This window comes from Trichosurus vulpecula, chromosome 4 (assembly GCF_011100635.1).
Source record: "Trichosurus vulpecula isolate mTriVul1 chromosome 4, mTriVul1.pri, whole genome shotgun sequence".
Classification (NCBI taxonomy): Eukaryota; Metazoa; Chordata; class Mammalia; order Diprotodontia; family Phalangeridae; genus Trichosurus; species Trichosurus vulpecula.
The window spans coordinates 158,683,967-158,744,914 of NC_050576.1; the positions used below are offsets into that span (position 1 = coordinate 158,683,967).

The 60,948-nt window shown below is 37.8% G+C and overlaps 2 protein-coding genes and 2 pseudogenes across 2 annotated transcripts; 1 reads left to right on the plus strand and 3 right to left on the minus strand.

The window, feature by feature from the left end:
* Nucleotides 1-17,695: 17,695 nt before the first annotated feature.
* LOC118848874 lies at nt 17,696-18,378 on the minus strand (annotated as a pseudogene).
* A 13,083-nt stretch (nt 18,379-31,461) lies between these two features.
* LOC118846885 (olfactory receptor 10R2-like) lies at nt 31,462-44,722 on the minus strand. Its single transcript, XM_036755571.1, has 2 exons — nt 44,690-44,722; nt 31,462-32,478 (listed from the first exon to the last, which is right to left on the minus strand). Exons 1-2 carry the CDS (start codon nt 44,720-44,722, stop codon nt 31,462-31,464), a joined length of 1,050 nt encoding a protein of 349 aa, XP_036611466.1.
* Nucleotides 44,723-44,868: 146 nt separating this feature from the next.
* On the plus strand, nt 44,869-49,326 carry LOC118846886 (annotated as a pseudogene).
* Nucleotides 49,327-59,799: 10,473 nt separating this feature from the next.
* Nucleotides 59,800-60,681, minus strand: LOC118845841 (vomeronasal type-1 receptor 3-like). The gene has a single exon (XM_036753884.1). It carries the CDS (start codon nt 60,679-60,681, stop codon nt 59,800-59,802), a length of 882 nt encoding a protein of 293 aa, XP_036609779.1.
* Between the last annotated feature and the right edge of the window lie 267 nt (nt 60,682-60,948).

The window sequence follows — 60,948 nt, forward strand, 5'->3', positions numbered from 1 at the left end:
TTGATTGAAGCAAGTTGCTGTGATAAAAATCATTTGTCATGAATAGAACACCTTTATGATTGACAAAAAAATCCCAAATTATATGATTATCTAAATAGATGCAGGAAAAAAAAACCTTTGGAAAAATGCGACATTCATTTATGCCGAAAATCCTACAAAGTCTAACCATGGAGGGACTTTTTCATGTCATAAAGAGCATTTATCTAAAACCAAAAGCAAGCATCATAGGCAATGGGGATACATTAGAACATTTTTCCAATAAATATGGGAGGAAACCAGGGCCCACTTGCTCATAGTTGTTGATATAGTTCTGGAAATTGCTAGCAATGGAAATAAGAGGAAAAAATTCAAGGCATAAAGATAAGTAAAAAGAAGACTTAAAAGAACCTCTATTTACTGATAAAATGGTAGTAGACTTGTAAGATTCTAGAGAATCAGCAACATCTTCATCAAAGTTGCAGACTACAAATAAACAATCAAAAATAAAATGTACAATGCAATTAAGATTAGAAGGAAAGCAGAAAAATAAGAAGCAACCTTTACAGAAAGTATCTCTGATAAAGGCTTCATTTCTCAAATATATAGAGAACTGAGTGAAATTTATAAGAATACAAGCAATTCCCCAATTGATAAATGATCAATGGATATGAAGAGGCAGTTTTTAGATGAAGAAATCAAAGCTCTCTATAAAGATATGAAGACCTGATCTAGAAAAATGCAAATTAAAACAACTTTGAGGTACCTCCTCATACCAATCAGATTCGAAAATATGACAAAAAAAAAGGAAAATGAAAAATGTGAGAGAGGATGTGGGAAAATTGCGACATTAATACACTGTTGGTAGAATCGTGAACGAATCCAACCATTCTGGGCAGGAATTTCAAACTATGCCCAAAAAGGTTATAAAACTGTACATAGCCTTTGATCTAGTAATACAACTACTAGGTCTGTATCCCAAATAGATCATTAAAAAGGGAGAAGTACCTATATAGGCAAAAATATTTATGGCAGCCCTATTGTGTTGGCAAAACATTGGAAATTGAAGGGATGCCTATTAATTAGGGAATGGCTGAACAAGCTGTGGTATGTGAATGTAATGGAATACTATTGTGCAATAAGAAATGATGAACAGGAAGATTTCAGAAAAACCTAGAAAGATTCATACAAACTGACAGAAAGGGAAGTGAGCAGAGCCAGCAAAACATTGGACACAGGATCAGGAGCATTGTGTGATGATCAACTCTTCTCAACAGCACAATGATCCATGACAAGTACAAAGGACTCACCAAGGAAAATGCTGTCCATATCCACATAAAGAACTGATGGACTCTAAATGGAAAGTAGAGCATATTTTTCACTTATTTTATTCTTTATTGTGTTTTTATCCATTTCTTCTTTCATAACTGTGATTATTACAAAAATATGTTTCACATGATAGCACATGTATAACCTATATCAAATTGCCTACCATTTTCAGAAGAGGGGAGGTGACAGATGGAGGAAGAAAAATTTGGATCTCAAAATGTTGTAAAAAATGAATGTTAAAAATTGTTCTGACATGTAATGGGGGAAAAACACTCTGAAACAGGGGAAAAGAGCAAAGAAAGAAAAAAAACTAAACAAAACATCAACTGCATTTCCATGCAATAAAACAAATGAAAGAGGCCAAAATTGAGAGGGAAATTCAATGACAAATAATTACAGAACATGTAAAATGTCTGGTTATCAGTATACCAGAGCAAACAAAAGACTTTTATAGCTACGACTACAAAGTGGTCCTTAAAAGAAATCAATAATAAGTTAAATAGCTGGAGAAGTGATCATGCCTGAGCAATAGCAAGATAAGAAAAGGGCAATATTACCAAAGTTAACATACTTTTAATGCTACACTAATCAAATAATTGAATGGATACTTTAAAGTTGATAAAATCATAACACAATTCCTTTGGGGAAAAAATGACAGAAGGAAGAGACAAGTGAAGAATATGACTTCCAGACTTTATACTGTATTGTAAAGCATGATTCATCAAAAATATCTAGTATTGATTAAGAAAAAGAGAGACAGGGGCAGGTACATGGAGCAGTGAATAGAGCACTAGCTCTGGAGTCAGAAGGATCTGAATTCAAATTTAGCCTCAGACACTTGACACTTCCTAGCTGTGCGACCTGGGGCAAGTCATTTTACCTGATTTGTCTCCCCTTCCCTCTTCTCCTCCCTCCCCAAAAAAGAGATATCAATGGAACAGACTAGATAGGGCAGAATAAAAAACAATAAAACAGTAGCACAGTGTTCCATAAAGGGGAAAACATGAACTACACAGGAAAGAACTCCTCATTTAATAAAAACTGCTGGGAAAACTGAAAAGCAGTATGACACAAATTAACCTCAGAACATATTCCAAATGCATTCCAAAATAGATATGAGAACTCACTACTAAAGGTCATACTGTTAAAAAAAATTTAGAAGCCAAGCAGACCACATACCTCTCACATTTATGGTCTGGAGGAGAAGTCTTCACCAAAGTGGAGGCAATTACAAAAGACAAAATAGGTAACTTTGATTACAAGAAAGTGAAAAGCTTCTGCTCAGAAAACACTAATGCATGTGGGATAAGAAGAGAAGCTGGAAAAAAAAATAACTTTGTATCAAATTTTTCTGATATGAGTTTGATATCCAATGACCAAAAGTTATTCTCTAATAGATAAATGTTCACAGGATCTAAACAAACAGTTCTCTTAAAAAAATTGCTAATTATTAACAACCACATGAAATAATGCTCCAAATCACTAATAATAAGAGAAATGCAAATCAATACAACTGTAAAGTTTCACCTTGTCCCTGTCCCTTGAAATTGGCAAATATGACAAGAGATGGAAATAGACAATGTTGCAAATATTGTATGAACAACATAGACACATTCGTGTATTGTTGATGGAACTGTCGATTGATACTACCATAATGTACATAACTTGTAATTATTCAATGAGGTGACTGAAATGTTTATACCCTGTTAAATACTTTCTCATATCTCCCTCTCTATTCCCAGGAACTGTATCTTAATTTGCAAACTGATCTCCTGTTGTTATTACTTTGATAGTAGTATCCTATTACCTGAGTAAAGCTATTATCTCTACCCTTAAAAATATTACTTAAAAATATTACTTGGGGAAGAGTCTTAGATAAGTCATTACACCTTTCAGATCAAGTAACTAGAATCAGAGACATCTTTGCTGATGACAGTTATAGGATACTCATTAATTACTATTAATTAGTGTTAACATGAGGTCTTCTCCTAAGTGGTTATAGTCATATACCTGTGAATTAAGACCCCAATCTGTCTTCCAATGTTTGCCTGTTAATCCCTAAACATACTAGGAATGATTTATGTCAATGACAGGTGATTATTTTTTGTATTGTTTGGCACCTGAATATATATAGAGACATAGATATAGATATTTTTATGTATGTACACACACACATATATAGATGGATATAGATAGATATATAGATATAGATTTAGATATACATACAGAGAGAGAGAGAGAGAGAGAGAGACTTTTACCCACTGAAACAAACCTTCTAAATACAGGTAAAATGGGGCACTTTACAATTTAAAAAGAAACAACAGAAATCATGACTAATACCAAACCATTGATACCATCTCTGAAATGGGAACATTTATGTGTAGGATGATTAAATGTGCAGAGAAGTAAGCCTCTCTTCACTAACACTCCACAACCCACCAATGCCGCATGGTCATTTGTGTTATCAAGATTACAAGCATCCCAGGCACATATTTCTAGAGTCTTTGGCTCAAACTTCATTGCTGTTGACTTGTTTTGAGTTGTGTCTGACTCTCCATGACCCCATTTGAGTTTTTCTTGACAAAGGTACTGCAATAGTTTGCCATTTCCTTCTTCAGCTCATTTTACAGATGAGGAAACTGAAGTAAACAGGGCTAAATGACTTGCCCAGGGTCACTTAGCTAATAAGTGTCTGAGGTTACATTTGAATTCAGGTCCTCCTGATCCCAAGGCTGGTGCTCTATCGACTATATTACCTAGCTGGCCCAGGATTAAATTAGGAAGAGAAATTATGGTTTAATCTGGAATATCGATGGGAGTTATAGAAATGGAATTTTTGGTCCCTGGTAGTGACATAAAAAACCTGAAGATTCTAGTGTCACTGACAATCAGAATGAAAGAGGAGAGAGTTAGAGAACATCTCGACAAAACTACAGAAACATATATAATCCATAAGCTAGTTACTGTAGAAAACATATACATATAAAACAAGGTGTAATTGACTAAACGAAAACAAATAAAAGCGCTAACAAATATCAGAATGGCCTTGGCAGCTCTGATCTCAGGTGAGGCTCTGGGAGAGAATTTGATGTTGTGAATGTGAAGTACTCTTTGGTGGTGTCTTTTCATGACAATCATGCTATAAATGTTAGCACACATTGTAAACCCACACCACATAGCTTCATAAATGGACATTGCTATTCTAATTTTGAAAATGTCTGTGGCAGAAATATCAAAGGCACAGAAGCCAAGGCTCCATCTGTTCCTGAAAATTGTGTGGTTCCTTGGTACAATCGAAGAAAAAGGCACAGCTATATGTGTCAGCAGACTGAGAATCCAGCAGAGGAACAAAGAGGGGATGATATATTTTGCAGCCCTTGCTTTGAGCAGTCCACACATGACATAGTTTGTACTAAGGGTGGTTGCCTGGAAGGTACTCAACAAACAATTGCTATAAAGACAAAGGCTCTGGAAAACTATTCCTATGTATATGATACTTTTACATTCAATATCATCAAAAACATTCATCATTCCTAAACTTGTCATTATGTGGGGGATTCCTGTGGAAAGCAGAAACATGACATTGACAAGAGACAAGTGGGTGAGAATCAAGTCTATGGGTTTCTTCTGTAAGCTAGTGATGCAATTGAATACGTAAAAATAAAGGAGGAATGTATTGCCTAGGATTCCAACTAAAATTTGAATGAGTAAGATAATTCCAAGGATTTCTCCAATAAGCAACATTTCTTAGCTGTCTTGAGTGGAAGAGTTTTAGTCAGATCCAAAGAGACCTGAGAAGAAACACAACAAGATTGTCATTACTAATGATCCATGGATCCCATTATATACACACTCACCTCATCTTCCAAATCATAGCTTCACAGGATCACAGGACTAGGACTTAAAGGGACATAGAAGATCATCTAGTGTAACATTGTTAAGAAGCTCTCCAAAGAAGGAGAAGCAATGGGGGAGAATGAAACAGGCGAATGAAAATGTACTCTTTGGCAATAATGAAAGTGAAAACTGTGTTGGAAAATACAGAACAGAAAGTAAAGGCCAAGAACTCATATAGAAGCTTCAAGCTTAGAAATCATGAATACTTTCTGTGAAAAAAATGAAAATCACTAGACCCATTCTTTACCATATAACACTGAGCAAGTAAAAACAAAATCTATTACACACATACACACACACACACACATAGATATATAGATATATATAGATATAGATATAGATATATCTTGCCCTGTATAACATAGCTAGTAAGTGTCAAGTGTTTAAGGCTGTATTTGAACTCAGATCCTCCTGATTCCAGGTCCAGTGCTCTATCCATGGAGCTGCCCCAAGATCTATCATATTTTAATGGCTTTTTCTTGATGTAAGATACTAGATTTGGAGTCACAAGAAAAAAAATAAAAAGAATAATAACAGGAAAAACAAGAACAGGCTTTTGGTTTTACTTATAAGTTCTATACTATTGTTGGTTTCTAATTTATCAATTTTCCCTCTAAAAATCAATATAATCCTTGCTCATACATCAGGATTTCCTCTTTTGTTCTTATTTTCTTATTTCCAACATTGCAGAACAATTGTCCTGCAGTTCATCTTGGAATACCACAGTCAAATAGTTGAATGCAACTTTACTTTGAAGAAAATAGAGATACATTAAACAAACGTGGGGGGGACGACAGCTTTGTGAATAAGAAGGTTCAATGAGTTAACAAATATAAGAACTCTAAGGATTTAACGAGTGATAGGTTTGTTGGAAGGTATGAGCTTTACAAGAGCTAAGCCATTCATTGCTTCTGCCTTCAACAAAATCAGTTGATATGTAAAGAGTTCTTCTTCTCACTGGATGAACACAAAAATAGTCACACCTCACTGTATTGTGCTCTGTTTTATTGCATTTCACAGATACTGTGGGTTGGGTTTTGTGTTTGTTTTGTTTTGCTTTTAACAAATAGAAGGTTTGTGGACCCCTGCATTGAGCTAGTTTATTTGCGCCATTTTTCAAACGTGCTTGTGCTCACATCATGTCTCCTGTCACATTTTGGAAATTCTTGCAATATTTCAAACTTTTTAATTGTTGTTATAACTGTTACAATGATATGTAAACAATGATCATTGAAGTTATTACTGTAATTATTTTGGGATGCCAAAATCCATGCCCATTTAAGACAGCAAACTAATCTATATATGTGTGTGTTCTGACTGTTCTACTCATTGCTGTTCCCCATCTCTCTCTCTCTCCTCGGGCCTCCCTATTCTATGACACACAACAATACTGGAGAATATTCCATAAACTTTTTGATTAAGCAGTGGTGGGATTGGAGAGCATTGACTTCAACTCTGAAAGAAGTTCTATTGTGGGTACCCATGATTGCATGCTACAGACATATCTTTCATGAAAAGAAGAGTCAATCTGTTCAACAAAATTCATCGTGGTCAAGTAAGAAATTGCCACATCCACATCAACCTTCAACAGCCACCACCCTGATCAATCAGCAGTCATTAACATCAAGGGAAGATGCTTCATCACCAAAAAGATCATAACTTGCTGAAGGCTCAGATGATGTTTAGAGTGGGGGAATTTATTTTAGCAATAATGTATTTTTTAATTAACGTATGTACATTTTTTGGATATAATATCAGTGTACAGTTAATAGACTATAGTGAAACCATGATTTTTATTTACACCAGGAAAGCAAAAACTCCATGTCATTTGTTTTATTATGATATTTTCTTTACTGTGGTGTTCTGGAACTGAATCCACAATATCTCCAAAGTATATCTGTACATTTGAGTGATTGGAAATCTTAGCAAGGCAAAATTTAACCATAACCCTAATTCTAGTTCCGCTACGATTCTTTGGAACTTAGGGGCTTTCATAAAAGAAGCATACTCACAAGGAACACTAAGAAAAATATGCCTTTATTACAGACACATTTTAAGACACAAAGATAAAAGCATGAGACTTAACTAGATATATCCAGAAGCATGAGGCAGCTGGAACAAGAGAAAAGGGCTTGTGGGCAAAGAATATACTTCTAGATTCACCAGAAGAATAAGGATACAACTGTGTCTCAGTCAATGGATGGGCCTTTCAGACTTTGGGTAGGATGATATTGAGTCACAGAAGAAGGGAGTTGATGAAGTTAAGCACATCATGTCATCCACAATTCAATAAACTACAGTGGTTCCCTATCACCTCAGGATCAAACCTAAAATACCTTTTTGGCATTCAAAGCCCTTTATAATCTATCCCAAACTCCTTTCTAGTTTTCCAGTCTTCTTATCCTTAACAACCTCCCACACATCCCCCTGTATCCCCTCTACCCTTTGCCAATCCCCCCCCAAATTCTCTGGTTTCCTTTCTGTTTCTTGAACAAATCATTTCCTTTTCCAAATCTAAGCATTTTCGCTACCTGTCCCCCATGCCTGGAATTCTCTCCCTCCTGCCAGCTGTTTCCTGACTTCACTGTCTTCCTTCAAGTCACAGCTAAAACCTCACCTTCTACAGGAAGCCATTCTTAATCCCTCTCAGTTCCACTATCTTCTTCCTGTAGACTCCTGCATAGATCGAGTTTTTACACAGCTGTTTGCATGCTGCCACCTCCATGAGACTGTGGACCCCTTGAGAACAAGGACTTTTTTATCTTTCTTTGTATCCCCTACACTTAACCCAGTGCCAGGAACATAGGAAGTGCTTAGTAAATGTTGATTTGATTGCCTCACTAATCTCTCATCATTCCTCTCAGGCCAATATTATTTCTGTGCTCTTCAACAACACAGGCAAGGCTAGGTGGTATTACAGCAAGGGGCAGGGCTTCTCTCATGCATACTTTTTAATACACATGCATGAGCCCCATTCAAATGGGATGAGCTACTGAGGCCAATTCAGGTAAAGCATAGGGTGGGAAGCTTTTCATGTGAGAGTTGGTTCCAGAGAATTCCAGGAAAGGAGGAAGGCAAGGGTGGCAGGAAGGAAGAAAGGAAAAATGTCTACAGCAGAGATGGCTGGTCACACAGGATCTATGTAGATCCCAGAGGCCAGAGCTTTCTATTAATTACCATAACCATCCATCCACATGTAGCAGAAATCACAATATCACATCACAGATTAGAAAACATAGGCCTATGGGTTTTCCTTGTAGCTTCATCTGGACTGACCTGTCTCTGACCTGTTTGGCAGACCTCAAAGTCTCTGTTCCAGTTCCCTTCCATTCAGTATATACATAGAGTATGCTGCCTTCACAGCGTATGCAGTGCATGTGCATTCTGTCTCCCAGCTGAAGTAGTAGATACAGTGCTGGGGCCATAGCTGGGAATACTTGAGTTCAAAGCCAGTCTCAGACATTACTAGATTTCTGACCCAAAACAAATCATTTAACTTGTCTGCCTCAGTTTTCTTATCTGTAAAATGAGAATCAAATGAGATAATATTTATAAAAAGCATGACATAATGCCTGACACATAGTAAGTACTTAATGAAATTTGACTCCTTCTCCCTGCCCTCCAACCCCTGGCACTCTCCAGTTTTGGAACCATGTTTCATGATCAAATAAATTCGGCCACTGTTGTTGAATTGGTTGTAACCATCTACTCACTTGTGGCCCCTGTCATAATTCCTCCAACAAATATTAGAGTACAAATGCATGACTGCAAATCCCATAGATCACTCTGAACATGTAAATTACATTTCTTGTTAAAGGTATAAAAGGTTAGCTTCACTGATGATCAAGAACAGCTTTTGTAAGGAAGGAAACAAGCATTCATTAAGTACCTACTATGTGCTAAACACTGTACAAATATTATTCCATCTGATCTTCACAACACCCTTGGCAGGTAGGTGCTATTATTATCCACATTTTACACTTGAGGAAACTGTGGTTGAGTGACTTGCCCAGGATCACACAGTGTCTGGAGCTAGATTTGAATTCAACTCTTCCTCACTCCAAGCCAAGCACTCTGTCCACTGTACCACCCAGTTGTCTAATGAACGTTTTTCTAGAAAGTCACTAAGTTCAGAAGGGAATGGCAAGCAGAAAGAATTGCAAAGCTAAAGAACTGAGTAGGGGCAGAGCCAAGATGATGGCTGGAAAGCAGGGACTTGCCTAGGGCTCTCCCCCAAGACCCTCCAAACACCAATAAAAAAGGCTCTGAACAAATTCTAGAACTGCAGAACCCACAAAATACCAGAGGGAAGCAGGGCTCCAGCCCAGGACAGCCTGGATGGTCACAGGGTAGGGTCTATCTGCCGAAGCTGGGAACAGAGTGGAGCATAGCCCAGCATGGGCTGTGCCCAGACCAACCAGACCGGGAGCTTGGTGGAACAGGCCCCAGTCCCCTGAATCAGTGAGCTGTGGCAGTTACCAGACTTCTCAACCCACAAACACCAAAGACAACAGAGAAGGTTAGTGGGAAAAACTGCAGGGGACAGAGTGAAAGGAGTTCATGGTGCGGCCACCGCCAGGGGAGCAGTGGAAGTGGTGCAGCTACAGAACTAAAGCTGCAGTTGCTTCCAGCCCCAGGCTCACCTGGTGTGAAGAGTTATACGGCAGATCAGAGCGGGAGTGCAGAGACTGCGTAGATCTGAGTCCAGTCCGGGTTGGTGGTTCTTGGGGGAAGAGGAGTGTGGCAGAGCTTGCTGTGTAGAAATAGCACTGAAAACCAAAGTGCAGCCCCTCAAGTTTGGGACAAAGTACTCTATACTCTACAAGCAGTCATACCCTGACAAAAAACTCAAGGGTCAAGTAAGTTGGCTGGACACATGGGCAGGCAGTGAAAGTGGACTCAGGTTCAGACTCAGACTTTGGAATCTTTCTTTGGTGACAAAGAAGACCAAAACACAGAGCCAGAAGTCAACAAAGTGAAAGAGCCTACAGCAAAAGTCTACAAGAAAAACATGAATTGGTCTCAGGCTATGGAAGAGCTCAAAAAGGATTTGGAAAACCAAGTTGGAGAAGTAGAGGAAAAATTGGGAAGAGAAATGAGAATGATGAGAGAAAACCATGAAAAACAAGTCAATGACTTGCTAAAGGAGAACCAAAGAAATACTGAAGAAAATAACACCTTAAAGAACAGAATAACCGGAATGGCAAAAGAGCTCCAAAAAGCCAATGAGAAGAAGAATGCCTTCAAATATAGAATTAGTCAAATGGTAAAGGAGGTCCAAAAGACCACTGAAGAAAATACCACCTTAAAAATTAGATTGGAACAAGTGGAAGCTAGTGACTTTAGGAGAAATCAAGATGTTATAAAACAGAACCAAAGAAATGAAAAAGTGGAAGACAATGTGAAATATCTCATTGGAAAAACCACTGACCTGGAGAACAGATCCAGGAAAGATAATTTAAAAATTATTGGACTACCTGAAAGCCATGATCAAAAAAAGAACCTAGACATCATCTTTCAAGAAATCATCAAGGAGAACTGCCCTGATATTCTAGTGCCAGAGGGTAAAACAGAAATTGAAAAAATCAACTGATTACCTCCTTAAAAAGATACCAAAAAGAAAATTCCTAGGAATATTGTTGCCAAATTTCAGAGCTCCTAGATCAAGAAAATACGGCAAGCAGCCAGAAAAAAACAATTTCAGTATTGTGGAAACATAATCAGAATAATCCAAGATCTGGCAGCTTCTACATTAAAGGATCAAAGAGCTTGGAATATGATATTCTGGAGGTCAATGGAGCTAGGATTAATACCAAGAATCACCTACCCAGCAAAAATGAGTATCATGCTCCAAGGCAAAATATGGATTTTCAACAAAATAGAGGACTTCCAAGCTTTCTCAGTGAAAAGACCAGAGCTGAATAGAAAATTTGACATTCAAACACAAGAATCAAGAGAAACATGAAAAAGTAAACAAGAAAGAGAAATCATAAGGGACTTACTAAAGATGAACTGTTTTCTTTATATTCCTACATGGAAAGATGATGTGTATAATTCATGAGACCTCAGTATTAGGGTAGCTGAAAGGAATATACATATACATATATATATATATATATACACATATACATATACATATATACATACATTATATATATATAGACAGAGGGCAACACAGGGTGAGTTGAATATGAAGGGATGATATCTAAAAAATTAAAATCAAATTAAGGGATGAGAGAGGAATATATTGAGAGAGAGAGAAAGGGAGAGACAGAATAGAGTAAATTATCTTGCATAAAAGTGGCAAGAAAAAGCAGTTCTGTAGGAAGGGAAGAGGGGGCAGGTGAGGGGGAATGAGTGAATATTGCTCTCCTAAGATTTGACCTGAGGAGGGAATAACATACACACTCAATTGGGTACCTTACCCCACAGGAAAGAAGGAGGAAGGAGATGAAAGAGGGGAGATGATAGAAGGGGGGCAGGTGGGGGAGGAGGTAATCCAAAGCAAACACATTCGAAAAGGGTCAGGGTCAGGGGAGAAAATTGAATAAAGTGGGATAGGATAGGAAGGAGCAAAATATAGTTAGTCTTTCACAACATGGGTATTGTGTAAGGGTTTTGCATAATGATTACACATGTTGCCTATGTTGAATTGCTTGCCTTATCAGGGAGGGTGGGTGGGGAGGGAAGACGGGAGAAAATTTGGAATTCAAAGTTTTAAAGGCAGATGTTCAAAAAAGAAAATTTTTGCATGCAACTATGAAATAAGATATACAGGCAATGGGGCATAGAAATCTATCTTGCCTTACAAGAAAGTAAGGGAAAGGGGGATGGGAGAGGAGTGGGGTGACAGAAGGGAGCGCTGACTGGGGAACGGGGCAATCAGAATATATGCCATCTTGGAGTGGCAGGGGGAGGGTAGGAATGGAGAGAAAATTTGTAATTCAAACTCTTGTGAAAATCAATGCTGAAAACTAAAAATATTAAATAAATAAATAATGATTTTTTTAAACACTGAGTAAAGAAAACATCAGCAAGGTCTGTATGAGAAGACCTGAAGTCTATGAGATGGGTCTTAGGGATTCCTAGGGAAATGTCCTCACACAGACAGGCACAAGACTCAATGCAAAGAGAATTGTGACTCCTCTTAATGCATTCTCCCCCCAACCTTTGTAACTTCCTGGAAAGATACCCATTATTTGCTTGTCAAAACTGTGCCTGTTTCTGGGGAGAGCTGTATATCTTCATCATCACAGTTGTACATAATATTAGAAAAGTGCTCTATGTAGTTCAAAAGGATTGTACCTTTGCACCAAAATAGTCTAGTTGAGCTAAGAGCTAGAGAGAATGACCTGGTGCCACAGACAAAACAGCAAGAATAACTGAAGTGTGAATGAGCATCCTCTCCATCCCACTGGAGTCCTTTTCTAGCCTCGAATTATCTAATAGTCCTACCTAGTACTATCCTCTTTTCTTACAACACAAATGACTGAGCCTGGTTATTCCAAAACTAAGACTGGCCATACTGGTCACACCAATCTGCAGCTAGATTTTAGCTTTTAGGATGAACAGTCTCTTTAAGGGAGTTCATTTCTTTTGCATGATCATTTCTTTGGTCTCTTATTTTAAAAATAGCTTCTGAGGATTTGCAGGAATTTTGATAATTAGATGTTTTCTCTATCATGTTAATTTGGTCAATAATCATATGCTACATTGTCACATCTCTTTTTTATTTCATTAACTCATTATATAAATACTACATTAATAAAATTTCACAGGCCACTTTTTTATCCCCTGCTTCTACAATGAAAATGTAAGATTATTAAGGGCAGGGATAATTTCTTGTGCTTCTTTGTACCTCTCACAGTGTCTTATACCTTATAAACATTCAAAAGCATATTCTAATGAATTAGGCACCTGAACCATGAATATCAAAGAATTGGTGAACATGGTTGACTTGAAATCTTTATCACTAGATATAATGTCCACATCAGCAGGATAGATCCTAGATTTCTTGTAGCATGTTTTGTAAACTTTAAGGTGCCATACAAATGTTAGCTTTATTATTAAATTTCAGATATTTAGTTCTTCTGACCATAATTAGAATTTAGCTTCTTTCTTTTTCTGGCTCTTGGGTTCAATTTGGCGTTAGAATCATCTTCATAAGCTCATGGGACTTACAGATTTAGAGCTTGGATCCCTTCAACTCTCTTCATTGTATAGAGAATTGTACTGAGGTCCAGAGAGGTTATCTGATAGGCCTAATGTCACACAAGCAGCAGAGGCAGAATTTGAGCACAGAATTTTTTAACTCCAATTAAGTGGGCTTTTTGTTTTTGTTTTTGACACAGAGACAGATAAGAAGGAAGTCTCAGAGGTAAATGATAAGGAGAAAATGAATACATATAAATGTCATCTGAAGGACCCACATTCCAAAAGAAAGCAATTACTCCCATCTGGTAAGGAACATTTGCATCACTCTGACTGTTCTAATAGAAACTACAAGCATATTAACTATATGCAGCCGAACTACAGAGTACATGGTTGGACTTACATCTAGAGTGTTGACTCATGTAAGGCATAGAAGAAACGAAGGTGCTGCAACTAAAACCCAGGAATTCTGAACTCCATACTTCATTCCAAACTCCACAATATATTCTAGACCCTGAACTCAGCTCTCAGGGGTCATTTAATATTATGTTCCTTCTCTCCACTAAGAATGGGACTGGATTTGAGCTGAGTGGCCCCTGTTCTTCTAGATGGGCTAAGTCTCACTCATTTCACCCTCTTTCTTTCCAGTGAAGACGAGAACTGACTAGGACACAAATATGACTGGTGATAAACCAGAATCACTAAAAACCAGGATCCCAATACTGTATAATATTCCCCATGCACACACTTCCTTAGACCCAAAGTATGGAGAGAAGAAAGTAAGTAGCCTTATTAAGCCCCCTAGAATAGGGACCATCCTCCTCCTGAGTGTCAGGGATCATCACCAGTCCTAGTCAGGCACCTTTCTCGGAGTCTTTCCCCAGTCCCAACTTTCATGCATACAATAGTCTCCTTCTAAAAGGGATGTTAAGATATAGAGACATACTTACGAGGCTGGTCTGCTGCCCTGGCACAGGACAGAACTGTGGCAGTCTGCATGTGGAAAGGAGAGGAGGCTGGAGAAGGAGTTATAGAAACAGAACAGTCTGAGATCATCTCCCCCTGGTACTATAATTTTCATTTCACCTTTCAGAAAAATGACACTGAGAGGGAGGGGAATATCTGGGACATCTCTAAAGAAAGATCAAGCTTGTCACATGTGCAAATCCCTATCAGAAGTGACTTGTAATCAATTAAAATCACCAAAGGAATAATGGGAAGCAGAGGTTAAGAGGAAACATTCTGCACCTGCACTGACAGGGATTCAAAGTCACTTTAAATCCCAAGGCTCAGCGCATCTAAAGTACTGTGGGGCCCTTTCCTTCCTGGTCCTCAGAAAACAGAAGTTGAGAGTCTATGCTTCATGTAGGAAGTGTATTGAGTGGGCCTCAACTTGGGCTTTCTTGAGGTAAGGTTACTGGTCATGTGTACAATAAAAATTCAGCCCAGCAAAGTCTTACATGAACTGATGCAAAGCAAAGTGAGTGAAACCAGGAGAACATTCTACACAGAAACAGTACTGTTGTAAGGATGATCAACTGTAAAAGATTTAGCTACTCTGATGAAAACAGTGATCAAAGGCTACTCCAAAGGACCCAGGACTAAAAATGCTATCCATCTCCAGAGAGAGAACTAATGAACTCAGTGAAGATTGAAACATACTTTTTTATTTTGTGTGTATGTTCTATTTTGTACCATAGCCAATACGGAAATATGTTTTGCAGTCTTCACATATATAACTGATAGCACATTGTTTGCTTTCTCAAGGGCTAGGGAAGGGACAAGTGGAAGGATGAGAATGTAGAACTCAATTTTTTTAAGTGAATGTTAAAAAATTTTTTCATCTTATTGGAAATTATTTCTAGCCTTCCGTCACCATGGTACTCTAAAATCAACTGAACCCTATCACCTGCTCATTCACCATCCTCTGGTGGAAGTATTATATTTATATATATATATATATATATATATATATATATATATATATATATATATATATATATGTATATATATATATATATGTATGTATGTATATATACACATATGTATATATATGTATATATACATACATATATATGGACACTCATATATACATAAAGGTATATATATACATGAATATTCCCTTCAGCTACCCTAATACTGAGGTCTCATGAATCTTACACATCATCTTTCCATGTAGGAGTGTAAACAAAACAGTTCAACTGTAGTAAGTCCCTTGCAATTTCTTTTTCTTGATTACCTTTTCATGCTTCTCTTGATTCTTGTGTCTGAAAGTCAAATTTTCTATCCAGCTCTGGTCTTTTCACTGAGAAAGCTTGAAAGTCCTCCTCGATAATTTCTTGAAAGATGATATCTGGGCTTTTTTTTTGATCATGGCTTTCAGGTAGTCCAAAAATTTTTAAATTATCTCTCCTGGATCTATTTTCCAGGTCAGTGGTTTTTCCAATGAAATATTTTACATTGTCTTCCATTTTTTCATTCCTTTGGTTCTGTTTTATAATATCTTGATTTCTCAGGTTTGGGCCTGGGGCTTAGCACTTAGTAAGACTCAATCAAAGACACTGAATTAATCAAAGGAAAGAAAGGCCAAACTCTTCAAGGGCACTTGTTGAACTAAGTGCTAAAGAACCCATTTTGATTACCAATTATTCCTTTTGAAAAGAAACATTTCCCACCTGAGTTTGGCTCTGATATTGGATCTTTGCATAACTGGAATCTCAACCAAACTGGAGATGATTTTATTTGAAGCCCATACTTGCCTACTCTTTTTGTTCTTTGTTTTGATTAACCTTGTTGCTAGTTCTGTCTCCTTTAGGCTTAAGCACACTACACTTTCAGGTGACTGATTAAGCATGTAGCATTCTTGGAATTCCTGCCAGCTCGCTAAAGAACTGACCTCTGGAATGGGACTCTTGGGGCAGGGACAGCTCTACCTCCAATTTCATCAAGAAGAAGCTATGGAAAATGAGACCTTCACCCCTTACCCCAAGATTTTGAGCCCCAAGCATTCGAGTGGGGGTGAATGATGATACTGTTCTGTGTACTTATTTTGTATTATCCCTGCTGTATTGTTTTATTGTTATGATACTATTGATCCTATGTAATGGCTACAAAGACCTAGGGGTGCACAACTGAATTGTAAAACAAGTATTTTGGGAATGATTGATTGACAAGATTATCTTGCTGGGACCTAGAGGTAGGTCATGTTTGTGTTGTAAATGATATGTTTTGCTTTGTTGTGAATGATATGTTTTAGTTTCCTGTGTAATTGGATCACAGTGTTCTAGGATACATGCCTGATTAAATTATGTATCCTAGTACAAGGGGTGGAGTGTGTTGGTAATCAAAATGGGTTCCTTAGCACTTAGTTCAACAAGTGCCCTTGAAGAGTTTGGCCTTTCTTTCCTTTGATTAATTCAGTGTCTTTGATTGAGTCTTACTAAGTGCTAAGCCCCAAACCCCTATTAGGTGTAAAACCTTAGTGGGTGTGGATTGGCAACTAAGGTGGGGCCCCAGGTGGGGCTAACTCCAGGGAGGGCCTAGTTTACATGTCTGGGAGAGCAGAAGCTTTTAGACCACGTGGGTTTAAGTCTGCCTCTTTGTGATGATTCTAGGTCACGTGGGTGAGTCGCATGTGTGACTCACCCCTGACGCTGAAAAAGATATAAAAACCAGGGGCTGGCTGTCTGTTCTTTGGAGCTCTACCTGCAGCAGTTGTGGTGAGCGTGACTCTGGGCCAGCCCTTGTTCCGAGCTCCCAGGCTGAACCTAGATGTTGGTAACTATGAATTGTATTGGGTCTGTCTGTTGATGTTTGTAATTTGTTTGTATTTTGTTTTGAAGTTCAGGGTGCTGGTTTTTTCCCCTGAACTAAGTGAATGCTGTCTGTATGCTGAATTAAAGTAAGCTTGTCAACCCCTTCAACCTCGCTTTCCTTATTAAAGCAGATCAAAAGAACCTGTGCTTTCCCAGCGTGCCGGCAGCTTTCTGGGTGCTGGCTGTGGGTGGATCTTACACCCCAACAGAAGCTGCTAGCCAGATTGTTGAAACGGGTTCTAGGATCTCTGGCCAGTTATCTTTGATAGTTTCTTTGAAGATACTGTCCAGGTGCTTTTTCTCATCGTGGCTTTCCAGTAGATCAATAATTCTTAAATTGTCTCTCTTGGATCTATTTTCCAGGTCAGTTGTTTTTCCAATCAGATATTTCATATTTTCTTCAATTTTTTCATTCTTTACATTTTGTTTGACTACTTCTTGATGTCTCTTAGAGTCATTAGCTTCTATCTGCTCTATTCTAATTTTTTTTTAGCAGGCATAGTTCAATTTATTTGTTTATAAAAAACATCTATGTGGTTGCCACAGCAGCTGCCTGGGTCCTCTGGACAGACACTCGAGTGTGAGTCTTCACAAGATGATTGGTGAATTCCTGATAGGGAGACTTAGTGAACACTGTCTCCTTCCACAGGTCTGGGGTTAGATAGCTGTATGTTTTGGAGATGGCATCAAAGGTAGCTTTAGCAAAGTTGCCCAGAGTGGCAGTACAGCCTCTTGCAGAAGTATACCAGTCATCAATTCCAGCAATCATCAGGAGTTTCTTAGGCACAGGAGCTGAGACAATGCCAGTACCTCTAGGAGCAGGGATCAGGTACACCAGAACCGATCCACATCGCCCAGTGACCTTGCAGGGCACCGTGTGAGGCTTGCCAATCTTGTTCCCCCAGTAGCCACATCTCACAGGAACAATGGACAGCTTGGCCAGAACGATAGCACCACTAATAGCTGTGGCCACTTCCTTGGAGCACTTGACACCCAGACCAACATGGCCATTGTAGTCACCAATGGCCACAAAAGCCTTGAACCTAGTACGTTATCCAGCTCTAGTTTGTTTCTGAATAGGCATGATCTTCAGAACCTCATCTTTCAATGGAGATCCCAGGGAGAAATCTATGATCTCAGACTCCTTGATAGGGAGCAAGAAAAGATAAATCTCTTCCAAAGACTTGATCTTCATGTCCTTGACTAGGCGGCCCAGCTTAGTCACAGGAACCCACTCCTTGTTTCGGCCTTTCCTCCCCAGGTCTGCGGCCCCGGCCTCGACCTGGGCCCCCACTGCTGAAGCCACCTTGGAAGCCACCCCGACCTCCGACCCCGGGGCCCCCCGGGGCCTCCTGAACCTTCTGCAGCACCGGTGTTGTCCTCCATTTGGTGTTCACTAGAAGTAGCTCAATTCTAATTTTTAATGAGTTGCTGTCTTCATTTTGCTTTTGAGTCTTCTTTTCCAATTGGATGATTTTACCTTTCAGGGTGTCATTTTCTCTATTTAGATTCTGAATCTCCTTAGCCATTTCACCAAGTTTACTCCTTAAAGATTTGAACTCATTCACATTTTTTTTCATTTTTTCTTTCATCTCCCTAATTCCGTTTTTAAAATTCTCCTTTACCTCTTGCAGAAATGGTTTTTGGGGTTGAGACCAGTTCACATTCCTTTTTGAGGTATCAGATGTGGTTATAATGTCAATGCTGTCCTCTTCTGAATTGGTATTTTGATCTTCCCTGTCTCCTAAAAAGAATCAATGGTCCTTGGTTTTTTATTGTTCTTCTTCATGTTGATTAGGTTTTTCCTGGCTTTACAGTGGGTTTCTGCTTTTGGGACTCAGGGATTTCTGTCCCGGGTTTCTTGGTCTGAGAACTGTGAGCCTAGTTACTGGCTTCGTTTATTATAGCCTTTGGTTTCTTGAGGTGTAGGGGAGGGGTCGTCTGGCTGCCAGAAGTCTCCTCTTTCCCTGGGGGTGTTCTTCAGCACCAGTGGTCTCAACTGTTGCCTGTGCTGGTATCTGCCTCTTCCTCTGGCTGTGCAAAGGCTCGTCTGGGTTCCTGGTGTTGACGCTTGCTGGCTCCACCCTTCTGGGACTCAGGAGTTCCTACTGTTTGGCTACTGAAGCCCTACTTCTGTCTCCTCTATTCCAGCATTTTTCCCCAAGGAATTCTCTAGGTCAGTGAGGGAGGGAGGGAAGGATGAGAGCCATTTACCTGGCCATTATGTCTCCTGGAAGTTCAAGAAGGTGGGTTTCAAACTTTGGGCTACAAGCCTCAAGAGAAGATGGACACAGGCATTGCACTGCTACCTCCTGTCACTTGTACAGACTCCCATCCTATGTTGGGAAGCCTGAGGATCTCTGTTGGTTTGAGGCACCCATCTTTCTACCAGCCTGGATCACCGGCTGGTTTCCGCAGTTGCTTCCGCTTTGCTGCTACCTGGTGTAGCTGTACATGCCAGGCACTTTCCCAGCCTACAGATCCATTCTGTCAACCTTTTGGACTTAACTGGCTCGGAAATTTGCCCCAGTCAGTCTACTAGTGGCTTCTAACTCTCAAATCTGCTAAGATTCACTTTTTAGAGGTATCTGACAGAAGTTGTGAGACAGCTCCGGTTAAGATGCAGTTTTTACGTGGTCATCTTGGCTCTGCCCCCCTCCATTCTAACTTTTAAGGCAGTATTTTCTTCAGTGGTCTTTTGGACCTCCTTTTCCATTTGGCTAATTCTGCCATTCAAGGCACTCTTCTTCTCATTGGCTTTTTGGACCTCTTTTGCCATTTGGGTTAGTCTACTGTTATTTTATTTTATTTCCCATTATCACAACTATTTATTTAGTATTATACTAGAAGTGTTAGCTTTTTAAAAATTTATTTATTTAACATATTTAGTTTTCAGCATTGATTTTCACAGGAGTTTGAATTACAAATTTTCTCCCCATTCCTACCTTCCCCCCAACTCCAAGATCACGTATATTCTGGCTGCCCTGTTCCCCAGTCAGCCCTCCCTTCTGTCACCCCACTCCCCTCCCATTCCCTTTTCCATTCCTTTCTTGTAGGGCAAGATAAATTTCTATGTCCCATTGCCTGTGTATCTTATTTTCTAGTTGCATGCAAAAATTTATTTTTGTTTTTGAACATCTGTTTTTAAAACATTGAGTTCCAGATTCTCTCCCCTCTTCCCTTCCCACCAACCCTCCCTATGAAGTCAAGCAATTCAACATAGGCCACAGGTGTATCATTATGTATAAGTCTTCCACAATACTCATGTTGTGAAAGACTAACTATATTTTGCTACTTCCCAACCCATTTCCCTTTATTGAATTTTCTCCCTTGACCCTGTCCTCTTTCCAAAGTGTTTGCTTTTGATTACCTCCACTCCCATTTACCCTCCCCTCCATCCTCCCCCCCTCTTTTTTTATATTATTCCCTCTTCTTTCCTGTGGGGTAAGATACCCAATTGAGTATGTATGGTATTCCCTCCTCAGGCCAAATTTGATGAGAGCAAGATTCACTCATTCCCTCCTCACCTGCCCTCTGCCTTCCTCCCACAGAACTGCTTCCTCTTGCCACCTTTATGTGAGATAATCCACCCCATTCTATCTCTCCCTATCTCCCTCTCTCAATATATTCCTCTCTCATCCCTTAATTTGATTTTATTTCTTTTAGATATCTTCCCTTCATCGTCAACCCACCCTGTGTCTGCTCTCTCTCTCTCTTCATATGTATGTATATATATATATATATATATATATTTATATATATATATATATATATATATATACACACACACATACATACATACATGCACATTCACATATATATATATATATACATAAACATATATATATGCATATTCCTTTCAGCTACTATGATATTGAGGTCTCATGAATCATACACATCATCTTTCTATGTAGGAATGTAAACAAAACAGTTCAACTTTAGTAAGTCCCTTATGATTTCTCTTTCTGTTTACCTTTTCATGCTTCTCTTGATTCTTGTGTTTGAAAGTCAAATTTTCTATTCAGCTCTGGTCTTTTCACTGAGAAAGCTTGAAAGTCCTCTATTTTATTGAAAGTTCATATTTTGCCTTGGAGCATGATACTCAGTTTTGCTGGGTAGGTGATTCTAGGTTTTAATCCTAGCTCCATTAACCTCCAGAATATCGTATTCCAAGCCCTTCGATCTCTTAATGTAGAAGCTGCCAGATCTTGGATTATTCTGATTGTATTTCCACAATACCCAAATTCTTTCTTTCTGGCTGCTTGTAGTATTTTCTCCTTGATCTGGGAGCTCTGGAATTTGGCAGCAATATTCCTAGGAGATTTCTTTTTGGGATCTATTTGAGCAGGCGATTGGTGGATTCTTTCAATTTCTATTTTGCCCTCTGGCTCTAGAATATCAGGGCAGTTCTCCTTGATAATTTCTTGAAAGATGATATCTAGGCTCTTTTTTTGATCATGGCTTTCAGGTAGTCCAATAATTTTTAAATTATCTCTCCTGGATCTATTTTCCAGGTCAGTGGTTTTTCCAATGAGATATTTCACTTTGTCTTCCATTTTTTCATTCCTTTGGTTCTGTTTTATAATATCTTGATTTCTCAAGTCACTAGCTTCCACTTGCTCCAATCTAATTTTTAAGGTAGTGTTTTCTTCAGTGGTCTGTTGGACCTCCTTTTCCATTTGGCTAATTCTGCCTTTCAAGACATTCTTCTCATTGGCCTTTTGGAGCTCTTTTGCCATTTCAGTTAGTCTATTTTTTAAGGTGGTGTTTTCTTCAGTGTATTTTTCAGTATTTTTTGGGGTCTCCTTTAGCAAGTCATTGACTTGTTTTTCATGGTTTTCTCACATCCTTCTCATTTCTCTTCCCAATTTTTCCTCTACTTCTCTAACTTGCTTTTCCAACTCCTTTTTGAGCTCTTCCATGGCCTGGGACCAGTTCGTGTTTTTCTTGGAGGCTTTTGGTGTAGGCTCTTGCACTTTGTTGACTTCTTTAGGCTGTATGTTTTGGTCTTCTTAGTCACCAAAGAAAGAATCCAAAGTCTGAGACTGAATTTGGGTGTGTTTTCGCTGCCTGGCCATATTCCCAACCAGCTAACTTGACCCTTGAGTTTTTCAGTGGGGTATGACTGCTTGTAGACTAAAGCGTTCTATGTTCCAAGCTTGGGGGGATGTGCCAGCTCTGCCACGCCAGCACTCGGCCTTCCCAAGAACCCCCAACCTGGACTGGGCTTAGATCTTCAGCAGGCTGTGCACTCCTGCTTTGATCCGCCACTTAATTCCTCCCACCAGCTGGGCCTGGGCCCAGAAGCAACAGCAGCTGTAGCTGCCCCACCTCTGCTGCCCCGGGTTGTGGCCGAACTGTGAAGTCCTTCCACGCCCGCAGCTTTTCCCACTAACCTTCTCCGCTGTCTTTGGTGTTTGTGGGTTGAGAAGTCTGATAACTGCTGCAGCTCACTGATTCAGGGTGCTAGGGCCCACTCCGCCTGACTCCTGGTCTGGTTGGCCCGAGCAGTTCATGCTCAGTTCTGCTCTGCTCCGCTCCCAGCTCCCAGCTCCCAGCTCCCAGCTCCATGTGGGATAGACCTCACCCAGAGACCATCCAGGCTGTCCTGGGCTGGAGCCCTGCTTCCCTCTGCTGTTTTGTGGGTTCTGCAGTTCTAGAATTGGTTCAGAGCCATTTTTATAGGTTTTTGGAGGGACTTGGTGGGGAGCTCACTGCTTTTCAGCCACCGTCTTGGCTCTGCCCCCGGAAGTCTACTGGGTTAGTCTATTTTTAAGGCGTTATTTTCTTCAGTATTTCTTTGGGTCTCCTTTAGGAAGCTGTTGACTTGTTTTTCATGATTTTCTTGCATCATTCTCATGTCTCTTCCCAATTTTTCCTCTACTTCTCTTACTTGACTTTCCAAATCCTTTTTGAGCTCTTGCATGGTTTGACACCAATTCACATTTTTCTTGGAGGCTTTTGATGTAGGATCTTTGACTTTGTTGACTTCTTCTGGCTCTGTGTTTTGATCTTCTTTGTCACCAAAAAAAGTGTATAGTCTGAGTTTTCTTATGCTGCTTGCTCATTTTCCCAGGCAATTACTTGACGTTTGAGCTTTTTGCCAGGGTATGAATCCTTTCAGAGTGGAGAGTGCTTTGTCCCAAGCTCCAGGGGTTTTGCATTGCTGTTTTCAAAGCTACTTCTATTCTGAGGTGGTATGATGCTCCTCTCCTGGCCTGTGCCCTGGTCTGTGAGTGCAAGCATTCCTTTCTGCCATGTAACTACCAGGAGAACTCACTCTCCACAGTCACTGCAAGCTCTGGATGGCATGAAATTTGATGTAGGCTCTACACATTCATTCATATTGAATCTATTTTCACATTAGTCATGTTGTAAAGGAGAATTAGAACCAATGGGAGAAACCATGAGAAAGAAGAAACAAATGAAAGACAGGGAGAGATGGAAAGAGAGAGGGAAAGAAAGAGAGAGAGAGAGAGAGAGAGAGAGAGAGAGAGAGAGAGAGAGAGGGAGAGAGAGAGAGAGAGCGCAAATAATATACTCCAATTTGCATTCAGACTCCATAGTCTTTTTCTGGATGTGGACAGCATGTTCTGTCATAAGTCTTTTGGAATTGACTTTGATCTTTGCTAAGAAGAGAGAAGTCATTCAAAGTTAGTCATTGCATATTATGACTGTTATTGTGTACAATGTTCTCCTGGTTCAGTTATATGAACTGGTTCAGCACCAGTTCATATAAGCCTTTCCAGGTTTTTATGAAGTCTACCTGTTCACGTTTCTTATGGAATAACAGTATTCCATTACATTCATATATCACAACTTGTCCAACCATCTGCCAATTGATAGGCATCCCCTCAATTTCCAATTCTTGAACATCACAAGAAAAGCTACAAGAAATGTTTGTACATGTTGGTCCTTTTCCCATTTGCACGATCTCTTTGGGGTACAGACCTGGAATTGGTATTGCTGCGTCAAAGAATATGTGTATTTTATAGCCCTTTGGGTATAGTTCCAAATTGCTCTCCAGAATGCTTAAATCAGTTCACAACTCCACCAACAATGCATTAGTGTTCTAATTTTCCCACATCTCCAATATTTGTTGTTTTCCTATTTTGTCATGTTAGCCAATCTGATAGGTGCAATGTGATACCTCAGACTTGTTTTGATTTGCATTTCTCTAATTAATAGTGATTTAGAGTACTTTCTCATATGACTATTGATGGCATTTATTTCTTCTTCTGAAAACTGCCTGTTCAGTTGACCTGTCCTTTGACCATTTATGAGTTGGGGAATGATTCATATTCTTATAAATTTGACTTAGTTCTCTTTACATTTTAAAAATGAGGCCTTTATCAGAGACACTAGTTATAAAAATTCTTTTCAAGTTTTGCACTTCCTTTCTAATCTTGGTCGCATTGGCTTTGTTTGAGCAAAAATCTTTTCAATTTAATGTAATCAAAATTATCCATTTCTCATTTCATAATGGTCTATACCTCTCATGTGGTCATGAGTTCTTCTGTTCCCCAGAAATCTGACAGATAAACTATTTCTTGCTTTCCCAGTTTGCTTATAGTATCAGTCTTTATTTCTAAATCGTGTATCCATTTTCACTTTGTTTTGGTACATGGTATAAGATGTTAGTCTATGACTGGTTTCTGCACACTATTTTCCAGTTTTCCCAGCAGTTTTTTGTTAAATAGTGAGTTCTTATCCCACAAGGTGGAGTCTTTGGGTTTATCAAACAGTAGTTTACTATAGTCATTGACTACTGTGTCTTGTGTACCTAACCTATTTCATTGATCTACCCCTCTATTTCTTAGCCAGTACCAAGTAGTTTTGATGATTGATGCTTTATAATACAATTTAAGATCTGGTATGGCTAGGCCACCTTATCTAGCATTTCTTTTCATTAATTCATTTGATGTTCTTGACCTTTTGTTCTTCCAGATGAATTTTGTTATTATTTTTTCTAGCTCTATAAGTTAATTTTTGGTAGTTTATTTGGTATGGCACTGAATAAGTAAATTAATTTGGGCAGAATTGTGATTTTTATTATATTAGCTCAGCCAACCCATGAGCAAATGATGTTTTTCCAATTATTTAGATTGATTTTATTTGTGTGAATAGTGTTTTGTAATTGTGTTCTTATAGTTCCTGGGTTTGTTTTGGCAGGTAGACTCCCAAATATTTCATCATGCCAGTAATAACTTTAAATGGAATTTCTCTATCTCTTGCTGTAGGGCTTTGTTAGTAATATATAGAAATGTTGATGATTTATGTGGGTTCGTTTTATATCCTGCAATTTTGCTAAAGTTGTTTATTATTTCAAGTAGTCTTTTTTTTTACTTGGTTCTCTAGGATTTTCTAAGTATATCATCATATCATCTGCAAAGAATGATAACTTAGTTTCTTCTTTGCCTATTCTAATTCCTTCGATTTCTTTTACTTGTATTTTTGCTAAAGCTAACATTTCTAGTGCCATATTTTTTTTTATTTTTTAATGCAGTTTATTTATTTAACATATTTGGTTTTCAGCATTGATTTTCACAACATTTTGAATTACAAATTTTCTCCCCATTTCTACCCTCCCCCCCACTCCAAGATGGCTTATATTCTGGTTGCCCTGTTCCCCAGTCAGCCCTCCCCTCTATCACCCCCCTCCCCTCTCATCCCCATTTCCCTTCCTTAATACCAGTGGTGATAATGAACATGCTTTTTTCATCCCCCAATCTTATTGGAAATGCTTCCAGCTTATCCCCATTATATATAATGCTTACCGATGGTTTTAGGTAGATGATACTTATCATTTTAAGGAAGACTCCATTTATTCCTATTCTCGCCATTGTTTTAATAGGAATGGGTGTTGTATTCTGTCAAAGCTTTTTCTGCATCTATTGAGATAATCATATGGTTTCTGTGACTTTGTTGTTGATATCATCAATTATGTTGATAGTTTGCTTAATATTGAACCAGCCTTGCATTCCTGGTATAAATCCTACCTGGTCATATTGTGCAGTTGTTTTAAAAGAAATTTAGCTTTCTATGTCTTGCTGCTGGGCTTTATTGGTAATATTTAGAAATGCTAATGATTCATGTGAGTTTATTTTATATCCTGCAACTTTGCTAAAGTTGTTCTTTCAATTAGTTTTGATTCTCTTGGATTCTCTAAGTATATGCTCATATCACCTGCAAAAAGTGATACCTTTCTTTCCCCAACACTTATTCTAATTCCTACACTTTCCCTTTTCTTCTTTTATTACTAAAGCTAGCATCTAGTTCAATACTGAATAAATGTGTTGATACTGGGTATCCTTGCTTCACCCCTCGACTTAATGGGAAAGCTTCTAGCTTAGCCCCATTACATAAAATATTGCTGATTTCTTTTAGATAGATACTACTTGTCATTTTAAGGAAAGTTCCATTTATTCCCTTGCCATCTAGTATTTTTAATAGGAATAGGTGTTGTGTTTTGTCAAAGACTTTGTATTTATTGAGATAATCATATGATTTTTTTTAGTTTTCTTATCGATATGGTCAATTATGCTGATAGTTTTCCTAATATTGAATGAGCCCTGCATTCCTGGTATAAACCCCACTTTGTCATAATGTATGAGCCTTTTGATATATTTCTGTAATCTCCTTGCTACCATATTATTTAGAATTTTTGCACCAATAATCATTAGGGAAATTGGCCTATAATTTCCTTTCTCTGTTTTTCATCTTCCTGGTTGAGGTATCAGCATCACATTTATGACATAAAAGGAATTTTGTAAGAATTTTCCTTTGCTTATTTTTCCAAGTAATTTATTTAGTAGTATTAGAATTAATTGTTCTTTAAATGTTTGATAGAATTTAATTGTGAATCCACCTGGCCCTGGACATTTTTTCTTAGGGAGTTCATTGATGGCATCAATTTCTTTTTCTAAAATGGGATTAAGTATTCTATTTCCTCTTTTGTCAATCTGGACAACTTATATTTTTATAAATATTAGTTTCACTTAGATTGTCAGATTTGTTAGCATATAATTGGGCAAAATAGCTCCTAATTATTTTCATTTTCCCTTCATTGATAGTGAATTCACCCGTTGATTTTTGATACTTATAATTGGTTTTCCTCTTTCCTTTATTAAACCAAATTAAGTAATTGTTATCTGTTTTATTCTTTTTCTCAATAAACATTATTAGTTCACTGTTTGTTCATTCCTTTTATTTTCAATTCTATTCATCTCTCCTTTGGTTCTCAGGACTTCCAATTTGGTATTTAATTAGGGATTTTTAATTTGTTCTTTTCCTAGTTTATCAGTTGCATGCCCAAATCATTGATTTGTTTTTTTCTCTATTTTATGGATATAAACATTTAGAGACATAAATTTTCCTTCACGTATTGCTTTGGCTGCATCCCATAAGTTTTGGTATGTTGTCTCATTTTTGTTGTTCCCTTTAATGAAATTATTGATTGTTTCTATGATTTATTCTTTGACCTGCTTATTCTCTAGGATTAGATTATTTAGTTTCCAACTAATTTTAATGTATCTTTTTAGCGGAGTAAGAGAATGAAGGAAACAGAGTATTTCATGTAATGACAGAAATTTAATGATATTTAGGAGTTTTTGTTTTGCTTTTATTCTTTTTATTCTTTGTTATAAGGGACAGTTTTCTTCGAGGGGAAGGAGGATGGTATTTGGAAGTGAAGAGTGATGTAAAAACACAAAGTACTACCAAAAGTTTAAATAATAAAGTACAGGGGAGTGGAGCTAAGATGGCGGCTTGGATAGCAGGGACTTGCTTAACCTCTCCCCCAAATCCCTCCAAACACCTGTAAAAATGGATCTAAGCAACTTCTAGAGCTGTGGAACCCACAAAATAGCAGAGGGAAGCAGATTTTCAGCCCAGGAAAGCCTGGAGGGTCACTGGGAAGAGTCTATTGCATGGTGCTGAGAGTGGAGGGTAGCCCAGCATGGGCCACGCCAGGACAGATGAGGTCTGGAATCAGCCAGCTGGAACAGGCCTTGGGGCCATAAAATAGTGAGCTGTGGCAGTTACCAGAGTTCCCAACCCACAAACACCAAAGAGCAGGTTAGGGAGAAACTGCGGGATAGAGTTCAGAGCGGCCCGGCTGCCAGCTCTGGGGGTGGAGGAGGTGGTGCAGTGGTGGTGGTAGCAGCATCAGGAAGCTCCAGAGGCTACTTCCAGAACTCCAGCTTAGCTGCTTCCTGAGTCCCTGGCTCACACGGTGGGAGGAATCTAGCAGCGGATCAGAGCGGGAGCCTAAGGAGCACTTTGTGGGCACAAAGACAGAATCTCTTGCTGTGCCCTGCCTGGATCTGTACTGTGGTCCTAATTGGTGGTTCTTGGGAGAGGAGGAATGCTGCTGGGAGAGAGCCTGAGGTGGCGGTGAAGTAGAAGTATCTCTGAAAACAGCAGTGTTTGGACACTAAAGCTTGGGACAAAGTACTTTCTACTCTACGAGCAGTCATATCCTGACAAAAAGCTCAAGGATCAATACTTGGCTGGGAATATGAACAGGCAGCGAAAAAGAACTCAGACTCAAACTCAGACTCAAACTCAAACTCTAGATTCCTTTTTTGGTGACAAAGATCAAAACATACAGCCAGAAGAAGTCAACAAAGTCAAAGAGCCTATATCAAAAGGCTCCAAGAAAAATATGAATTGGGCTCAGGCCATGGAAGAGCTCAAAAAGGATTTGGAAAAGCAAGTAAGAGAGGTAGAGAAAAAATTGGGATGAGAAATGAGAGTAATGCAAAAAAATCATGAAGAACAAGTCAGTGACTTGCTAACAGAGACCCCAAGAAATACTGAAGAAAATAACACCTTAAAGAACAGACTAACCCAAATGGCAAAAGAGGTCCAAAAAGCCAATGAGGAGAAGAATGCCTTGAAAGGCAGAATTAGCCAAATGGAAAAGGAGGTCCAAAAGACCACTGAAGAAAATACTACCTTAAAAATTAGACTAGAGCAAGTGGAACCTAGTGACTTTATAAGAAATCAAGATATTATAAAACAGAACCAAAGGAATGAAAAAATGAAGACAATGTGAAATATCTCATTGGAAAAACCACTGACCTGGAGAATAGATCCAGGAGAGATAATTTAAAAATTATTGGACTACCTGAAAGCCATAATCCAAAAAAGAGCCTAGACATCATCTTTCAAGAAATTATCAAGGAAAACTTCCCTGATATTCTAGAGCCAGAGGGCAAAATAGAAATTGAAAGAATCCACCAATCGCCTCCTGAAAAAGATCCCAAAAAGAAAACTCCTAGGAATATTGTAGCCAAATTCCAGAGCTCCTAGATCAAGGAGAAAATACTGCAAGCAGCCAGAAAGAAACAACTTGATTATTGTGGAAACATAATCAAGATAATACAAGATCTAGCAGCTTCTACATTAAGGGATTGAAGGGCTTAGAATATGATGTTCTGGAGGTCAAAGGAGCTAAGATTAAAACCAAGAATCACCTACCCAGCAAAATTGAGTTTAATGCTCCAAGGCAAAATATGTATTTTCAATAAGGTAGAGGACTTAGCTTTCTCAGTGAAAAGACCAGAGCTGAATAGAAAATTTGACTTTCAAATACAAGAATCAAGAGAAGCATGAAAATGCAAACAAGAAAGAAATTCAGGGGCGGACTAAATTATATCCAAGGTCTCTTACAGCTCTATATCTATGATGTACTATTTTATGATGAAGCAGAAATTCCCCATTAGTGTGATTATGCAAGTTCAACCAGAATTCCTTACAATGGCTTTGCTACTACTATCCGACCTCCCTCCCTCCAAATACTCTACACAATAATCTGCTTGGGTTTTCTGATAGCTCTTTAGATCATTCTCTCAAGACTCACGAGACAGATTCAGAAATGACCATAATTCTGCAAAATATAAGTTCTTTAAGGCAAATGCTCTTGTTTTTGTCTTTGTATTCTGAATTTCTATCAGGAAAAAAATCACAGAAAACCCAGATCAGTTCAGATGGCCCAAATATGGAGATATCATTGAGAAAATGATTAAAAGTTAAGTAGAATGGAGAGGCACAGATGGTTTATCATCTGCATCATTGAGGGAAGTCCGAAATCAGTGAGATCACAGGTCCATTAGAGTACTGATTGTTCTGTCTTAATTTTTTAATTGACTTGTGATTTAATCAGAAAAGGGATAGGACTAATAAATGTTTGTCGATTTTAATTACTAATTGGGGAATACTATATGCTATTTAGAGGGTATAAATGCTATCTCTATTCCCCATACACATCAACATCATTATGTCCATACAAGGGCAGGATATGTAAGGAAAGTTCTGCCCTGAAATGTGCCTTGCAATCTCTCACAATCTCTGCGCCCCCTCTCCCTCCCTCTCCCTACCTCCCTCTCCCTCTACCTCCCTCTCCCTCCCTCTCCCTCCCCATCCCTCTCCCTCCCTCTCCCTCCCTCTCCCTGAAATTCACTTAAAAACCACTATGTCTATATCTGATTTCTATTCCTCTCAGAACCCAGGCCAGCTTCCCAATACCTCTTTACATAAATGCTCTCTGCATCCTAGACCCCAAAATGCTGAAGTAAGACCTAGATTACAGGGTATGTACCTGAATGTCTTTTCCCAGGGTATGGGATGTTCTGCATCAACACTTAGCACCACCCACATGGCAAAGAGTGAGTTTTCCAAAAATAAAAGAATCTATGGAAAGGTCATTAAGAGTCATACCTTCACAAACACAATCTGTTCATGAAAAATCAGACTGAACTTTTCCTGAGCCCTAGAGAGAATTAACTGGGTGAACATTCTCCACCTCCTTACTTAAACTCTCTCCTAATAATAACCGATATTTACAAACTTTAAAATTTCCAAAGTGCTTTCAATATATGTTCTGATAAACCTCACAACTAAACTGTGAAGTAGATACTATATGTATTATTATTATCTCCATTTTCCAGATGGGAAAATTGAGGCTTATGGTGGTTAAATGATTTCACCATAGCAATCATTGATGTAAGAGAGAAGATTGAATCCAGGTCTTCCTGACTTCAAAATCAGCACCCATTCTGCTACCCTACACTGCCTTATAATATAAAGTACCTCTTTTTCTGGCATTAAATTCCCCTGTTAATTTTCACAGTTGACATCCTAAAAAACTTTCTTTGTGTACACATTGTCATCAGAAAAGTCCCTGAACAAATATGAAAAGTGTCCAGGCAATAGAATGGCACTTAACCAAGGGATATGGCCACATCTTTTCATGACATGATTATGTGTCTGCAGTTGTGAAATGTTAAAATTATATGGTTTTGTGGGGAAACTCTCCCCAGCTGATGACTTTCTCAATAGCTACCTGGACAGCTCTGTTCCTGAGGCTATAAACCATGGGATTCAGCAAGGGGGTAATAATAGTATAAGTAACTGCTATCAACTGGTCTTTAAGTGATGTCACCCTGGATGAGGGTCTTAGGTAGACAAGGGATGCACAGCCATAGTGAACTACAACTACTGTCAGATGGGAGACACAGGTAGAAAAAGCTTTCCGTTTCCCCTCAGCTGATGGAATCTTCAAGATGGTGCTGACAATGAAGCCATAGGAAATGCAGATGAAAATAAATGGGACCATGAGCACAAAGACACTACAGATAAATATGAACAGCTCATTGACATAAGTGACACCACAGGCAAGGTGAATAACGGGTGAAATGTCACAAAAATAGTGGTTGATCTTATTAGATTTACAGAAGGGCAAGCTGAAGACCAAGGTTGTGACTACTGTTGAGATCAGAAAGCCAATCACCCCGCAAATGCTTATTAGGATTTTGCATATCTGCCAGTTCATGAGGATAGGGTAGCGTAAAGGGTGGCAGATTGCAGCATAGCGATCATAACCCATTACAACCAACAATAGGCAGTTGGTAGCTGCAAAGCCAAGGAAGAAGGACATCTGAACAGCACAGCTAGCAAAGGAGATGGTCCTGAGCAAAGACAGAAGATTGGTGAGCATCTTTGGCAGGATAACAAAGGTATAACAGGTCTCAGACACGGAGAGCACACCTAGGAAGAAGTACATGGGGGTATGGAGGCTATGTTCCAGGATGATGACAGTGACTATGGTGATATTCCCAATCAGGATGACAAGATAGAGGAAAAGAAAGATAACGAAGAGCAAAAGCTGCATTTCTTGGAGGTTGGAAAAGCCCAGCAAGAGAAATTCAGTGACCATGGTTATGTTCTCAGGAAGCTGTCCCAAGGGAATGACCTGCAGAGAGGAGAAAGGGAGAAAGAGGCTGCTGAGTTTTATAAACTGAGGAAGCTGGAGAACATTTATTCTGAATTATCTAGGAGATTGCTACTACCCTGTGTTTCTTCAATAAATAAGTAAAATAAATGTGAGGAGGACATTTAGAAGAAGGAGTAATAATAGTGAGTGAGTGGGATATAGAGATATTTAATTGAGAAGTTTAAGGCCCCTAAAGACTGTGCATTTGACTATTCTTACTGACTAGACTTAGACTAGATACTTAAGTTGTTATATTTAAGATTTACTGAAACTTTGGAAGACTTTCCCAAAAGCATAATGAATATTTAAGTTAAATTTTTCACAAGCATTCAAATGAACTTACTTGGTCTTGATGAAGGGACTTTCTTCTAGTTATGGAGGCATTACTCATTGAGGCTTAGAGGCTAGGATGATATACAAGCAGATGATGAGTTGCACTAGATATTGAAAGGAAAGAAATTGGAGGAGTAGCTAAGGAAGGCGACTAAGAGCTAATACCCTGCAGGCCAGAACAGTAGATATGGCAGCTGGTAACAGAGAGGAAAACTGAAATACAGTAAGCGGCAGCTCTTCTTTCTCTGATTTCCCAAACCCTAATGATAACTTAAGTTTCAACCCCCATCACAGCCTTTCATATCTTATTTGCTTACATTTTAATTACTTTTTACTGCTAATAAGTTCCATGACTATTATTACATATAATAAATTACATGACTATTAACTGTGGTTGGGGTCTCAGCCTATAAATTTGCATCATGATATGGAGAGATGAGAAGCTAGTCTATGGAAAAAGAGATTTCCTCATTCTTATTATGGAATGAAGGGCCAAGATAATCCATGTGAAAGATGCTGGGGGACCTGCTTGACAGAACCTGGAATGTAATAGGCTGGGTCTTCAGAGAGTGGAATCAGAGCAATTATGTAACAGTAGGAATAAAGTCTAAGATTTCCCCATCCTGCCCCCACATCTTTAGTGTCTTTCCCTGACTCAGATATCTTAGGAATTTAAAATGCTGTTAAAATGCTATTAAAAAAATCCAGCACTGATAAACTCTTTGTACAATTGAGCTCATGTAGGCTATCTGCTTCTCACATCATTGCTCTCTTCAGTGATATTTCTACCTCCTCCATAATCATATTTGATATTTTAGTGTTATAGTCTAACTATAGTAGCTCCTCCACATTTGATAATGAATTCTGTTTTTAATCTATCTATATCTACATATGTTTACATATATGCACGTACGTATGTATTTATAGATATTGTCATCTTATATCTTTTTTTTTCTTATCCATATTGCTGCTTTAGCCTTAAATGCATTCAGGATTATTTTTCTTGGGTCTCTTGCCAAGTTTTCTTCAAACAGGTTTTATCCTCCATTTCTTCTATTTTATAGGACAATGCTGTTCATAATTTTCCATTATCCTTCTGAATTAGACCAGTTGATATTCTAAGGCAGTGATGTCCTCAGCTGCCATATCATGACAAAGAAGGCATTGGTTCCCTAATGTCATTTTCCAGTTTCTTTGTTCTACTCATAGCAATTGTGGTACTATGATTAAGCTTCAACATGAAGTTATTTTAATAAATTTCCTTTCCGCTATCTCTATCACTTTGTTTATTATCAATAACTTGCTTAACAACTCAGACTGGAATTCTGGACAATGATTTGCCCAAACAGCTATAAAACTGTTCACACCCTTTGAGCCAGCAATACCTCCACTAGGTCTGTATCCCAAGGAAATAAAATTAAAAGTAAAAGGACCTACATGTTCAAAATATTTATAGCAGCTCTTTTCGTGGTGGCAAAGAATTGGAAACTGAGAGGAAACCCATCAATTGGGGGATGGTTGAACAAATTATAGCATACGATTGTGACAGAATACTATTGTGCTATGAGAAATGATAAAGATAATGGTTTTGGAAAAAAACCAGGAAGACTTCTATTAATTGATGTAAAATGAAGCAAGCAATATTATAAAAATTATAAAAATAATTTATCGTGCAAGACTTAGTAACCCTAATCAATACAATGATCTACCAGAACTTCAAGGACTCATGATGTAAAATGCTATTGACCTTCAGATAAAGAGCTAATGAACTCAGAGCACATGTTGAAGCAAATTTCCCTTTTCTTTCATTTGCTTTTTTTTTCCAAGGATATGACAAACAAGTGGAAATATGCATTTACATGACTTCATATGTATAAAAGATTTTACATTTCTTGACTTCTCAAAAAGTGGGGAATGGGCTGGAAAATTAAAAAGAATCTGAAACTAAAAATTAAAAATGAAATTTTAAAAGGTATTTTAGTTTCATATATTTTCGAATGTTATTTTCCTCTGGATTTGTATTGATTATGTTCTTTATACAAAACAGTCAGTGGCAGACTGTGTACTGATAGACGATTTAGAAATGACTCATATCACTAATAAGTCATTTCCTATAGGTTAAAGTATAATCAATTTCATTATTTCTGATATTATTTTGGTGCCCACCATGTCTCCCTCTTTTTTGTGTATTTATGATGTAATACCATGAGACATCTGTGTAATATGTCAAATACTTGGTCTCTCTCATTCCTTCTTCCTGGATAATATTCCTTCACATATTTTATACTGTATTCCCATATTCCTGCTTTTGCAATGAAATCAATGATGATCAAAGCATATGTTAATTAAATTTAAAATTTTTACCAATCTTTTCAAAGTATTTTCTACCTCTTCATCATCTGCTACAGATATTAGTGTACAAAAAAGAAGATTTTTAAAAAATGAGAAAGGCACACAAATTAAATACCTGCCATGTGATCTATTCAATCTAGTTCATGGTGATTAAGAACATAGATAATGGAAGAAAAATAGACTAGAATGACATAGTTATTCATTGAAGTATGTTAAATGATATAAATAAATTATTTTAACAAGGAAAGCATATTTGACTAGAATGGGCCTTTATGAGCAAACAATTGATTTGCTTAAGAAAGGAATTATGAAAACTGGGGTTATCATCTCAAAAATAATTGTAACTGTAATTTCAATAGCCACTCCTAAAGACATTATAGAAACTGATATTGTATCTTTAAGAAGCAATTCAGTCTTAGGGAGTTGCAATTTTACTTGTCATTCTGGAGAGATGCTTAACTCTAATGTCTGAAAAGAATACCAAGTAAGGTAATAATAAAATACTAATAACTCCCTTCTTGGAAATATGACTTTAATTATTAATCTTGCAAAGAAACATAATGAAGAGTATTCTTGAAAGACTTTGACTGCTATCACGAGGGAGCTAAATGATGGCAGTGTGTTTCCAGAACTGAAAAGTTAGAAGTTTCAGTAATGGTTAGAAGTGACTTGGGTCATGATCTTCTTCAAAAATGAGATTGTAAATAAGTACTTATGTCTCTGTTTTATTGTTTTTTGTACAATTAATAAACTGTATAGTCAAAAACCTTGATATTGCTATAAGTCTAAAAGATTAGAGGACTTGAGAAAGAGATGAAGTAAAGATTACAGGAAAAGAGGATTTTCTAGTATATACAATTTAATTGACTGGGGAGGAGCTCAGAGTTAATTAACTAGTAAGAGAAGTGCTACAGTTTTAAGCATAATGAAAAAAAATACATCAGAACCTAACTCTTGATATTCTTTAATCCAAGAAATAACTCGTTATGACCAAGTGGGATTTATACGAGGAATGTAAGAATGAATCAACATTACAAAAATGAACAGTACAATGAATCATTTCAAAACAAAAACCAAGATGGTAAAGGCAGTGACTTACCTGAGCTCTCCCCCAAAATTCTCCAAATACCTTTACATAATGACTTTAAAAAATTCTTGACCTTCAGAACCCACAAAAGGTGGAGTAAAACAATATTCCAGCCCAAGACATCTTGGTCAGCAGGAAAGTTCAGTTGTAGCTGCATGAAAGTAGAGCACAGTCCAGTTCAGACTGTGCCAGCATGGCGCCAGCTGTAGCAAACCAGTAGTAGGCCATGGGAACCACTGAATCAGCAGCAGCTGTTGCTTCCAGAGCTCTCAGCCCACATACAGTAAGGGGGTCAAACAACTGGTTAGAAGGAGATTACAGGGGTGCCTTTCCTGGAACTGGGGGCAGTATTCTGTTGTTTTACCCATCCTCAGATCCAGGTCTCAGTCCCAGGTTGCAGGCACAGGGTGAGGAGGAGCACTAGCACACCAGAGTTTGTAGCCACAATGGAGCCGGGATCTTCTTCACAGTTCCAGTGCAGAAAAGAGTGCTTGTGAGCACTCACAGATCAGAGCACAGACCAAGAGAGTAGTAAACAGCAATCCTTAGATTATACCACATTGGAAGAACTGAAAACTTACAGGTCCCTAGAAGCATCTCTGAAAATAGCTGTCCAAAACCCCTAAAGCTTGGGAGTGCACCCTCCACCCTCAAAGCAGAGCCCAACTTTAACAAAGAGTCAAAAGTCAATTTATAGACTGGGAAAATGAGCAAAAAAACAGGAAAAAAAAATCTGAGCATAGAAATATACTATGGTGACAAGGAAGATCAAAACACACACTAAGAAGATAACAAAGTCAAAGCTCTTACATCCAAAGCCTCCAAGAAACATATGAATTGGTCTCAGGCCATGAAATAGCTCAAAAAGGATTTTGAACTCAAGTAAGAGAGGTAGAGGAAAAATTGGGGAGAAAAATGAGAGTGATAGAAGAACATAATGAAAAATAAGTCAATAACTTGGTAAAGGAGACACAAAGAAAAATACTGAATGAAATAACACTTTAAAAAACAGACTAGGCCAAATGGTTAAAAAAAAGTACAAAAATTCATTGAAGAAAAAAACTCCTAAAAAATTAGAATTAGCCAAATGGAAAAGGAGATACAATAATTGTTTAAAAATTATAATTGAGCAAATGGAAGCCAACGACTTTATGATAAATCAAGAAACAAACAAACAAAACAAAAAAAATGAAAAAAAATAAAAGACAATGTGAAATATTTCATTGGAATAACAACTAACTTAGAAAATAGTTCCAAGAAAGATAATTTTAAAATTATTGGACCACCTTAAATCCATGATCAAAAAAAGAGCCTAGACATCACCTTTCAAGAAATTATCAGGAAAAACTGCCCTAATATTCTAGAACTAGAGGGTAAAATTAAAATTGAAAGAATCTACCTATGACCTCCTGAAAGAGATCCCAAAATGAAAACTCCCAGGAATACTATAGCCAAATCCCAGAGTTCCTGGGTCAAGGAGAAAATACTGCAAACAGCCAAAAAGAAATTATTCTAGTAGTGTGGAACCACAGTCAGAATAACACAAGACTTAGCAGCTTCTACATTAAAAGTTCAGAAGGCTTGGACTATGATATTCTGGAGGGCAAACAAGTTAGAATTATAGTCAAGAATCACCTACCCAGAAAAACTGAGTATAAACCTTCAGGAGAAAATGTAGATATTCAATGAAATAGAGAACTTTTAAGAATCCTTGATGAAAAGAACAAAGCTGAATAAGACATTTGTCTTTCAAATACAAGACTCAATAGAACCATAAAAAGGTAAACAAGAAAGGGAAATCATAAGGGACTTAATGAGGTTAAATTGTTTACATTCCTACATGGGAATATGAGACTGGTTACTCATAAGAATATTCTCATTATTAGGGCAGTTACAAGGAGTATATATAGACAGAGGACACAAGTGTGAATTGAATATGAAGGGATAATCTCCAAAAAAAATAAAATTAAATTAAGGAGTAAGACAGAAAAGTACTTGGGGAAAGGAAAAGGAGAGGTAGAATGGGCTAAATTAATTCACATAAAAGAGGCAAGAATAAGCTTTTACAGTGGAAGTGAGAAAGGGGATGTGAGGGGCAGTGAGTGAACCTTACTCTCATCAGAGTTGGCTCAAAGAAGGAATAACATACACACTCAATTGGGTATGGAAATCTATCTTACCCTACAAGAAAGTGAGAGGGGAAGGGGATAAGAGAATGGAGGTGGGAAGGAGTGACTGAAGACAAAGCAGATCAGGGGAGGCAGTGATCAGAAGCAAAACACTTTTGAGAAGGGGTAAGGTAAAGGAAGAGAGAGAATAGAATAAATGAGGCAGCCAATATGGGATGGAAGGAAATACGGTTAACAATAGTAACTACGAAAAAATTTTGAAGCACATTTCTCTGATAAAAGCCTCATTTCTCAAGCATATAGAGAACTGAGTCAAATTTATAAAAATAAGAGCCATGCCCCAATTGATAAATGATCAAAAGATATGATCAGTTTTCAAATGAAATAACCAATGCTATCTATAGCCATATGAAAAAATACTCTAACTCACTATTTATTGGAGAAATGCAAATTAAAACAATTCTATGGTACTACCTCACACCTAGTAGATTGGCTTATAGGACAGAAAAAGAAAATGGTAAATGTTGTAGGGGATGTGAGAAAAAATGAAACATTAATGCACTGTTGGTGGAGTTGTCAACTGATTCAACTATTCTGTAGAGCAGGAATATTCCCAAAGGGCTATAAAACTATGCATGCCCTTTGACCTAGCAATACCACTACTATGTTTTTATCCCAAAAGAGTTAAAAAACAAAAATTATCAGTGTCTTCTTAGTTACCAAATCCTATGATGTTTTCTCAATCCTCATTCTTCTCAACCTCATTGCAGTCTTTGACATTGTTGATCACTCTCTCCTCCTTGATGCTTTCTTCTCTCCAGGTTTTCAGGACACCATTCTGTCCTGATTCTCCTCCTACCTGACAGCTGTTTCTCAGGCTCCTTTGCTAAATCCCCATCAAAATCAGTCTTACAATGTCACTCCCTTACTCAATAAACTCCAGTAGCTCCCTATCACCTCCAAAATCAAATATACAACATTCTGTTTGAAGTTAAAAGCCCCTCATAACTTAGCACTCTCATATCTTTCTAATCTTCTTATACTATTTTCCTCCTCTTTGATCTAGTGACACTGGACTCCTTTCTGTTTCACAAATAAAGCATTCCGTCTCTTGAATTCAGGCATTTTCTTTGGCCAATGCAAATGCTCTCCCTCTTCTTCTCTAACTACTGCTCTCCTTAGCTTCTTTTAAATTCTAACTAAAATCCTTCTTTCTACATGAAATTTTTCATAACCCCTCTTAATTCTAGTGCTTTTCCTCTCTTAATTTGCCTTATTTATTTTTTATGTAACTTATTTGTACGTATTTGTTTGTTGTCTCCTTTAGTAAATTGTGACTTCCTTGAGGGTAGCAATTGGCTTTTGCTATTTTTTTTATCCCTAGCACTTAGCACAGTGACTGGCATGTAGTATGTGCTTAATAAATGTTGATTGATTATTGAGTGATTAAAGTACCTCACAGTTTTGACAAATCTAACAGGAAGATAAACAGATGAGAACATATAAAATTGAATAAATTGCTGAAGAAACAAGAGCTAAAAGAATTATATGCCTCCTACATAGTACTGCTAAAGAATTTTTTTTCAGCATCACATGAAACTTTTAGAAAAATTGACCAAGTATTAGAGCACTGAGAGATTTCAAATAAATGTAAAAGACAAAAAAAAAAAATACATCCCTTACAGACCACAATGAAAAAATAATAATTAGATTAGGGAGTATAAACAAAAGATGGGCACACTTAGAAGCTTAATAATGAAGTCCTAAACAATGAGTAAGTCAAGGAACAATAATGGAAACAAAATTATGCAAAAGAAAATGATAAAACAACATACTGAAACTTCCGAATGCAACTAAAGTAGTTTTCACACATGTATGTGTGTGCATATACATACATATGTGTGTACATGTATACACCTATATGTACATATATATATATACACACACACACACATACCTATCCCTAAAATATGCTCAAATAAAGTAGAAAAGCAGAGAACTAATAAAGTGAATATGCATTAAAAAATTGAAAGCCAAGAAATCCAGAAACCCAAATAACCTCAATAGAGGAAATACTGAAAATTCAAAAAGAAATAGATAACCTGAAAATTAAAGACTATAAAAATGATAGCTAAAGTTAAAAGCCTAAGCATTTACATAGCACCTGCTATATATCAGGCTTATTTCCTTTCTCTTTCTTTTCCCTTTACAATCCAAGCTTCAAACTTTCAGAACAATACACTTTATGCACAGTTCTTACTATGCCACTCCCCTGCCAAGGAATATTCATTTGATCCTTACTGATCTTGGGATAAAAACCAAACTTCTCAAGGTCATATTTAAAACCTCCCACAATCTGGCCCTAATCTAGACTTAATAATAATCCCCCAGCCCCACCCCTTCAACCATTATCTAACCAAATTTTTCTGTTAGCTGCTTCTAAATTTTATCCAGCCTTCTTACATTGCTACTCTATAAATTCACCCAAAGGGCTATCATGCCTGAAACATTCTCCCTCATTTCTACATTTTGTGACTTTTATGAGAGTTAAGTCAAGATGGTGGAATGAGAATCAGCATTTTTGCTGTGATTACCTTACACACCTCCTCCACAATAACCTAGAAAATGTGACATATCATATTCTGATCAGGAAAGCCAATAAAAAGTCACAGATAGTAATTGTTTTCAAGCCCAGGGCAGCATAAGAATATGAATGGGGGGCAGGGAGAGTTAGGTGCCTGGCCAGGAGCACAGCCCATTAGTAGTGGCAAGTGGCAAGCATTATAGTGCCCAGGGAAGGTAAAGTATCTGAGAATGAATGCATGCACAAGTACAGAGCAAGGAACAAGTTCCAAAAACTTAACTGTATGGCACTGAGCCCAAGAGCAGAGGCAGGATTCAGTTCTGACCTTTGGCCTTGTAGGTAAGCCTACTGAAGAGCAATGAGGGAAGAAAACAAAGACCAAAGGAGAGTCAAGCTGTTTAGTGATTCTAAGCTTGCAGAACTTTCTAGTCAGTGACAGTAACTGAGTCCAGCAGCAGTTTACTAACACTTAACCACATACAAATCCACAGACCCAAAGCTGGAGTAATGAACTTACAAAGCTTATACCAGAGAGGATATGAATAAACCTCTCCCCAGATCATACCACCTTGGAAGTACCAAAAATATAGAGGTCCCCAAAATGATCTGTTGAAACAGAAGTAAAACATAAAAAGACAAAGGTTTAAACCAAACCATCTTCCCCCAAAAAAGCGAGCAGACTCCAAAACTAACATAAAATCCAAAGTCAAGAAAGAGGCTGGAAGAATGGGCAAATAAAAAATGAAAATGACCCAAAAAATTCTATATGGTGACAAGAAAGCTCAAGAAACAAAACATAGAAGAAGACAATAATGTGAAGAAATCTACAGGCAAAGTCTGAAAGAAAAATGCATATTGGACAGAAGCCCAACAAGAATTCCTAGAAGAGCTAAAGAAAGTGTTTTTACAAAAAAAGAAAAGCAAGGCAAAGAATATTTTAAAAACCAAAATAAGAGTTATAGAAGGAAAAATATAAAAATAAATTAGTTATGCAAGAAAGATATGAAGAGAGAACTAACAGTTTTGTAAAAGAGGCACAAATTATTGCTTAAAATAATTCCTTAAAGATTGGAATTAACCAAATGGTAACCAAACTGTAAAAAGAACTGCTTAGGAGAGCCAAAACAGAAAAAGATAACTATAAACCAATTCCCCTAATTAATATTGGTGCAAAATTTTAAAATAAAATCATAGTAAGGTGATTATAACAACATATTACAAAGACTGCGTACTGTGACCAGGCTGGTTTCATACTAGGAATGCAAGACTGGTCCTATATTAAGAAAACTATAAACATAACGGGCCATATCAATATCCCCCCCAAAAAATTATAAGATAATTCAATGGATGCAGAAAAAGATGTTGACAAAATACAACACTCATTCCTAATTAAAAAAAAAAAACACTAGAAAGCATAGGAACAAATGGAGATTTCCTTAAGATGATAGGTGGTATCTATCTAAAGCCAAGAACAAGCATTGTCTCTAATGGGGATAAGTTAGGAGCCTTCTCAATAAGATCAGCAAGGTGAAGCAAGGATGTCCATTAGCACCATTATTGTTCAATAACGTATTAGAAATGCTACCTATAGCAAGAAGGCAAGAAAAAGAAATAAAAGGAAAAAGCATAGGCAATGAGGAAACAAAACTACCACTTTTGCAGATGATATAATGATTTACCTAGAGAACTCTAGAAAGTCAACTAAAAACTAGTTAAAACAATTAACAGCTTCAGCAAAGTGGCAGGATATAAAACAAAAGCACACAAATCATCAGCATTTCTATTTATTACCAAAATAATCCAGGCAGGAAGAAATAAAAAAGAAAAATTCCATTAAAAATAACTGAAGATAATTTAAAATACTTGGCAGTCTGCCTGCCAAGACACACCCAGAAGCTATATGAACACAATTACAAAAGTCTCTTTACACAAATAACTGCTCATGGGTAGGCTAAGCCAATATAATGAAAATGACAATGCTAGCTAAATTAATTTACTTACTTAGTGCCAAACCAATCAAACTACTCATGAATACTTTATAGAGCTAGAAAACAGGAGGTTAAAGGTCAAAAATATCAAGGGAATCAATGACAAATAATGGGAAAGAAGGGTACCTAGCAGTAGACGATCTCAAAAGACACTGTAAAACTGTAAATATCAAAACAATTTGGTACTGGGTTAGAGATGGAGTGATTGATCAGTGGAATATATTAGGTACACAATATGTAGAAGCAAATAAGCACAAGTTATGGCCTATGAATGTGATGGAATACTCTTCTGCTACAAGAAATCATAAAGGGAGAGGTTTCAGACAAACCTGCCAAGACCTTTGGGAACTGATGCAAAGTGAAGTAAGCAGAACCAGAACAATCTAAATAATAATATCAATATTATGAAGATAATCAACTTCGAAAGACCTAAATAACTTATCAATACAATACCTCACCACAATTCCCAAGGCTAACTGATAAAATATCTTTTTCTACAGCCTCCCTCAAAACAGGACCACTCTTCAGTGCTCTCATGCATTCCCAGGTCCCTTCTAAAGTAATAGAATTAAGAGGTGGGAGGGACTTGAGAAATTATCTAGAATGACTCCTGATTGAATCATGAATCCCCACTGTAGCATTCTTAACAGGTGATCATTGTCTCCCTTCACTCTTAAGTTACTACCTTATAAAGCAGCCCAGTAGATATTCAAATGACTTAATTGTTAGGAGCATCTTTCTTAAATTGAACTAAAATCTCTGCCCTTGTAACTTTTCCCGTTGGTACCAGTTTTATCTACTGGAGTTAAGCAGAATAAATTCCTATTCAATATTGCAACCTTTAAAGACTTCAAAACCAGCTAGTTAGTGTCTAAGAGAAAATTTAAGCTTTGGTCCTCCCGAATCCAGGTCAAGCACTCTGTCTACTACACTACTGGAAAGAACTTATTTTATTTATATTTATTTCCCCAACCCTGAAAGGAAGGTATTCTTATTTTCACGAAATATGGGTTGTTCTAGGTGGCTATTAAAGGCCCTTTCTAACAAAAATGCTGTAACTCTATGATTCTCATTTTACAGATAAGGAAATTAAACCCCAAAGAGATTAAGTGAGGTAGGTTAGGCAGTGCAGTGGATAGGGAACTGGACCTAGAGTCAGGAACACCTTAATTTAAATCCAGTCTCAGACATTTACTAGCTGTGTGATCCTGGGCAAATCACTTAACCTTGGTCTGCTATGGTTTCCTCATCTGTAAAATGGGGATAATATTTGCAGCTACCTCTCAGAGTTGTTGTAAGGATCAAATGAGATAATATTTGCAAAGCTCTTTGCAAAACTTAGTGTTCTGTATACATACTGGGTGTTTTTATTAGTACTAGTCATTGTAATGTGTCAAATATTAAATAGCTTCCAATTGGTGGGACCAGGAGAAAAATCCAGGTTTTCTCACTCCCAGCCCTATGTTTTGCCCACTCCATCACAGAACCAAGTAATAGGGATGCTCACTAAGTCAGCATAGCTCCCCTAGTTTTGTACCATGGGTGGATAAATTGCTGCAGCTGATAGTGGAATGACCATCAATACATCAACAAATATTTCTTAAGTGTCCAATATGCATCAGGCACTATGCTAGCCATGGGATATAAGTACAAAGAATGAAACAATCCCTAGTTCAAATAAGCTTTCATTTTATTGAAGGAAATGACAGACAAATGGGCTGATGTGGAATTGCCTCCAGGACCTTCCCCGGACAAACTGACTTTCCCTTACCTCATCACTACTCAGGCTTTTCAAGCTTTTCATCCTTGATGTTGGTTCTGTGGCAGACTGGTCCCCAGAGTGAGGCAGGAAAGTGAAATCCAAGGAGAATAGCTTTCTAGATGGGCAGATCACCCTCACTGATTTTTTTACCCTTTTGATACAATGTGTGTCTCCATGATGACTTTACTATGGCTCTGCAGTGGCAGAAAGCAGTAAGGGAGTGCAGTTCAATAATTTATCTCCTTGTTCACATCACATTCAGGAGGCTACCAGGAAAAGGTGGGTTTTCTGGGGTAATAGGTCAGGCAGTCAAGGAAGATGTAATTGAGGGATGTGGAGATACCCACACTTGAAAAGGAGGGAAACTTGATGGGAGGGAGGTGAGAGAAATGAATTGACAAAGAGGATAATTAGTCAATTTGCCAGAAAAATTGAAGGTGTTACTGAGGTAGATGACATGAAGGACACCAGATCTTCTGCAACAGAAATACAGATGGGGAAACAAAGTCAGAGTTTGAAAGTTCCTTGGTTTCTCTGCACCTCCTATGCTACTTATGAAATAAAATGACCTATGGCCATTTCAATAGCAATACTGCCTTCCTTCCCTTCCTGCCTCTTTGTTGCTTCATTCCTCTCATTTTGGTTCCATTATCTTCACACAAACCCCTCCTCAACACCCCCAAACTCCAGCACAAATAAACACAGTGCTTCCCTTCACTCTCATATAATCTCCTCCCCTCATTTATTTGTCCAGTGACTATAGGGTGTGAAGAACAAGTCATTGGCTCAAAAGAAACTTGATTATCCATGAAATAAGCAAAACAGTCTTCAGGCATAGGTATTGCTGTCAATATTTCAATAGTCAGGAGGTGCTGATAAGTTAAAATCTCCATTCCCTTAATAGTGTCCTCATCTATTTCACATAAAGAACCTCATACCCCATTCTCAAGTCAACTCAGATGTGAGCCCTAGGCCCAATGAGATACTTTCCAATCTTTCTGTAATGAGTTCTTCTTTCTGGACCAGGGAACTCCCAAATGAAAATCTCCATAAGAATCTCCTCTTGCCATGTGATATGGAAGTCCCTCCATATACCCCAACTACTATGGCCCCACTGAAGGAGATCTAACTCCTTTCAGATATCCCTTCATATCACTGCCCTCACCTCACATCCTCACAATGATTCCTTCAGCCTCTTCTCCATGGACATTTCTTTAAGCTATCACACCAATGAGCATCATCAAGGGCCTTTCCTTTTGTTTCTGTACTACCTGTGTCTCCAATGCTTTTCTTAGAAATTGTGTTACTATTACCGTAGAGAGTCATTACTATACTGGATTTATACCTCCAATTATAGACCATTGGGGGCACCCGGGCCAGCACAGTAACCTCAACAATCTATGCACAAGTTGAAAAAATTGAGACAGTGATAATGAGGATGAGAAAGTCACCTCTCAAGGGTTTGTTGTTGATTTATTAAGGAGATGGTAGCTAGTGAAGAAAATAAGTCCCCTCCCTCCCAAATCCCTAGGTTCTCATTATCCAGACAAGACACAGAGCTCCCTAGATCGTTCTCTTACTATATACTAATTTCCTGTCTCTGTCCTCAAAAAGAAAGAGTGAGTATTGAGGGACTGGTGTTTTGGTGCACTGGTGCTTTCTTTTCTGTTCATACAGAAGGTGGCCTTCGATTCTGTGTGTGACTTGTACTATTGGAGGCTGAAAGCTGATGCATCATATTCATCAGTACCACCAGATCCACACTGGCTCTGTTGTCTGCTGGTGCAATGGGAAAAAGTACTGGTTATTAAATTCAAAGAGTTGACCTCAAATCCCAATTAATTTATTCATGTGGAATCTTGTACTACACTAAACAAGTAGCAAAATCTTTCTGAATTTTAATTTCTTGTTCTGGATAATAGACATAATAATATTTTTTCTGAGGTTTCCCAGGGAACACTATTTCACCCAGAACCAGTTGACCCACTACCTGTGGTCTCTGTCTTAACTCCTAAGACTTCCTGGGGAGCCTCATAGATACAACCTAACCACTCATGTTCTCTGCCTTTGACCTGGTATCAGCCCTGATTCAGCCTGCTTAATAGTGGTCACATTGCCCTTGTGTCTTCACAGAGTACCCTGTGTCAACCTCAGATCTAGGCCTCAAGACTCTAGCTTCTGTCCTGAGCCCAGAACCTTCTCCAGCATTCTGGAGACTAATCCCAGGCTGGAGCCACCATGAATTATGAGCTCTTGCCTCTGTTTAGGTGCCCTGGCTTCACCTTTATCTACTATAGCCTGTTGTGAGATGGGCCTCCTGCCTGTGTCTCACAGGACCTAATATCACCAAGTGTCACAAGTCTGAACATAAAAGGAAGACCCTTAATGGACTAATCACCTCCCTTCATCAACAGACTTCTCTATAGCACTGATAATCTTGCTGAACTCGTTCCTCAATGGTTCACACTCAGCCTTTCATGGTGTTTAGCATTAATACAGTGATTCTGGGTGAATCAATAGCTATCATTGTATAAACCCAATTCCATGTCCTTTATCACCTTCACTTCCATCCTTCTCAACTCTGACATGCCCAGCTCTTCCAAGCCCTTCCATTGTGGAATGTCTGCTCCTTAGTTAAGAACCTGTTTCATATTAAAACATTTCCATTTTTTCTTCTTCCATCTTTTTGTACTTATTGAGACCTGGCTGCCTTGCAATGACCTGTTGTCTCTGGTCACCCTTTCCAGCACAAGTTGTACTTTCATTCGTACTCTTGAATCACTGGTTGTGGTGGAATTAGAATATGCCTTCTTCTCCATTGTCACATCTCCCTGCTACTATGGTTAGGAAAAAACCTCTTCTCTTTTGATGTTCATTCAATCCATATTTACCAACCAATGAAGACTGTGATATCATTGTCTGTTGATCTCTACAAGACTTTTCTTCCGTCCCCAGCGAATTCAATACTTGGTTCAAGGTTTTCTTTCCACACCAACATCTGCTTTCATACTAAAAGTCTTCAATCTACACATCAATCCTCTCTCAAACATCCTAACTTCCAAATCCTCTACTTCACTTCAGTCTCACACATAGAAGGTGATTTTCCCATCACCCATACATTTTACCCTTGATTTTGCTCTCACCTAAACATGTTCATGAACTCTGAAATTCCTTTATTAGTTCATAATATCATTCTACCTTTTCCTCCACCTTATAATCTTGTTCTTTGTTTTCATTATCCACAAGTCCTCAATTCTTTCCCAGATCAATAACTCAAGTCCTGGGGACTTTCAGGGGGAAAGCCAAGATGGCAGAGTATAGGAAGATCTATAGCTGAGCTCTCTCAACATTTCCTTTTCAAACAACTTTAAAATAAGGAATCAAATCAAATTCTGGAGTGGCAGAGCCAACAAGAGTTCAAGGTGAAACATTCCTCCAGTCAGAGACAACTTAGGAGATTGTTGGATGGAGAGATCTGCGACACAGGTTGGAGGCTGGCCCAGAGCTCAAATGGCTGCAACACCAGTTGTTGAATTCAATGGTGGCAACAGCTGCAGCAACAGCTTCAGGAACATCTAGAGATACATCTAGAGATAGTAAGGGGATCAGGCAACTGATAAGAAAAAAATTACAGAGGACTCTTGCTAGCACTGGACATAAGGCTGGAGTTGTTTGGCAACTCCATTGCCTATACCTAGTTCTGGGTCATAGTTCAAGGGCAGGGAAGAAGCAATGTTAGAGAAAAAGAACAGAAAACTGGGGGAAATTTACAGCAAGTTTCTCTGACAAAGATTTAATTTCTTAAACAGATAGGAAACTGGAGCAAACTTATAAAAACAAGAGTCATTTCTCATCTTATAAATGGTCAAACGATATGACCAGGATTTTTCAGAAGAAAAACATAGAGGGCCTGCGCTGGACGGAGCAGCCACGGCACTCCCCGGCTGCACCATGCGGAGCTCGTGCTCCTCGCCGCCATCTTCCTGGGCCCGGTCCTGGTGGCCGCCGCAGTCTTCCAGACGCAGGGCTCCTTCAATGGCCAGTGCCCTGTCTATGGTGCTTCCCTCTAGAATGACTCTGCCCTCTCCTTGTCCAGCTCCTCTGCTCCATTCCTCTGCTACTTTGTGTTGGGATCTCAGGTCTCCTAGCCCTCTATGGCCTCCTAATGTTGTTTTACTGGATGTACAGCAGCTGCCTAGAAGAATTTCACAGAAGCCCCCTTGGCCTGCTTGCACATCTCTCTGGGCTTGTCTGCTGTGGCTATGTTCTTGGTCCTGATGTCATACTGTATCCTATGATTTGGCACCAAGACCCTCTGTGCCCCAATCATGTAATTTAAGATTTTGAACTGCTGCTCTGATGCCCAGAAACTTCCCTGGGTGCCTCCTGGATCTGGCCTACACTTCTGTTCTACTCTGTACAATGTAGAAGCTTCTTCCTGGGTGGACCTGGTCTTGTGGTGCCTGCTTCTGGCATTGCAGCTGCTGCAGTGAAAGTGGGATGCCCCCCATAAGGGCCCCTGGAGCAAGGGGACACCAAGTGGAGCTTGGAAAACTGATGCCCTCTTTGGGCTGCCCATCCCATCCCTGAAAAAAGCTGGAATTTGCAGCCTCCTGACCAAAGGCAGTATGCCCAAGTGCCTGTGACTGGCGGCCTCGTTCTGCACCTGTAGGGGTTTCCCTAGTGTTTCCTCTGAGGGGGAGAAATGCCAACAGCTTGCTCCCATCCCCCTTCCTGCTGCTGCTGTTTCTGTAGCCGAACACTTAGGCCTTTCCCTTCCCCAATGAATGAAAACACAAAGGTATCTGTAAAAAAAAAGAAATAAAAGATCAATTATCAATAGTCACATGAAAAAAATTCTCTAAATCATTGATTAGAGAAATGCAAATTAAAACAACTACTACCTCACATTTATCAGATTGACTAGCATGGCAGAAAAGGAAAATGATAAATGTTGGAAGAGATGTGGAAAAATTCAATCACTAATGCGCTATTGATAGAGTTGTAAACCGATCCAACAATTCTGGAGAACAATTTTGAGCTATGCCCAAAGGGCTGGAAAACTGTGCATACCCTTTGACTTAGCAATACCACTACTAAGTCTATATCCCAAAAAGAGCAGAGGGAAAGGAAAAGAACCTATAAGTACAAAAATATTTCTAGCAGCAATTTTTGCATTGGCAAAGAAATAGAAATTGAGAGGATGCCAATCTATCAGAGAATGACTGAACAAGGTGTGGTATATAATTGTGATGGAATACTATTATGCTATAAGAAATGATGAGCAGGATGGTTTCAAATAAACCTGGGAAGATTTAGATGAACTCATGAGAAGTGAAGTCAGCAGAACCAGAACACTGTACACAGTAATGACAATATTGCAACAATGATCAACTCTGAAAAACTTAGCTACTCTGGATAAGACAATGATCCCATGAAATTCCAAAGGACCTGTGATAAAAATGTTCTCCACCTCCAGAGAGAGAACTGATGAACTGAGTGCAAATTGAACCATATTTTGTTCACTTTCTTTATTTTTCTTGTTTGTGTGTATATGTGTTTTCTTTTGCAACATGGTTATTATGGAAATATATTTTGCATGAATTCACATGTATAATCAATATCACATTGCTTACCTTTTTAAGGCATGGAGTAGGGGTGGGAGGGAGAGAGGGAGAGAATTTAGAATTCAATTTAAATATATTGAATTAATATAATGTATATACAAATTATATATAATTTTGTTACATATTATTATGTATAATATTATTGATTGATATATAAATTATATATAATATAAAATTTAACATATTTAAATATATTAAATTAATAAATATTTTAAATTTAAATGTTATTAAATTTTAAATGTAGTTGGGAAATATTTAACAAATAAATAAAAATATATTTGCCCGTGACTGCCTACATACCCTTTCCTTCCCTACCTTGGTGGGGTGTCGAGGAGCAGAATCTCTTAGGCTTCAGCTGAAATAAAAAAAAGCAGAGGTAGCAATCCTGATCTCAAACAAAAGTAAAAATAGACCTAATTACAAGAGATAAGAAAGGGAACCACATCTTGATAAAGGTACCATAGATAATGAAGAAATAGCAATACTAAACATATCCACACCAAATGGTTTAGCACCCAAATTCTTAGAGGAGAAGTTAAGTGAGTTAACAGGAATTGGGTGACATAGATTTATGAGTGTATTTACAAAGCTTAGCCCTGTCAAAGAGAAAGGTCATCTCTTTGAATGAGACAAGTTAAGGAGAAAATAGTGGGAAATGATGACTAAATGATGTGATTTAGAGAAGAGGAAGAAGAAGAAAGGAAGGAAGATGGGAAAATATAGTTAATGGCTTCTAATTTTTCAGTCAAATATGAGGCAAGCTTCTCAGCTAAAAAGCTCTTTGTGGGGGAAGCAATTGGAGGTTTGAAGAAGGATGAAAAGATTTGTAAAAGCCACTGTGTTGAGTGTGATAGTGAATTGATTATGGAAGTGTACAGCATTGCCTTGCTGCAATAAAGGTCAAGTTCAGGTTATGCAATATAAATTTGTATTTGGGGCTAAATAGGGCATGACTGGTATTAGGGAAAAAGTGGGCAAAGACTTGAAAGAAAAAGATAGTATAGAGTTGAAAAGATTCAGTGAAATCACCTTCTTTTCCCCAATACTGACACCTTACCAAGGTGTTAATTGATTACAGCTCATAGTTTAGAGTGGGTACAGTTGGTTTTTTTCATGTTACAATAATAATTAGTCATAAAGAAAAACACATGCCTTCAGTATTTATTAAGCCTAGTCTTTTCTAAAACTTTCAATAATCATTTTACTTCTCTAATTTAAACATATACTAATTTAGAACAGTAATCAGATATTATGAAAATAAACACACCCTGGAGCTTTTATACAAAAAGAGAATATATCATAGTCCACTCATAATCTAGAAACATACCAGCTTTTGTTAGCCTGGATATCTTAAGGTATTATGTAATAACTCCTAGGGTTATAAGAAAAAATCTTTTTTTCATTTTTAAATATTTTGTTATTTATTAAACATTTTTAATTTTCAGCATTGACTTCCACAAGATTTTGAATTACAAATTTTCTCCCCATTTCTACACTCCCCCCCACTCCAAGATGGCATATATTTTGATTTTCCCGTTCCCCAGACGCCAACTCCCCCTACCCCATCTCCTTTTCCCTTACTTTCTTGTAGGGCAAGATAGATTCCTATGCCCCATTGCCTGTATATCTTATTTCCCAGTTGCATGCAAAAAACAACTTTTTTTTGAACATCTGCTTTTAAATCTTTTTTGCGATTTTTTAAAATGTATTTAACATATTTAGTTTTCAGCATTGATTTTCACAAGAGTTTGGATTACAAATTTTCTCCCCATTTCTACCCTCCCCCCCACTCCAAGATGGCGTATATTCTGGTTGCCCTGTTCCCCAGTCAGCACTTCCCTCTGTCACCCCACTCCCCTCCCATTCCCTTTTCCCTTCCTTTCTTGTAGGGCAAGATAAATTTTTACGCCCCATTGCCTGTGTATCTTATTTTCTTGTTGCATGCAAAAACATTTTTGTTTGTTTTTCAACATCTGTTTTTAAAACTTTGAGTTCCAAATTCTCTCCCCTCTTCCCTTCCCACCCACCCTCCCTAAGAAGTCAAGCAATTCAACATAGGCCACATGTGTATCACTATGTATAACCCTTCCACAATACTCACGTTGTGAAAGACTAACTGTATTTTGCTCCTTCCCAACCCATCCCGCTTTATTGAATTTTCTCCCTTCACCCTGTCCCCTTTCAAAAGTGTTTGTTTTTGACTACCTCCACCCCCATCTGCCCTCCCCTCCATCATCCCCCCTCTTTTTTTTTATCTTCCTCCCTCTTCTTTCTTGTGGGGTAAGATACCCAATTGGGTATGTATGGTATTCCCTCCTCAGGCCAAATCTGATGAGAGCAAGGTGCACTCATTCTCCCCTCACCTGCCCTCTCCCCTCCTCCCACAGAACTGCTTCCTCTTGCCACCTTTATGGGAGATAATCCACCCCATTCTATCTCTCCTTATCTCTCTCTCTCAGTATGTTTCTCTCTCATCCCTTAATTTGATTTTATTTCTTTTAGATATCTTCCCTTCATCTTCAACTCACCCTGTGTCTGCTCTCTCCCTCTCTCTCTCTCTCTCTCTCTCTCTCTCTATATATATATATATATATATATATATATATATATATACATATGTACATACACATTCAGCCATATATATATATAAACGTATATATATGCATATTCCCTTCAGCTACCCTAATACTGAGGTCTCATGAATCATACACATCATCTTTCCATGTAGGAATGTCAACAAAACAGTTCACCTTTAGTAAGTCCCTTGGAATTTCTTTTTCTTTTTCTTTTTCTTGATTCTTGTGTTTGAAAGTCAAATTTTCTATTCAGTTCTGGTCTTTTCACTGAGAAAGCTTGAAAGTCCTCTATTTTATTGAAAATCCATATTTTCCTTGGAGCATGATACTCAGTTTTGCTGGGTATATGATTCTAGGTTTTAATCCTAGCTCCATTGACCTCCGGAATATCGTATTCCAAGCCCTTTGATCTCTTAATGTAGAGGCTGCCAGATCTTGGATTATTCTGATTGAATTTCCACAATACTCAAATTCTTTCTTTCTGGCTGCTTGCAGTATTTTCTCCTTGATCTGGGAGCTCTGGAATTTGGCAACAATATTCCTGGGAGATTTCTTTTTGGGATCTATTTGAGGAGGTGATCGATGGATTCTTTCAATTTCTATTTTGCCCTGTGGCTCTAGAATATCAGGGCAGTTCTCCTTGATAATTTCTTGAAAGATGATATCTAGGCTCTTTTTTTGATCATGGCTTTCAAGTAGTCCAACAATTTTTAAATTATCTCTCCTGGATCTATTTTCCAGGTCAGTGGTTTTTCCAATGAGATATTTCACATTATCTTCCATTTTTTCATTCCTTTGGTTCTGTTTTATAATATCTTGATTTCTCATAAAATCACTAGCTTCCACTTGCTCCAATCTAATTTTTAAAGTAGTATTTTCTTCAGTGGTCTTTTGGACCTCCTTTTCCATTTGGCTAATTCTGCCTTTCAAGGCATTCTTCTCCTCATTGGCTTTTTGGAGCTCTTTTGCCATTTGAGTTAGTCTGTTTTTTAAGGTGTTGTTTTCTTCAGTGTATTTTTCGGTATTTTTTGGGGTCTCCTTTAGCAAGTCATTGACTTGTTTTTCATGGTTTTCTCGCATCCTTCTCATTTCTCTTTCCAATTTTTCCTCTACTTCTCTAACTTGCTTTTCCAAATCCTTTCTGAGCTCTTCCATGGCCTGGGACCAGTTCATGTTTTTCTTGGAGGCTTTTGGTGTAGGCTCTTGCACTTTATTGACTTCTTTAGGCTGTATGTTTTGGTCTTCTTTGTCAGCAAAGAAAGAATGCAAAGTCTGAGACTGAATGTCAGTTTTCGCTGCCTGTCCATATTCCCAGCCAACTAACTTGACCTTTGAGTTTTTCAGTGGGGTATGACTGCTTGTAGACTAGAGAGGTCTATGTTCCACGTTTGGGGGGGGGAGGTGCCAGCTTCTGTCAGACCCAGCACTGATTCCTTCCCCAAGAACCCCCAGTCCCAGACTGGGCTTAGATCTTCAGCAGGCTGTGCACTCCTGCTCTGATCCGCCACTTAATTCCTCCCACCAGGTGGGCCTGGAGCCGGAAGTAACAACAGCTGTAGCTGCCCCACCTCCACTGCCCCCGGGGCTGGAAGCTGAACCGCGAACTCCTTCTATTCCCATAGCTTTTCCCATTAACCTTCTCCTCAGTCTTTGGTGTTTGTGGGTTAAGGAGTCTGGTAACTGCCACAGCTCACATATTCAGGGCGCTAGGGGCCCCATCCACTCGACTCCAAGTTTGGTTGTTCCACGCCGCTCAGGCTGGGCTCTGCTCCACTCCGTTCCCAGCTCCCAACTCCCAGCTCCCAGCTCCGTGTGGAATAGACCTCACCCAGAGACCATCCAGGCTGTCCTGGGCTGGAGCCCTGCTTCCCTCTGCTGTTTTGTGGGTTCTGCCATTCTAGAATTGGTTCAGAGCCATTTTTTATAGGTTTTTTGAGGGACTCGGTACGGCGCTCACACTAGTCCCTGCTTACCAGCCGCCATCTATATAAGAAAAATCTTATATACTGAGGTCTGTTGATACCAAATTGGCTCAAAGATGTCATTTTAACACACACTATTCTAGTTGTAATTTTGTAACTTTCATATTCAATAATCAATCTGTAGTATAAGCAAATGTGTAAGTTATTCCCAACTTTAGTTGTAAATATTTGTGTTAAGGGAGGAGATCACAATTTCTTGGGAAACAAATTTCACTATTTCAGAATTTATAAGGCTTTCCTTAGTAACATGCATTCTTAAAACTCCTTCTTTAACAGTTAAGATTTTATGTCCTTGATGATTCCAAAGATCCAGAAGATCTGGCAAGTCACCAGAGAACTTTACAGATAATGAAGATTTATAAGGTCTTTTGTACTTTTCCCAGCACTAAGAAATCATTACTGTTCTTCATTTTAAGCCAAAGCACACCTAAGAAAATGCTTGAAACAGTTTTAAAACCATAATGTCAGATAAGTAATAGCTGAAATTCATGATCTCATAGCATTCATATCAAAAGAGGAATTAATCTTCCAACAATAAAACTGTATATTAATAATATATAATTAATAGTATATCTGGTACCATGTTTCTCAAAAATCATAATGCAAGAAATTACAAGCTTAACACTAACAGAACAACTTCATGGACTTTTAGATGTAGACACAATAGTTATTTCCAGTTAAATAATATCAATCCAGTTGAATATGTTTCTAAATTATCTCTTAAAAATCCTTTCATTATCTACTAATTTAGGCATTCTATACTAGTTCATTAAGAGACCTGTATAGAGTGATGTTCTTCCAATTACACTTACAGTTAGAAAGGTAAACAAAAACATTTAGGGCAGAGATTAGCCATGCTGTGAATAATAATGTTCCCAATTAATTTATTAAATCTGATTTTTTTTAATTTAAGGTATATTTTATGTCAGTCAACCCCAGTGATCTCAATATGACTTAACTTTGATTTAAATATTACATTTATATTTTTTGTTCTTGCAGTCTCCAAACATTTAGTTTAATGCCAAAATTTAAATATATTTTCCATCAAGCCTTGTTTTGCTGATAAAAGGTCAAATATAATAATTGTCCTAATAGGAGAAAAATATTTTAATTGAAATGAGGCTGAATCACAAGTTTATCTAGAACAAATTCAATTAAATCAAATCTGGCTCTCCATATACAGATCGTATCAAACAGAATCTAAATTTTTCCAAAAGTCATTCACTGGCAGCCCTTCAAATTATAGAACTTAATGCCTTCAGTAAGTCTTCTGTCAAAGATTAACATGGCTGTCTCAGATTCTTAATTTTCCCTTTTGGGATTCTTGAGGCTCTTTTGAAACATGGAAATTGAAAACATAACTTCTGTAATGGGGTAATAGAATTCTAAATATATGTATTGTGTAGATACATGTTCTCCACATAAATATTAAAATATATAGTTCTATTGGTCCTTCAAGAATAGAATTCTAGTAGGCTCAAATAATTACATGCTGCAATTGGGTTTTCTTGGGAAAGATACTGGAGTGGTTTGCCATTTCCTTCTCCAGCTTATTTTACAGGTGAGGAAACTGAGGCAAAGAGGGTTAAGTGACTTGCCCAAAGTCATATGCCCAATAAGTGTCTGAGGACAGGTTAAAACTTGAGTCCACCTGGCTCGCAGGCCAGCACTTTATTTATTCAACCACCTAGCTGTCCCATATGTGTTCTGATAAAATATCAATTAATTGAAAAACTTTTACTTCCCCTTGATCAAAATTTAAACTTCTGTGAGTTCGGGAAAATATCTTCTCCTCAGACAAAAACAACTTAGAAGACAAAGAAACAATTAAAAGCTGTTTAAATAGAGACTAACCTTCAGTTTGCATTTTATTTGACAAGTGGATAAGTCTTTTAATTTTATAATGGATGTCTTCATTATTCAGAATAAAGCTTAAAATCCCAAAGTTGTTACTTTTTTTCAAATTTAGGCTTTAGAAAACTGCAAATTTCAATTCCTTTTAGGTGATTTTGCTTCTAATTTACCTAGGCAAGAAGGTTCTGTTAAACCATTCCCATAAGAAATGTAGTGGTAAGGAAAAACATTCTCTGAAAATAAAATTTTGCTTATTTTCAAATTATTTGTTTCCCAATTTAAATAAGCCTCTTTTTTCCAGGATGGGGAAAAGAGTTAATAACAGACAGCTTTTTAAGCATCAGATAATGCTTTAAAGCTGCAAAACTGTTTTTTCCATCTTCTTTTTTTTATTCAACTGTAGATAATTTTTTAATTGTCTTCAGTTCTACTTATTCTCTAGTCATCAAAATCACTGTTTTCCCTTACACTAAAATAATAAATCTGTCATTTTCTAGGGAAGGGAAGAGTGATAGAGGGGTATGCTGTGTATTCAAAAAAGTCCTTGGGGACAACAATCCCCAAAGCCCACTACATTATTTCAGCACCTATTAAAAAACATGAAACCATACTTTTATCATAATTTTGGGGAATTCAAGGTAACAGATTTCCTTTTTGTTCATAAATTTAGACTCTAATTACTCTGCAATTCGATAAATTTCTACAAAGGGAGAAGATTCTCTCTCTCTCTCTCTCTCTCTCTCTCTCTCTCTCTCTCTCTCTCTCTCTCTCTCTCTCTCTTTCTCTCTCTCGAAAAAGTTCCCATTTTTTCCCTGCCTGTTCTCAAAATTTATGTCACTGAAATATTACCCAAAGGATCAGAATAAGTTCATTTCTTGGGAAGTCCAATTTAGCCTCAAAATTGAAGTAATTACAGACATTATGTATTGCCTTATTTGGATACGAAACTTCAACAATTAACTTAAGCATATGTAATATTTCAAAAGTAAAAGATGTTCTCTGGGGTCAAAGATGTTGTATTTATACATTACTAGAGTCCAAACATATATTTACAGAGTTTTAAAGGATTAATTTTCCTACATGGACAGTAGATTCACCTAGGAATAAATTTCTTCTGAATCTGCAGGCAATTGTCCAAAAACAGAATTATCAGAGCCAGACAAGAATCACCAAAATCTGAAAGGTCCTGTTATTATAATTGACTACTCAAGGTGGCATTGAAATGTCTAGTTTATATTATTAGTGATAGGGATCATGATGATTACTCAAGATTTACATTAGGCCAGATCAGACCAGAACTACTAAACAGAGAAGATAGCTAAGACAGTATAGTAATTATCAATGAAAATCAGAAAAATACATGAAACAATAACCTGTCACTGTGATTTTTCTAGATAGGGTCACAACTTAATGAGTGAGTTAATTTTTCCTGCCTGCAGATCTACCTTGTACCCAATAGAAGCACAGAAAATTCTATCTTGATCTGTCCTGGTCAGTCCCACCTGGGTTGACAATAGTTGAGATAAAAATTATCTGAGCGTCACTTGATTAATATACTGTTGTCAGTTCCAAATCAATGACCCAGAGATAGTTAACTGCAGTTTTATTACACTCAGACTTCAAGCTCAACCAATTATATACAACAGTCAGTGAGCCTAGAGCATCAGCTTTAGCAATCTTATATAAAATGTAAATATGTATGTAGCATTAAAAATGGAATTTTACAGAAAGAAGGAAGGGAAAGGTTTATATACCTGGGGGGGAAAAAGTAACAGAAAGGGAAGATAAAGACATCTTCCAACTGGTCAAAATTGGAGTTGAGGCTTATTTCCCGGTTTTGATTTTGCAGGTGGTGTTACCTTCTAGCTTCCAGCACCAGTGTCTGAAATTTCAAAATAGAGACTAGGCCAGTGTCTTCTTCATATCATAAGGGCAGCAAGATTTCTGAGCCAGAGTTTCTCTTGTCATAATAGCATTTGCAAAATGGTATATATGATGGGCCTAAAGCAAATATTGAAGTGGAATGAAAATATGTCAAGACTTTATTCAGTTTTGCAAAGCAGCTTTAAAAAATTTACCATGTTTTAGAAAATAAAATGCCGTAAATACAGAAAAGTAGAAATATTAAACAAATTAAAATATGCCACAATGAATATATAATTGATAAAGGACATTTAAGGAAAGAATTCAAAATTAAATGGAGACAAAATAGACTGAGGATTATGGGTGATAAAATGCAGAGTAACAGATTCAGGGTCAGGAGGGCCAGAGTTCATAGCTCAGCTCACAAAGGTACTATCTCTGTGACACCAAGTGAATTCTTTAACTTCTCTTACCCTTGGTTTCTTTATCTGTAACAATGTGATAACAGCACTTAATTGAAAGCATTATTGTGATAATGCAGTAAGAAAATATATGTAAAGAACTTTATAAATAACAAATGCCTATAAAATGTTAATTAATATGAAATAAATACAGAAGAATTTGAGAATCAAAGAACAAATCATAGAAATAACACATAACACCATCAAAGGAAGTGACAATAATTCAGTCAAAGCATCCAATAAGGAAAAATGTGTATCTCTAAACAACTGCATTTATTAAAGAAAGAAAAAATTGGGCATGCAATTTAAAAAAAAATAACAAAACAATTTTATACCCACTAAATATAAAAATTGATCTTTAAAATTTAAGGAGATAAACAAATTTGAATACACTCTGTCTGACATCTGCATAGACAGAATATAGACACTGAGATAAGAAACCTTTTTTCAAGGAAAGTAGGTTTCAGTGCTACAAAGCTTGAAAAATAAAATACATGGAAATCATGATGAGGCTCAAGTTGCTAACTTCCAGCCCTGGAATAAAACACATCAGTGTGGAGAACAGTGAACTTTATGGAAAAGTTATAGTCTTTCCACCTATCATCTTGCAGGCCACTAGTGTCACATGACCATTTGAGTGATCAAGACTGGGATTATCACAGGGGTTTAACTCCTATGACTGAAATCTTTTACAATAGGGACAAGGAGAAGAAACCCTGAAAATTCTTGGACATCAATGCACTGAGAATAGAATTTTTATTTCACTACTGAAAACACCCAGGTCCTGGAGAACCTGCTGATATTGCTGATCAGCACAAAGGGGCAGAAAGTTGGAAAACATACAGTCATAAAGGAAGAAACATGTAACATCCAGGAACTAGAAAGAAAAAAGATAGAACTGGCTACATGAAAACAGATAAAACTGTTCATAAGCATCATGACAGTCTTGATGGCCCTGATCTCATGAGAGGTTCTAAGGGAAAAGCTAGTGCTATGAATGTAAAGGACTTGATGGTAGTGCTTTTGCATGATAAATATGATATATATACTGCTACATGCTGTGAGTCTGAACCACACAAAATCATAAAGGGTCTTCCACAATACAATGTTGAAGGTGTTCATAGCATAAATACTCAAAGTGCAAGTGTCTGAGTTCCAGTTGTCCCTAAAATTTGAACTATTTTGAGGCATAATCATATATATGGGAATAGCTCCTTCTATGAGTAGACTGAGAATCCAACAGAGAATAAAGGAAGGAATGATGTACTTCAGAGCCCTTGCTTTGAGCTCTGCACACACAGGGCTGTGTGAACTGATAGTGATGGCCTGGAAACCACTCAAAAGGCTTATGCTACAGAATGAAAGGCTACAAAACACTCTGTCTAGGTACACTATAGTTTTACAAGCAATATCACCAAGGAAATTTCTTACTCCTAAAAGTGTCACTGTCTGGGGCAGTCCCTTAGTAAGAAGTAATAAGACGTTGATAAGGGACAAATGAGTGAAAATCAGATCTATGGCCTTATGACCATGAATAAAATTGAATATGTAGAAATAAAGGAGGAGGGAATTCCCTAAGACTCCAATTACAATTTGGTTGGCAATGATAGTTCCAAAGATTTTTTCATTAGAAAACATTTCTTAAATGCATTGGCAGAAAAATCAGAAAAAATTGCAAATACATCCAAAGTGACTTGAAAAGAAATACAAAATTCTTCTTATTATTATCAAGTCTTTTCAATATCTGCAGCCTTCTCACTTTCCATATCATTGGATCATAGTTTTAGACCTTGTGGAGACCTTAGAGATTACCTACTCCAACCTCATTTATTTCACATGTAATTGAATCCCAGAAGTGGTAAGGGACACCCAGATTCAAGCAGTTAGCAAGCAGCAAAGCCAGGA

Bases quoted from the DNA above. Each gene is read 5' to 3' on its own strand.
- LOC118846885 (XM_036755571.1), bottom strand. From the start codon at position 44,722: ATGAAAAGCTTGAAAAGCCTGAGTAGTGATGAG. The intron at 32,479-44,689 runs GTAAGGGAAAGT...AATGTTCTCCAG, and splicing joins AAAGCCTGAGTAGTGATGAG to CTTCCTCAGTTTATAAAACT.
- LOC118845841 (XM_036753884.1), bottom strand. From the start codon at position 60,681: ATGTTTTCTAATGAAAAAATCTTTGGAACTATCATTGCCAACCAAATT.